At 36.3% G+C, this 62,672-nt stretch overlaps 4 protein-coding genes across 8 annotated transcripts in view; 3 read left to right on the forward strand and 1 right to left on the reverse strand.

Moving 5' to 3' along the window:
• The window catches only part of LOC110093857 (DNA replication licensing factor MCM3-like), a 16,068-nt gene extending 6,016 nt beyond the window's left edge, over positions 1 to 10,052 (forward strand). The window contains exons 5-16 of one of the 2 annotated variants that reach the window (XM_020818881.2): positions 1 to 76; positions 169 to 405; positions 655 to 809; positions 888 to 1,096; positions 1,245 to 1,407; positions 1,493 to 1,701; positions 2,132 to 2,191; positions 2,277 to 2,369; positions 2,546 to 2,706; positions 9,038 to 9,103; positions 9,180 to 9,321; positions 9,688 to 10,052. The exon at positions 1 to 76 is cut by the window's left edge and continues 163 nt beyond it. In XM_020818881.2, the coding sequence (XP_020674540.1) occupies positions 1 to 76; positions 169 to 405; positions 655 to 809; positions 888 to 1,096; positions 1,245 to 1,407; positions 1,493 to 1,701; positions 2,132 to 2,191; positions 2,277 to 2,369; positions 2,546 to 2,706; positions 9,038 to 9,103; positions 9,180 to 9,321; positions 9,688 to 9,744 (1,628 nt within the window). In that variant the 3' untranslated portion in view covers positions 9,745 to 10,052. The remainder of the gene's footprint in view (positions 77 to 168; positions 406 to 654; positions 810 to 887; positions 1,097 to 1,244; positions 1,408 to 1,492; positions 1,702 to 2,131; positions 2,192 to 2,276; positions 2,370 to 2,545; positions 2,707 to 9,037; positions 9,104 to 9,179; positions 9,322 to 9,687) is intronic. The other variant, XM_020818889.2, reaches the window with a different exon arrangement.
• An 11,968-nt stretch (positions 10,053 to 22,020) lies between these two features.
• Positions 22,021 to 28,694, forward strand: LOC110093838 (protein NSP-INTERACTING KINASE 1). Of its 3 annotated transcripts, none has more exons than XM_028696394.1 (11): positions 22,021 to 22,720; positions 22,809 to 22,941; positions 23,026 to 23,097; positions 23,188 to 23,331; positions 23,439 to 23,507; positions 23,600 to 23,659; positions 24,327 to 24,424; positions 25,742 to 25,891; positions 25,967 to 26,311; positions 26,814 to 27,193; positions 28,074 to 28,694. In XM_028696394.1, exons 1-11 carry the CDS (start codon positions 22,618 to 22,620, stop codon positions 28,392 to 28,394), a joined length of 1,875 nt encoding a protein of 624 aa, XP_028552227.1. In that variant the 5' UTR covers positions 22,021 to 22,617; the 3' UTR covers positions 28,395 to 28,694. The 3 variants fall into 3 exon arrangements, with proteins under 3 accessions (XP_028552227.1, XP_028552226.1, XP_020674515.1); XM_028696393.1 differs by having other exon boundaries at positions 22,024 to 22,720; positions 23,436 to 23,507; XM_020818856.2 differs by having other exon boundaries at positions 22,030 to 22,720; positions 23,436 to 23,507; positions 25,970 to 26,311.
• A 15,202-nt stretch (positions 28,695 to 43,896) lies between these two features.
• On the forward strand, positions 43,897 to 46,064 carry LOC110093870 (tetraspanin-8). The gene is made up of 2 exons (XM_020818899.2): positions 43,897 to 44,537; positions 45,746 to 46,064. The coding sequence occupies exons 1-2, from the start codon at positions 44,034 to 44,036 to the stop codon at positions 46,061 to 46,063; spliced, it is 822 nt and encodes a 273-aa protein (XP_020674558.1). The 5' UTR covers positions 43,897 to 44,033; the 3' UTR covers position 46,064.
• A 638-nt stretch (positions 46,065 to 46,702) lies between these two features.
• On the reverse strand, positions 46,703 to 60,746 carry LOC110093828 (potassium transporter 6-like). Of its 2 annotated transcripts, none has more exons than XM_020818843.2 (10): positions 60,481 to 60,746; positions 60,111 to 60,322; positions 59,502 to 60,027; positions 59,352 to 59,405; positions 58,351 to 58,611; positions 58,224 to 58,276; positions 57,899 to 58,022; positions 57,551 to 57,805; positions 47,913 to 48,319; positions 46,703 to 47,582 (listed from the first exon to the last, which is right to left on the reverse strand). In XM_020818843.2, the coding sequence occupies exons 2-10, from the start codon at positions 60,147 to 60,149 to the stop codon at positions 46,932 to 46,934; spliced, it is 2,370 nt and encodes a 789-aa protein (XP_020674502.1). In that variant the 5' UTR covers positions 60,150 to 60,322; positions 60,481 to 60,746; the 3' UTR covers positions 46,703 to 46,931. The 2 variants fall into 2 exon arrangements, with proteins under 2 accessions (XP_020674502.1, XP_020674493.1); XM_020818834.2 differs by having other exon boundaries at positions 60,462 to 60,746.
• Between the last annotated feature and the right edge of the window lie 1,926 nt (positions 60,747 to 62,672).

The raw sequence follows: 62,672 nt of genomic DNA on the forward strand, positions 1-62,672 counted from the left end.
GGGATCGTGTGTCAATTGTAGGGATATATAAAGCTCTTCCTGGAAAAAGTAAAGGCAGTTTAAATGGGGTGTTCAGGTCTATATTAACATAAGTGCTTCATTACTTCTATGCTCTATGCGAAATGTTTGTTTTATCACTTCGGAAGTAATCTTTCTTCTTATTTACAGGACCGTTCTCATAGCCAATAATGTTTCTCTTCTCAACAAGGAGGCAAATGCTCCAATATATTCACTGGAGGACCTAAAGCGAATGAAAGAAATAGCCAAGAGAAATGATACATTCGATCTATTGGGGAATTCAGTAGCGCCTTCAATATATGGTCATTTGTGGATCAAGAAAGCAGTTATATTACTGATGCTTGGAGGTGTGGAAAAAAATCTGAAAAATGGAACACATTTGAGAGGGTAAAATTTAGTGCATGCCTGATAATTTGGATTTATTATTCTGTGCGGAGTCCGGAGGGCGTCCGGAGACCAATAAAAATGTGCTACATCATCCCATTGCTCGGTACCCACGCTTAATACCCCTCGGTACCGCTGCGTACCTAGCGTTTAACCGGACGGGAGAATCGTCCGGTATCCGCACAGAATAATAGCTCGATAATTTGGGTATTATTGCCATACACTATAACTTGTCATTTTGGTATAATGCAGTGATATCAATATGATGATGGTTGGTGATCCTTCGGTTGCCAAATCTCAGCTTTTAAGAGCAGTCATGAACATTGCCCCATTGGCTATTTCGACTACTGGTCGGGGTTCCTCTGGTGTTGGCTTGACTGCTGCTGTTACTTCTGACCAGGAAACTGGTATCCAGCTGATTACTTGCATAATGGTGGTTGCTTTCCTTGCTCTGTGATAAATTCTTACTAGTTTAATATGGCCAGGGGAGAAAAGGCTTGAAGCTGGCGCCATGGTTCTTGCTGATCGAGGTGTTGTTTGTATTGATGAGTTTGATAAAATGAATGATCAAGATCGTGTTTCTATCCATGAAGTTATGGAACAACAAACAGTAACAATCGCCAAAGCAGGAATTCATGCATCATTAAATGCTAGGTGCAGTGTGATAGCTGCTGCAAATCCGATATATGGAACTGTAAGTCTTTGCAATAAGTCCCACTTCAGCATTGCTATAAAAACATCTTGTTCTTTATTGTAGTGCTCTCTCTTTGTTCAATCGAGCCAGGAGTGTAGTATTAAGATTTCATCATATGTTATGCCAAATTTTTGTGAACCAATAACAGTATGATCGATCGTTAACACCAACGAAGAATATTGGACTTCCAGACTCATTGCTTTCTCGTTTTGACCTGCTTTTTATCGTCCTCGATCAAATGGACCCTGAAATTGATCGTCAAATCGCAGAACATGTCTCTCACATGCATAGATATTGCACAGATGATGGAGGTGAAGTTTTTATTCAGCGTAGCTTGGCTGTCTGACCTGCGTTCCTGCCGTTTGGTACAACCTACTTAAAGTTTAATTTATGCAGGAATTGGAGCCTTTGAAAAAGGTGCTCGATACACTGAAGAAGATGATGGTGATGTCAATGCGCCCATTTTTGTAAAGTATGATCGTGTACTTCATGGCCATGAAAAGAAGAGGGGTAAAAGGCAGAAGAATGAGAGACTCACTATTAAGTTCTTAAAGAAGTATGTTCACTATGCTAAAAATAGGATTCAGCCCAAGCTCACAGATGAGGTAAGCATAAACACTGAAACTTTATATGCAACAGTGATGACTGCCTTGCAAGAAAAGAACCATTCTGTTGCTAGTCAAAAGTGCGTAGGAGTACCATTCACGGACAATCCATCAAATTGCTTCATTGAATGCCGTTGTTATTTTAATTTGAATGTCTTTAGTGCTTTTTGTTCTGCGGCACAGACGTCTCTTATTATGAACTATTCATTTTGCTTCAAATTTCTATGTTATATCTCTCGAAGCATAAAACAAATATCAAAACAACTATAAAGCTCTGCTATCACTTGGACTGACAAACAAGTACAGTTATAAACATCGATGGTTGTCTAGCTGCTATTTGTTTTAGAAACGTGTTAGTTAAAAAATGTAGTAATTTTGGATACAACATGCAAGTTTCTCTGTCTTTTTAATCTTTGTTGATAATGCTCAGGCAGCTGATCATATTGCAACTCTATACGCAGAACTTAGGGATGCTAGTGCAAGTGCAAAGGTTCGTTTTACCAGATGCGTTTTATTAACAGTTAACCGGTCTTCAGATTTTTTTAAAATTTTCTTTTTTATGTTTTTTATTTTAGTCTGGAGGAGGTACACTTCCAATCACAGCAAGAACTTTAGAGACTATCATACGTCTCTCTACCGCTCATGCCAAATTAAAGTTAAGGAATGAGGTAACTTTCCCAAGAAGTGTAACTGTTTTTTCTATTATTAAACATATGCAAAATGCTTGACAAAAGTTCACAAGAGAAGTGAAAAACCAGAGAAACTGCTTAAGCCTCCATGCTTATTGATTATTGAATCCCAATAGTAACAATGATATTGCTTTAAATTCATTATTTTACTCTAGGTTTTGAAGGGAGACGTAGAAGCTGCTCTTATGGTTTTAAACTTTGCTATATATCATAAGGAGTTAACTGACATGGAAGAGCGTGAACAAAGGGAAAGAGAGATGGAGATGAAGCAGAAGGCTGATCATGATCCTGGCCATGATGCTGATATGGATGGAAGGTGTTTATGCTTCTTTTGCACTTTGCACGTACAAATTCATGCTTTCAATTGTTCTATGGAACCATGCTAATGATTATAATCCTTCTGAGAGTTCAACATTATTAAATTTTTATTTTTCTTAATGTAAGTAGAATTGTTGTGTTTTCCTTTGCCATCTCTTAGAATAATGAAAGATGAACGGGCTTTGTTGTACATCCCTACAGTTCTTTTCAATGAAAGATGCTTCATTAGTTTTAATTCTAACACAATGGTTGTTTTTTTGTCTTGAGTAATTTTCTCTTATAACTTATAGTTGGTGCAGCCGCAAAAATATTTAGTTTATTTGAATTTCCCGGTTCATATCATTTTAGATGGAAAGCTGCTGAAGCTCTTGCTTTGCATGATTTTTTATAATTTTAGTTGACAACAACAACAACATCAAGCCTTTATCCCACTACGTGGGGTCGGCTACATGAATCTTTTTTCTTCATTGTGTCATGTTAAGAGTTAAATTCTCATTTAGATCCAATAAAGAAAGGTCATTTCTAATATTTTTTAACCGAGTCTTTTTAGGTCTACCTCTTCCTTTCTTAACATAGGCCAAATCTAATACATCTACTCTCCTAACTGGATCATTGGAAGACCTTTTTTTATGTGATCAAATCATCTAAGGCGACTCTCTCTAATCTTATCTGCCAGTAGAGCTACTCCAACTTTTTCATGAATATACTCATTTCATATCATATCTCTAAGAGCAAAGCCACTCATCCAACTGAGCATCCTCTTCTCTGCAACTCCTAACTTAGTATTATGCTTCTCTTTTAATGGCCAACATTCTGCGTCATAAAGCATTGCAGGTCTAACCACCATTTTATAAAGTTTCCCCTTATGTTTGAGTGGTATTTTTCTATCACATAACAAGCTCGATGCATTCCTCCACTTCAGCGATCCAACTTGAATTCTACTAATAATATCCCCATCTATTTCACCATCACTCTGAACAACAGACCTAAGATATCTAAAATGTGTACTCTTATTAATGACTTGATCGCACAAAGTCACAAATCTCTCACTAGATCTGTTACTACTAAAATTACACTCCATGTATTCGGTTTTAGATCTATTCAAACGAAAACCTTTAGACTCTAAGGTTCACCTCCATAATTGGAGTTTACCTTCAAATCCCTCTTTAGTCTTATCAACAAGAAGAATATCATCAGCAAAAAAATTTACATTAGGGAACATCCTCTTGCAATCTCTAGTAAGAACATCCATGACTAAATAAAAAATATACGGGCTTAAGGATTGTTGCGTCCAGAAATATCCGCGGCGTTAGAGAAATATATAGTTTAACATTTAGCGTTGTGCGAAAATCCAACACACAAGCAGATAAGAGAGAGGGTGTAACGTTCATAAGAGGCACCAGAGTTTTTACGTGGAAACCCTTGAAAAGAGGGAAAAACCACGGGGCTTGCCCAATTTGAATGAATCAACTAGTATTTGCGTTCGATTACAAATGAGGCCCTTCCTTGGGAGAAGGCCTTGGCTTGATGTCACAAATGTATGTCATAAAGAATGCATTACATGTTGGGAGTTACAATAATCAACATAGACATGTTTATTTGGTTGTAATGGTCATAGTCGGCATGAGACAGGGGTCCAAAACACTGTAGTTGGCAAGAGACAGGAGTCAAAAAGATCGTTGTCTGGTGATGGATGTGACGCCCCAGGCATCCATAGTGAAAGGATTCGTCTGACATTCTGATCGAACTCCATTCCAGTTGCCTTGCTCGGACCTGAAATTTTAAACCACATATAATGAGCTTACAAAGCCCAGCAGGTCACCTAATACCTATAACTGAAATCAAAGCACGGCGATGCTATCAATATGCATGTCAATCTATCAATCTGAATCAGTCAATGGTCAATGAGTCTATGCAGTACGAAAATTCAATAGTCAATAAAGCCAGTCAATGCAGCAGCAAGCGAATCGATAAATCAACTCAATAAATCCATGTCAATCTCAAAGAAATCCGTACGCAATAGGAAATCAATCAATCCGTCAAATCAATCGCTATCAAATCAAATCAATGCGGTCTAATCAATACTATTTATTCAATGAAATCAAACGAGGAAAGCAGTACGATAAATCTCAATTTAGTCTAACAATGAATCCATGCAGCAGTCAATACGGTGCAGAAACAGTAACAACAGTGAATCTCAAGATCAATAAATCCATAGGCAGTAGTAACAATAAATCTATAAGCAGAAATCAATGAATCTATAGGCAACAGTGTCAATAATTCTATACTATTCATGTCCATGCTATCAATACAATATATATATCCATCCATTTCTATATCAATGCTCAATGTCGATGCACAGCAATCAATCAGTGAAATCAATGAAATCGTACGATCTAGTAAATCCAATCAAAGTCGATAAAGCAGGAATCTATAAAACAATGAATCCATAAATCAATACAGTAAACATGCAATTCAATACTATATACTGGACAAGTACAATCAACTGGCTATGTTGCTGTTGTAGAATCCATATTGCTGTTGTAGATATCCATACATTGGTTCTATCAATAAGAGTCGTCACTCTTTTCGCCCGTCGGCATTTTTATAAACTCCTTATGACTCCCAATCGTTATATCAATGATCAATGGTTTAAAGGAAAGCCCGTCGGCCCACCATCCTGTACAGGTCAATATCAATCTCCAACCAATGTTCAACCAGGTTATACGTGTGTTCCAGTATCAATAATCAATCAATAATCAGTTTAATAATCAATATTAAAGCAATCTATAGCAATTATATCAATAATCATAAGCATATCAATCTAATCTATCAATTTCGGGAAAATCAGAAATCGTACGAAAATCGGGCAGAGTAACGACAGTCGGTCAAATTTACACAAAAATCCTGCAAAAAGGCACAAGTTCCAAATTCTTCCAAATTACAGTAGAACATTCACGACATCAATATAAGACTATTATTCTATAGAATCCAAATCAAATCACGTCCTGATATTTTTCTATTCAATTAAAATTGCGTAGAATCAATTCCGACCGGTAAAATATTCGTAGAAAATAGTCAAATCGTGTACAATAGTCATATCTATAACATACTAAAAGTTGTGCGGTGAAAGATGTGTCAAATCCAAATCACGTCGAAAAATCGATTACGAAAACACAAAACAATTCATAACTCGGTCAAAATACAAAATCTTCGAAAACAGAAATAGGGTTCGGAGTCCTTACAGCGAGACAAACAAATCTTCTAACAGCGTCGTCGGACGAAAAGCGCTCCGTGGCCTCCAAAACCAAGCTTCCTTCTTCTCTTCCTTCTCTTTCTCTCTCTTGCCTTCTCCTCTCTCTCCAAAATGAATCCAAAATATCTCAAATCCGATATTTATTAACACTGATCGTCCTGGACGATCCAAATTTCGTCCTGGTACGATGGGTTATCTGGACAAATTTCGTACAGACGAAATCCAAATTCGTCCCGGGCGACTAGCTCTCTGGACATATTTCGTACAGACGGATCGTCCCGACTGCTCCAGGTTCGTACAGACGAAAATAGCAGATTTCTTCACAAATTTCTTCAGTTCGTCCAGTACTAAAGTCAGATCGTACGGGACTAACAGCACAAAAAAAATCAGCTTTTTTTTTTTTAAGGATTTTACAATGGAGGTCGAAAGGACCATAGTTGCAAGAGACAGGGGGTCCGAAAGATCATAATAGAAGGGCAATACTCCGGGAGAACTCTGAGAGTCAAGTGGTGGCCCGATAGAAGTCCGGGCGTCAGGTGGTGGCCTGGTGGAGCTCAGGGCCTCAAGTGGTGGTCCGTTAGAAGTCCGGGTGTTAGGTGGTGGCCTGGTGGAGCACAGAGCCTCAAGTGGTGGTTCGGCAGAAGTCCAGGCCTCAAGTGGTGGTCCGGTGGTGGTGAGAGCCTCAAGTGGTGGTCCGGTCGAGCAACGACGTCAGACGGTGGTCCGACGGAAGTTCTGGCCTCAGGTGGTGGTCCGACAGAAGTCCGGGCTTCAGGTGGTGGTTCGACAGAAGTTCGGGCCTTAGATGGTGGCATGATGGAGCACAGGGCCTGAAGCGGTGATCTGGCGTGAGACCGGGCCTCAAGTGGTGGTCTGGTGGAGGTGAGGGCCTTAGGTGGTGGTCCAGCAAAAGTCCGGGTCTCAAGTGGTGGTCCAGTGGAGGTGAGAGCCTTAAGTGGTGGTCCAGTGGAGCAACGAAGTCAGGCGGTGGTCAGGTGGAAGTTCGGGCCTTAGGTGATGGTCCAGCAGAAGTTTGGGCCTCAGGAGGTGGCTTGGTGGAGCACAAGGCCTCAAGCAGTGATCGGGTGGAAGGCCGGGCCTCAAGTGGTGGTCCGGTGGAGGTGAGGGCCTCAAGCGGTGGTCCGACGAAGGAGATACGTGGTGGTCCGACAGAAGTCCGGGTCTTAGGTGGTGGTTCGGCGGAGCAACGACGTCAGGTGGTCTGGCGGAGGAGAGGGCCTCAAGTGGTGGTCCGTCGGAGGAGAGGGCCTCAAGTGGTGGTCCGGTGGAGGTGACAACCTCAAGTGGTGGTCCGGCGGAGGAGAGGGCCTCAAGTTGTGATCTGACAGAACTCCGGCGGTGGTCGAGGAGGAGCGAGGAGGCAAGAGCGATCTCTGATCTCTCTCTTGCTCTCTTGCTTGGAGGTCTCCTTTCAAGAGAAATGAGGGGTCTATTTATAGATTTCTGGAGTGGCATAGCCCGTAAATAGGTGAGAGATTTCTGGAGGTCTCCTATTTTCCGTAAATGGGGAGTGGTTGGATGGACGGCTAATGTTGAATCCCTTGATCATGGACCGTTTGATGGACATTTGAATGTCTTAAAGATGTTGGAATTCAATGGTCTTGGGATCGTTGGATTCGTCTCGTCGAGTCGCTCGATTCGACTATAAGCACGTTATGTTTGGAAACCGTTTGGTAATTCAAATTGTGGTTCGAACCTTCCAACAACGCTTCTAACCCTTGATTTGGACCCATTTGGGCTCGGATTGGGTTGGATTTGGTGTCGTCGGGTTCATATTCTCGAGATGCTCAGTTCGACTGTAAGTTTGTTGAAATCAGAGTTCGAATGGTTCCAATTTTAATTTTGGAAGTTTTCAACTTGATTTTGCCTTGAGATTCATGCCCGATCCAGATAATTTTATGATGATATATCAAGGATGATCCTTGATGTAATCCAACTAAAATAGGAAAATAATTTGTCAAACCACATTGTGTTTGAACACCTGTAACAACTCCAACATACATATCCCTAATGACTTGAGTATAAGCATTATTAACCTTTTTTTTTAGAACTCTTCATAGCACTTATCTTGGAACTTTATCACATGCTTAGTTTAAATCAATAAATATCATATGTATATCTCCATCAAACCTCTCAATAAATGTATGTCTTCCATAGTAGATCTACCCGACATGAATCTAAATTGATTTTGAGAAACATTAGAATCAGTTCGTAACCTATGCTCCATAACTCTCTCCCAAAGTTTTAAAGTATGTCACATCAACTTAATTACTCTATAATTCACACAATCTTGTGCATCACCTTTATTCTTAAAAATAGGAATCAACACACTCATTCTCCACACATCAGACATCTTTTTAGTCTTCAAAATAATATTAAAAAGTTTAGTAAGTTAATTTTTTTTCATCACCTAAGCATTTGCAAACCTCTACTGGAATATCATCAGGTCCAATTGTTTTCCCACACATCATTTTCATTAAAACCTCTTTAGTTTCAGTTTTAGTAATACGCCGATAAAAATAAAAATCTCTATTTTCATTTAGAATGTTAATGTCATTAAAGTCAATCGTATTTTTACAATCTTCATTGAAAAGCTTAGCAAAATATCTCATTCATCTTAAAAAAAAGTACTTTTTGATCCTCATCCTTAATGGACCTCACTTAAACTAAACCATTACTACTCTATCTCTTTGTTTGACTATCTTATACTTATATCTTTAGCTATCTTTAATATCTAATTTATTATATAAATCATTAAAAGTAGTTGACAAGCCTAACAAATTTTGCTATCGTGCAAACAAGAGAAACCCACCTGTAGTTCTTAGTTTTCTTCTTATCCTTGTTCTTGTACGAAAATGTAATTGAAACTTCCATTTATTCTACACTGTTTCCAATTATAACTTGAGCTTCATGAAAATCATTACTAATCTTAAATACTTTTTTGCTGTTGCTGCTCATTACATTGTGTACATTTTTCTTCCTATTTTTTATGAAGAGCCAATATTAGAAGTAAATACTTAGCTTTTACTGTTTCTTGTTCATCTGGATTCAGCAGAACAGATGCCATGGAAGTAGATGAAGTCCCTGAAGTAGAAACAGATGAAATTTCTCCAGAAAGGTTCCAACTTAGCTAGAAATTAATACACCTTTTCTGCAATATCTTATTTCCATCTCTCACCATCCTTATACTACAGGATCGAGGCATTTGAAACCATTTTGGGGCAACATGTGCTTGCTAATCACCTCGATCAAATCTCTATATCAGAAGTTGAACGCTTAGTTAATCGTGAAGCACCTGCGCCCTACACTAGGCGGCAAGTTGAATCTATCTTGGAGGTTAGTATATAACCTTTGCTTTCTATAAATGAATACTGCATCCTTTTTTGAGGTCCTTTTGCTTGGCTTAGGCTTTGTTTGTGACGGCTTTCTTACTGCTTCTTAAATCAGTTTTTTAGTATAAAAGTTTTAATTTTTAAACTAAAAAACTATTTTAAGAAACAATAAAAAAACCGTCTCAAATGAAGCCTTAGATATTATAATAATGCAGCTTGTATTCTGAATTCCTGACTTGCTAGAAACTTTGCCAGTTTTGAAAAAAAAATAAAAAAAATTATATATTGAATATACAACATCATAATTTCAATTATTTTTAGCTTTATTTGCTCTTGAGCACAACAAATTTTCTATCTCCCTTCAATGCAGAGAATGCAAGATGCCAACAGAATAATGATAAGAGATGGAATTTTGAGAATTATTTAAGTCGGCTCTGAAATGTTGTAGAAACTACAAGGTAACATGCAGCAGATGATTTCAGCATTTTTCCTATTTGTTGCAGTCAAGAACCGTCAGATACCCATATGAAGCTTGAAGTTTGGTTATTGTGTGAGCTCTGTTATATATACGAGCATGCCGTTAACCTCATGCAGAGTAGTCCGTTAAAAACAGTTTGAAATCATTGAATGTTTGAAGAAGTTATGATGAAATTAAGAAAATTTCTTTTCTAAGGATGAGTTGCACCATTAATGTACACTCGACATCACTGTTCTTCTATTTGATTGTTCAAGCGAAGTTCTACTTCTAAGTAGGTTGTATATATATATTTTAAGTAGGTTGTATATCTCATTTAACACTTAGGTTTTGTTTGGGACGGTTGTCTTCCTGCTTTTTAAAATTATTTTTAGTAAAAAATTTAAATTTTGTACTAAAAAATTGCTTTAAGAAGTAAGAAGAAAGCAGTCTCCCAAAGACTTCGTTTGGGATAGTTTTCTTATTACTTTTTAAAGTAGTTTTTTAGTACAAAAATTTTTAGTTTAAAAATTTAATTTTTTTTTGTATTAATAAGTTTAAGAAGCAATTTAGCACTTATTTTTATGTGATGGTTACTTCTTAGAAGAGAGCTGAAATCTATTCTAAAAGTTGAGCTAAACTCATAACTGCCTTTTACAATTAACTAATGGATAAAGAATACCATCTTCTAGCATCCAGTTTAGGCTTCGTTTGGGACGACTTTCTTACTGCTTTTAAAAGCAGTTTTTTAGTATAAATTTTTAAATTTTTTACTAAAAAGTTGTTTTAAGTAGTAGTAAGAAAATTGTCCCAAACGGAGCCTTAGTGATCATTAAATTAGATGATCGGTTAATGCTTTGCTCAGGATATTTGAGAAGAGCCAACTTATCCATAGTGATTAGGTTCTTTGAAGTTATCTAATGAAGCTCTTGAACTTTGGTAGATTAGTACCACAAGATTAGCTCAAGATGAAGAAATCATACTTTTAGGATTAAATCAACCACCCTTTTTATTGAATTAAACTCATTCTTCTCATATAGAAAAAGTTGTAACTGTGTTTTGTTCCCATGAAAAATCTCAAAATTTACATGCTAATGGCATAATTAACTTTCGATCATAGTTATTTTGAAAATCAATTCGAACTGTTGAATCGGTTTTGGTTTCTTAAAATTGGTTTGTTCAATTGGTATCTTATTTATATAATTAAATAAATAAACCTAATAAATTTAGTATAAAATATTATATTTAACACATTAATTTAAATTTAATATATTTAATTTTAAAATTAGTATTAAATTTTTATAATAATACATTTTTTTGCAAATTAATTATTTTCTTATGGCTCTACCACCTCATGCCATTTCTTTATTCAATCTCCTACACCAATATACTGCGACAATACATCGGCAATCGCCATCGCCCGAAATCCCGTCTTTCATGCGCGGACGAAACATATCGAGATAGACTATCAGTTTATTCGTCAGCACCTCAAGAACGGAGCGATTTCCATCACTCATATCTCATCCGACGCACAGATAGCTGACATTTTAACAAAATCCTTTTCTATCGCTCGTTTTCAAAATCTTCGTCACAAATTAACCATTCGTTCACCGAATGGTTAATTTGAGGGAGGCTGTAAACGACCGTTATATTTATCTGCATTGTATTTACACACCGTGCCATTAAGCTCTTTTATATATACTCCTCTGTACTCTGTTTTTGCATATTATTGGAATAATATACATTTCTTTCTTCTTGTTTACCGTCTTTACTGTTTCCCTGCCTTTCTCTGTCTACTTTCTATCAATATGAAGCTGTCCTAAATTAAGTCATAGGCTTCGTTTGGGACGACTTTATTACTATTTCTTAAAGCAATTTTTTAGTACAAAAATAATAAATTTAGCTATAATAAAACCGTCTTTATCTTTAAAGTACCGTTTTTTCTCTATTTTCAAAAGAATTTTATGCTCAAAACAGTAAGAAAGTGACCTAAACGAAGCATTCTCATATGCAAGGCAAAATGGAGCTTCCCAACTAGTTTCTTTTCTGAATTTGCTTGTGATGAATCATCCAATATATACTTTCCAAAGTTTAACCCGGAAAACAAAAACAAAAAAAAACAAAAAACCGAAGTAGAAACGCAGCAGCAGTAATCCATTCCAACAGTAAGAAGATCAATTGCCTTCTTCCCGCATTGTCTGCAAAATTTGTTGTCTTTTTCCAATGGCTGACACGCCTTGCATGAGAACAAATTGTAGCCTGGAAGTGCTTAATAAGCCGACAAAGGAGCATTTAGAGCAAGATGTGGTGGAGAAGCTGATAGTAGAATATGAACAGGTTCTGCATGAATGGCGAGGGAGGTGAACCTCCTCACCACATAAATAGGTGAAATTATTACATGCGGTTATCAGGCGCCGTCTGAAGATTAATCAGGACTCGTCACATCACCATTTTGCTGTGTACCGCTATGTTTCAGATCAGGTGGGGCATCCTGATTTTTCTCCGGATAGTTCAGTGACCGCACGTAATAATTTCTCGACATAGTGGATGGGCATTGCTTTCAACCATTTGATTTATAGGAGGGCAGAGCCCATACACTATGAATTACATATTTTTTCATGGGAATATAGTAATTATTTATTAAATTGCACTTTACATTAATTATTCCTTTTTCAGCAATTTTATTTTATTTTTAAATTAAATACATAATGGAAGTCCTTTGCATTCAGTTTATTTTTATATTATTTCAGTAAAGTTGATGCTGTCTTTAGAAATTATATTTTTATTGAAATTGGCTAAAAGATTTGGTGGGAAGAATATCTTTGTCAGTGGGAATTTGCATTAAGCAATCGTTTGCTTTCACTAACATCATATCAAAGCTTTTCATTTGTTGGGTTCTAAAGCATTTAGCAATTGTAATTTTACTTGGAATAAATCCTAACCTACTGATCAGTGGTTAAGAAATAAAAGAAAATTTAATTAAATATTGCAAAGAAAGAAAATTCATATGAACTATGCTTAACATGGAACTCTGTTAATTAAGAACAATAAATTGTTTCCATTTGATGTAAACGTTGTGCACATTATGTGATTACAAATAGAGTTGTCGATAAAATCTATAAGTGTTAGGTAATCTACGGGGGCCTTAATTTGACTGTTCTTATGAGAGGTAACTCCCCTTTCGGTGTCTCGATGAACGAGTTCTCGGTGAACCTTGGGCGAGTTCTCGTTAAGGGTTCACAAGACGTACATGAATCCACCTGCTATGACCCGCCGACTATCCATTGAGCACTTGAAATGATATATGTGAGTATACAACAAAGCTTCTATAATTATAAAGAATTGAAATAAAAAAATATTATATTATATATAATTAGGTAGAATTTTCATGAAATTTAAGCAGACAAGAGCCACTTTAATATTGTGAATATTAAGTGTAAATTTTTTGCATAAACTACCTACATGAACTCTTTTTCATCTCAATGTAAAGTATTTTACTCACAAGAAAAACAAAAAAAAATTGTATGAATATATATCCTAATACAAACATATTAAGATAAGAAAATATTTATAATAAGATAACACCAATAAAAGATTTAAGTTTTTTGTAATTCATATCATATTTTCTTATTTTGAGCATCTATAATTCTATCTTGATATATTTTATAATATATTGTTCATGATATAAATTTTTTATTCACTTTAAACTATGTATGTAGATAGAAAATAATACTTATTGGGTGTGAGGAGCTTCACTTTTCCATCACTATAATATCCATTAAAAGGTCCCCCACCACCACAAATGGTTTTCAGCTGAAATTCATATCATGCTCATTATTCATCTCTTCATCCCATAATATAAGGTAAATTTATTATTATAGAGCATAAATAAAAAGTCATTAAAATTAGGCTTAATGATTAATTAATTGTCTAATTCATATTCAAGCTAAAGTTTAAACTTTAGGAGAGATGGTTAATCATTTTGTAAGGCTAAACTTATAGTCTCAAGTGTTTCTCATATTTTTCAATACTATGAAGTATCGTGCACCAAGTGCCGACTTAGGCTTCTTTTGGGACGGCTTCCTTACTGCTTCTTAAAGCAGTTTTCTAGTACAAAAATTTTAGGTTACATTTGGGGCGGCTTTCTTACTGCTTCTTAAAGCGGCTTTCTAGTACAAAAAAATTAATTTTGTACTGGAGAGCCGTTTTAAAAAGCTGGAAGAAAGCCGTCCAAAACAAAGTCTTAATTTTTTGTACTAAAAAGCTGCTTTAAGAAGCAATTAGAAAGCCATCTCAAAAGAAACCTTAGTTATGTGAATGCACTAAAGACCATAAGAGGTAAAAAATGTGTAGATAACTTAATCATAATCGGTTATAAGACCGCTAATTTGTTAGAGAACATGAACAAATATAACAAATTTATAATCAACTGAGAAGTTTAAGTCTAAATGATGAAGGCCAATTATTGTTTTTGAATAAAATATTTTTCGGTTATTCAATATAAGGTTATATATGTAAAACCTCAGATGTATTAACATATATTTTTGCCTATAAATCTATTTATAATTCTCAATTAAAAAAAAAAAAAAAAACAACTCAATGATAAGTTTGAAAATTTGTTAAAAGTACTTTTTTTTTTATTTCCAAATTTTTTTAAAGATCTCTAAGTACCATTATTTGAGGTGGAGTTGCCCATAAGCTTTGAGGTGGTCCTTATTATTTGAAGTCTTATTCCTTGCCAAGTAAAGCTACTTTAGTCAGCAAAGGAGTTCATTTGTGAGGAGAGAAGAGACTTATATGCCTTGCTTGACTCACATCCACTACCAAAGTGTCAAGAGCATCATTATATCCTACTCATATAGCAATATTTAGGGGCCATTTTTAATTCCTATCTTTTGGACTTTGCTTGACTGAAGAATGTGGTTATGATTGGACCCAAAACATTGATCTTCTAAAGCAAAAGGAGCACTTAAATGAGTAGGGGTGTTAAAATGGGTTGATGAGTTGGGTCCGATTCGAAATTGATTAGACCCGAACCCGATCAATTGATCCCAAGCCATTTAATAAATGAGTCAAAAAATTAAATTTAAACCTGACCCGGTAGTGACCCGATAATCCATTTTAGTTTTATTAGCTTATTAATAATAGATTTTTATGTTAACTGATTACAAATAAGAAGATTATGCTAAAAAATAAAAGAATTTAAGAAAAATATTAAATGGGCCTTTTTTGGATTAAAAGTGGGTTGGCGGGTTGGCAGGAATTCGATCAGTTTGATAAATGGTTTGGAATGCACAATTTGAACTCAACACACTTATTAAACGGGTCAAGTAGAACTCGATGGAGTTGTCAAATCATTTATTGACAGCCCTACAAATGAGAGATTTATATAGGATGTATTTGGTTTGGAGGAATTAAATGCAATGAAAATATTGTTTATGTAAGCACTGCTTTGTTTTGTTGTGGCTCAAGAAATTAGAATACATTAATCTTTTTTGCTATACTTTTCTATTTAAACTCATAAAGATTGAAGAAAATTTAAAACATGATTGTGTTCATATTTCATTTTATTGGTTATTCCTTCTAAGATAATAAATATTTTTGATAGACTTAGGACTTAAATTCAATTTGAACGAATAGATTGAAGAGGTGGCTATCAAGTTAAGAAATCGATGCAGATTGCTTATAGATGGTATGAGAATGAAATAGAGATTAGACTAGATAAACAAATCTTCCTCTTCACAAAAGTTTTGATGGCTATTCTTTTATTCCTTGTTATTTGATAGGGGTGTCAATTATTGACCCGACCCGACAACCCGACCCGGAAAATCCGGGTTAGGGTCGACTCGTTTAAGAAACAGGTCGGGTTCGAGTTTCAATTTTCGACCCGTTTAAAAAATGGGTAGGGTCCGGGTCAACCCGATAACCCAAAATTGACACGTTTAAGACTCGGATGCGATTAGATCTGACCCGAGGTCAGCATTAATTTTTCCCGCGCGTGGGATCAGGGGAAATGAGGGATTGGTCAAATTGGACGTCGGTCATGTCATGTGGAACGTGGGTCCTATCCCATAGTGGGATTGAATGTCGCCGGTTTGCTCCCAGGTCCTCCGCGAGTCCGCGGTCGCTCCTAGCCATCGAGACGTCAAGTCGCCTGCAGGCCCTGCACCGCCGGTCAGATCCTTCGTCGGTCAAAGGTCACTCGGTCCGCTCCTACACGCTGGCCCGCTCTTCCGCGAGTCCCTACGCTGCGCGACTCAACATGTGAAATCGCGGATGGGAAATCCAGAACAGATCTATTCGGGTTAGCTGGTCGGCTCGGGTCAAACCGGTAACCCGTGCGGGTCGTGTCCGGGTTGTATGTCCTGACTCGTCTAGCTATACAGGTCGGGTTCAGGTCAACCCGTTACGCGCAGGTCATCTCAGGTTGAACCCGAATCCGACCCGTTGACTCAAACTGACACCCCTATTATTTGACACAGAACAACCCCTCTTTGGGCACTATTAAAAAATTAGACATAAGGTTAAACTTGTTACTAGCGGTTTGAAAATCGCTACTAATTTTATAGCTTGTAATAATTTTTACCGTAATTATATTACATTAAGCATAAACGTTGCCTGAAAGAACAATTTTAATCATTGCATGCATAATTTGTTGTAATTATTTGTAGATGTTAAAATTAATACTAATGGCAACAGTTTTTGCTACTATTAATTTATAAAATCGACATTTTGCCCATAATCTCACTCATTGGTTGCCATCTCTGCCATCCATTTGACCATCATCGACGATACTCTTCTTTATATTTGTTTTATTTCCATGATGTTTCATAGTATAAACTTAGCTTATGATTATATTATAAAGTTTTGTATTTAGTTATTTGCTGCATTTGGTTAATTAATTACTTTGTAGCTCATTCTTCGTGTTATATAACATAAGCATTAGGCGATAGATGTTCGACTTACTTGATCAATGATGCTGCATTGAGAATCAAATATAGAAGCCCTATTTGCGTGTAATATTTATATTTCCCTTAATAAATTTTAAATCAAAGATTATTGATGATGGAGCACTTTTACGATGCATCGGTTTATTTTTGTTCGACTAGTGATCAAATATTTTTGTTCAAAAAAAATATTATTGATATCCTGTCAAAAATTGTCTTGATCGGACGTAAATCTCATTGCACGTTTGAATTAAAAACTTTTAAAATTAAATTTAGGATCATACGAACTTTGATTTTATTAAACTTATAGCCAACTGAATATCTCGATGAGACAAACCCAACTACATCAACATTGATCTAATCCGAACCTAAATAGGCCAAAATCAAGAGCCTGAAGCATATTTGAAAGCTTTTAGACAGTAATTGGAGAACCAAATGATATTCAATTTTTAAAAGCTTATAATCGAATTGAGCTGCTAGCGTAGACGAATCTATGAATCTAAAATCTCTTGATTCTAATATCATTTATGCACTTAAATGCTAAATAAACAATATATAATCGAGGGAATCAATATGTATCATCTGATAGAATGTTTCAAATTTGCTTCATATTTTCTCTATATTTACGAGATATGTTGCTCCAAAAATCTATAAATAAGCCCACACTCCCTACATGAAGATAGACTGTGCTAAATATTGAAGAGAGCTCTAAAGATTGAAGAATTTCGGATCTCCACTCGAGCACCATTGCCATCAACCTCTCTCTGCTCATCCGCAACTGCAAGACCTCTGCCCTACCACCGAATGCAACAATTATATTTCATTATTTCTATAGTTAATGTTTATCAAAATATTTATATTTTAAAAAAAATTAAATGCTTTAAATTTTAAAAAAATGATAAAAATAAAATGCTAAAATCTAAAAAAAATGAAAACCATCAGAACTAAAGCAGAAATAGAAGGCTCGTTTAAAAGGCTTTGTATGAACAATTCCATGGGCCGGTAGTGGAACTTATTATTTACATGCAGAATTTAATTACTTGAATAATATATTATCCAATTAGATTAATAGTCTTTGTCCAATATGCGCTTCAGTCTCCTCTCCACTAGATTGCTTTCCGTGCTGGTGGGGTCAGTAGCACGTGAAAAAAATCAAAATTTTTTTTTTTATAAATTATCTGTAAGCTGATTTTTAACCCTTTCTTCCCCATCTCTCTCTCTAGAATGAATTTTAACAAACAAAATTAATAGAAATATATTTAAAAAATCATTTTGGATATAAATAATTATCATATTGTATTCACACTGTTTATTGAAGTCAGTACTCTTCAGAATTGATTTGAATTTGATTCAAATTTTGATTCAACTAAGGCTGATTGAGTGAGGGAGAGAAGGCTTATGTTAGTAATGCTACTATTTTATCAAACTTTGTTTTATAATAATCTTTATAAAAAATCATGCAAATATTCACAATATTAATTAGAGGTGTCAATATTTAACATGACCTAAAAATTCGACTTTGACCCGATCTAAAAATTTCATGTTAGAATCAACTTTTGTGAAACGAGTCGGGTTCGTGTTTAATAAATCGATCTGTTTCAAAAATCAGGTCCAGTTCGGATTGACCGAAAACCCAAAAATGCTTATGCATGCATTTGCTGTTGCTGCCGCTGCTGTTGTCGTGTGTGATGTGTCTGCATATGCTGTGACTATTGCATGTTGCCGCGCCGCTGCTAGTGTTGCTAAGCTGCTGTAGCTGCTGTTGCCGTTATCGTGTCCGTGGGTCGGGTCGGGTCAACCCCATAACCCACACGAGTCAGGTCCGAGTTGAAATATTTGACCAATTTACAATAACATATCAGTTTTAGATTGGATCTACTAATTTTGGATTAGATCCGAATTTCACAACCCTAAAAAAATTATAAATTTAGAAAATTTTTTATTGAAATGAAAGATATGGTGGGAGAATCAATAAAGCAAGGAAAAGACAAGTACTGAAAAAGCCATGCATATGTAGATATAAAACGCAGTGTGCTGTTATTATAGATGTTCCTTAAGCACAGAATATGACTTAGACAAAAAAAAGCAGGGAACATGGAGAAAAAGCAAAGGCAGGCAGAGCCACCAACACACTTCTCGAGGCATAACGCTCACTTAAGCAGCTTAGAATAATTGGGATTTGCTATCTTAATGATTCTCCAAACCCGAAAGAATAGTTTCCCTCTCTTCTTTCTCTCTCTTTCCTAAGCCATCTAATGCTTTATCTTGCACGCTTGTTTCTTTTCAAGAAAAAAAAAAAGCTAACATGCATTTTGTTTGGCTTCCCTTGAGAAACGTTCTGTTCGCTTATGAATTGCATGCTAAGCTTATGTAATTTAGGCTTAGTTTGGGACAATTTTTTTACTGCTTTTAAAAATAATTAAAACTAATTTTAAAAACAGTAAAAAAATTGTCCCAAATGAAATCTTAAAGTGTAATAACAAATACTATAATACAACATATTGTATTTTACTAATTCTATAAACATATTACATGAGAGAATTGTTCCAATCTGAATCAAATAGAATGTAATATTTAAATTATGGAAATTAAGTTTAGAATAATCTGAACACGGACTTTCAAATTTATAGTAGAATTGATTGTCTTGATGAGACAAACTTATATATCAACGCTACAAATGATTCGATTGGATTATAAATGAGCTCAAATCAAACACTTAATTTATATTTAGAAAATTTTGAGCATAAATTGATAGACATATTGAGTTCCAATTAAAGCATGATTATAATCAAACCATGCAACCCAATTATATGAATCTCAACCCAATTATATGAATCTAATAAGCCTAACACCACTTGGTCTGACATTGTTAAGACATGCAAAATGTTTGATAAACGGTCTAAGATTAAGGAGATCAATATTAATTGCATGGTGGAGTGCTTTGGATTATAGCAAAATTTATCAAAATGTTTATAAAAGAACTTATAAATAGAGCTCATTTTTCTACAAAGGGGAGAAGTTCAAGAGCTAAGAGAATTAGCTAGCGAGTTCTCTTACATTTTTCCGCTATCACTGTCGATAATCACCACCAGCAATCACACAACTATCTTCAAACTCCTATCAAGATTTAACCTCATTATTTGCATCCTGAAATATTCATAGCGGTAGAGAAATATATGGTTTAACGTCTTAGCATTGTACGAAGATTCAACACGCATACAGATAAAAAGAGAGGGTGTAACGTTCATAAGAGACACTAGAGTTTTTACGTGGAAACTACTGAAAATGGGGAAAAATTACGGGGCTTGGCCCAATTTGAATGAATCCATTATTATTTGCAGTCGATTACAATTGAGGTCCTTCCTTAGGGGGAAGGCCTTAGGCTGATGTAGCAAATGTACATCATATAGAGTGCATTACACAGTGGACATTGGAAGGACAAACATTTAATTTGTTTGTTTGGTCGGCAGGACCATAGTTGGCGGGTGAGGAAGGTCGGAAGGACCGTAGTCGGCGAGCGATGGAGGTCGAAAGGACCGTAGTCGGTGGGCGACGGAGGTCGGAAGGACCGTGATTGGCGGACGACGGTGGTCAGAAAGACTGTTGTCTAACGATGGATGTTAGAAGGGCAGTAGTCAGCGAGCGACGAAGGTAAGAAGGATCGTAGTCGACGAGTGATGGAGGCTGGAAAGACCATTGTCTGACAACGAAGGTTGAGGGGCTATACTTGGTAGCCCGGTGGAGGACCAACAAAGGTTGGTCATTAGAGGAGGCCCAACGACTGTCGTCGGTCGAGTGGAAAGTTGGTGTCGGTCGACGGTCTGGCGAAAGATCGAACGACGGTAGGGTGGAATCACAACGTAGGTTGATGACCGAGTGGTTGTCAAGCGACGGAGGTTCGTCTTTTTGATATGTTAGTTGATTATAAGTTTGTTAACATTGGAATTCAGATGGTCCCGAATTTAATTTTGATAGTTTCCAACTTAAATATGTTTCGAGATGCGTGCTCGATCAAAACAATTTTTGGCATAACACTATTGTTGCATTTTTACTGTCAATTTATGAACACGATTTTTTCACTGGCTGATTTTTATACATTAAATTTTTTTCTCTTACAACTTTTTATAGGCGTGTTGAAATTTTGATAATAGTTAATATATTATACATCAACTCTATCGTTACAATTTTTTTATCAGGTAACAAAATTATAATCTATTATTTTAAATAATTCATTACCTAAAATTAGTAATATTGAGTGAACATATTTTGGGTCTGTTAAAAAAAAAAAATATTTTGGATATGTTTGGGATGATTGAAGCTGTTTTAAATGCTATTGATTGTAATATTATTGTGAGAAAAATAACATTATTGAATAATATTAAAAAAATAATTTTTAACAAAAAAATATATTGAAAATAGCAAGAAAACAGTAATAAATTAAATTTATGATTGTGGCATGAAAATTAATGCAGTAATAAAGGTGTTTTAAATAATGGAAATTTTGCTCATATAAAATTTTTATGTGAAGATTTTTTTTTTTTTTGAGATTTGTGTTTGATTGTCATTAGCCACTGTCATCATGGAATTATAAGTTTCACTCATTTCACTTCAAACTAAATAATTATATTTATTTTATATCTATCTAGATAATTTGAAATATTTTAAATATATTATATTCTTTGCATTTTTGCATATTATATTATATTTTATCTTGTATTTATTCAACAAATCAAATAATTCATTAAAATATATGATGAGTAATATGAATAAACTATAAAATGTTTATTTATTTATAAAAATTTTCTTATGTCTTAAGCTTGGAAAAATGTAGCTCTAAGTTGAATTAGATCAATATTAACTCAAAATGTGATTTAAATAATATTGAGTCTATTTCAACTTATTTTGAGCTAACTTAAAAAAAAGAGAGGATAAAAGCATTTTATTTCAAATCATTTAAAATTCTAATGATTACCCACTCTTGTTTAGTTTGATTGGTTGGCGGGTACGGTTGGAAACCTCTAGCACATGCTAGGTTCTCCTCGAGCGATAACATCTCTTAAGACTTAAGTAGAGTCCAATCAAATACGGACCAGAAGGTTTCTGAGGTGGATGCTTTTTCTAGTCAGTCTAAAATTTATCACGCTTACAAGAACTCTTTTAAGAATGACAGTAGGTAGATATCCAGTTAAAAAAAAATCTAATGATTATTAAAAAAATTTTAAATTTGAATATATTATCAGCCGTACCCTTATTTCATCATGTTCAAGTAGAATTCTTTGCCTCTTTCTTTAACTTTCTTAAGAGAAAATGCCTTTACTGCCAAAGCCCCAGGCTTTAAGATTTTTTTTAGTACTATTTTCAGTATTTTGATATTTCACATCAGTAAACATGTCATATATATATTCCTTTAATTGTATTCCATTAATAATAATAACCAAAGCAAATCCTTGAAGGCTTGAACCACCCCCACCAAAGAATTTTCTCACTGTTTTTATTGCAGCAGAGATTTTCCTTACTGTATAGGGACCTCAATGTTTGGGTTTTTTAATACCTATATTTTTCTTTCTCTGTCTCTATATCTCTCTTCCGTCTAAACTCAGGGTGGCAGGCACGAGAGTTTTCTACTTTCCTGTCACTCTTTTCTTCTTTTCATGCCAGCAGGGGGAGGCAGTGAGGACCCTCATAGCTTTGGCCATGGCTACTGACACATTAGAGTTTTGAAGAAGGCTGCATATTTACTTCCCACTACCTGCTAGAATCAAGGAGAGGAGAAAAAAAGAGAGGGGAAATACATGACTGCATTAGACCAGCCCTGCAGGCTGTGACAGTCAGTGGATTAAAGGAGAGTGATTTCTAATTTCTATTATATTGTTTCTTTGCTTTTGGAGGCTTTGCTTCAATGGGATCAAAGAAAACAAGCCTTGTTCTTCTCTTGGTTTTGCTCTGCTCCTGTGCTTCTTCTTCACTAGCCTTTCTATCCCCTAAGGGAGTAAACCCTGAAGGTTGGTTTTTGAGTCTTTGTATCTCCCCTCCTTGATGTTCTTATGTAGTTAATGAAATAGTTTTCATGGTTTGTGTGTTTTGGTGTAGTTCTTGCTTTGATGGATATTAAATCCGCTCTAAAGGATCCTCATGATGTGCTGGAGAACTGGGATCAGGACTCTGTTGATCCTTGCAGCTGGAACATGGTCACTTGTTCTCCAGAAAACTTAGTAATTGGCCTGTCAGTTCATCTAATCCTTCTCTACTTTCGCTTTTTGATGAATCTTTTATTTGATAGTTGCAAAATTTCTGAGCTTTGTTTTAGGGGAACTCCTAGTCAGAATTTATCCGGAACTCTCTCTCCAACAATTGGAAACTTGACTAATCTTCAAACTGTGTAAGTTAGTTGAATAATGTTGACAACCTTTTTATTATCAATGCTCTTTTTGCTTAACTTCCTTCATATTCTTGGTGATTTTTTTTCTAGGCTTCTGCAGAATAACAACATAACAGGGCCAATCCCACTTGAGATTGTAAAGCTATCAAAGCTTCAAACTCTTGATCTCTCCAATAATGACTTCACTGGTGAAATACCCAACTCCGTGGGTCAATTGAGAAACCTCCAATACTTGTAAGCCATTAGATTCTTTAAAATAATAATTACCTTTCTGTTGAACTTCTGTTTTTGGCTTGCTCTATATCTTATTCCTTTTGGTGGTGGTGCTGTTTAACAAGGAGGCTTAACAATAATAGCTTGTCTGGAGCATTTCCTCTCTCCCTGGCCAATATTACAGAGCTTGCTCTACTGTGAGTCTCGTGCCTTGTGTGATAAATGAACTGCTTTCCTGTAATGGAATTATAAAGCTGAAATAATGGGTCATGTACTTTTATTTTTGCAGGGACTTGTCCTACAATAATTTCAGTGGCCCAGTGCCGAAGTTTTCAGCTAGGACTTTCAAGTATGCCTTTTGAAGCCCCACATCTTGTTCTTTTTTGTTTTTACTCAATCTTAGTGTGTTTAACTTTAAATAGCTAGATAAAATTTGACAGTGCGATATTTAGTTGGCATGCTGGATAAGTTCATTCAGATTTTGTTTTAGCATGCTACATGAAATCTAAAGAAGAATTTTTCTTAGACTTCATTTGGGACGGCTTTCTTACTGCTTCATAAAGCAGTTTTTTAGTACAAAAATTAAATTAGGAACCAGTAATTTTTGTACTAGAAAGCTGCTTTAGGAAGCAATAAGAAAGCGGTCCCAAACGGAGCCTTAGTCTACATGATTGAAAATAAATACAAGTAAATCATTAGACATTCATAAGTATAAGCGTGATATAAAAATATGAAATGATGGAAGAGCAGGTTATCTCATGATTTCATGATCACTGGTAATAAAATTAGACTCATTTTTATACAAAAGTATTAGGATATCCTGTGAATTTTTTTTGTCTATTCAATTTGGCTAGCTAACATTCAATTGGCCCACTATATATTGTTCAATATTTTGATATAATATAAGAGATTCCAATTGTTTCTGTTGTTATTTACTGAGTGTTGTTTCTCTTGCTTGATCTGTAGTTATCTTTCTGAAGATGAAAAACTAAAATTACACCTCTTGGATCCTCTAGTATTGTAGGAAACCCTCTGGTTTGTGCAACTGGTTCAGAAAATGAATGCTATGGAACTGTGCTGATACCTATTTCCATCAACAGAAATAATTCACAGGGTAAGTAATCACTTTTATACTTGTTCCCTTGCATTTCCATTATATATCAAGCAATATTTTGTAAGGAATTATATGGTTTCTTAAAACTTATTGATCTTCTACTTCTTTCTGAAATTTTGGCTGCTGAACTTACTTGTTTTCTCGCTGAAGAAAACTCTACCTTTCAAAAACTTTCAATTGTATACTTTCCATGAATTTAGTTCTTACATACTGCTTAGTTGTTCCCTACTAGTTCTTACATACTGCTTAGTTGTTCCCTACCCCCAAGTCTTTGATCTAGTCACTTATCAATTTATTTTTACAACTACCAGTCTCTTTCATAGTCTAGCTTGACTATTCGTTTACACGCCATTCGATCAACAAATCAAATAAATGAATCGTAATTACATTCATATTGATTTACTTTTTTAACATTCATCCTTAAAATCCGTCTATAAGATTAAGATTTTGAGTTGAGAAACAATTGAATGATTGATGCATACAACAAGAACAACAACAACATCAAGCCTTTGTCCCACTACGTGTGGTCGACTACATGAATCCTTTTTCTTCATTGTGTCCTGTTAAAAGTCAAATTCTCATTTAAATCTAATAAAGAAAGATCATTTCTAATATATTTTAACCAAATCCTACCTCTACCTTCCTTAACATAAGAAATCGGAAGGCCTCCGTTTAATGTGACCAAACCATCTAAGGCGACTCTCTCTAATCTCATCTTTCACTGGATCTACTCCAACCTTTTCACGTATATGCTAATTTTGTATCCCATCTCTAAGGGTAAAGCCACTCATCCACCTAAGCATCCTCATATCTTCAACACTTAACTTAGTATTATGCTTCTCTTTTAATGACCAACATTCGGCACCATAAAGCATTGCAAGTCTCACCATCATCTTATAGAATTTTCCCTTAAGTTTGAGGGGGACTTTTCTATCGCACAACAAGCCAGATGCATTCCTCCACTTCAACCATCCAACTTGAATTTTATTGATAATATCCCTATCTATTTCACCATCACTATGAACAATAGATCCAAGATATCTAAATCGTGTACTTTTATTAATGACTTGATCGCCCAAAGTCACAATCCCCTCACTAGGTCTATTGCTACTAAAATTACCCTCAATATATTCGATTTTAGATCTACTCAAACGAAAACCTTTGGACTCTAAGGTTGACCTCCATAATTCAAGCTTACCTTACTCCCTCTTTTCTCTTATTAATGATTGATTCATATTATTGAAAAAAAAAACAAAATAAAATAAAAATCCTTAAAAACAGTCTTGAAGGCTGACATAAATTTTAATATTACTGAAGGAAATCCATGCCTAGACAGACCTAAGAGTCACAAGCTTGCTCTTGCATTGGGAACCAGCATTGGATGCCTTTTTTTACTTGTCTTCGGTTTTGGGATGTTCATTTGGTGGAGGCAGAGGCACCATCAGCAGATCTTTCTAGATGTCAATGGTCAGTAAAACTTGACAGATCTTTACACTCATAAAATCCTTTTCAAAAGAATACTAAAAATATTCTTTTAATCAACAGACCAACAAAATGATGAAGTTTGCCTCGGAAACCTGAAGAGATTTCAGTTCAGAGAGCTTCAGGTTGCAACCGATAACTTCAGCTGCAAGAACATATTGGGGAAAGGTGGCTTTGGGAATGTTTACAAAGGCCAGCTGCCTGATGGGTGCTTAGTCGCTGTTAAGAGGCTTAAGGATGGTAATGCTGCTGGAGGAGAGAAACAATTTCAGACTGAGGTTGAGATGATAAGCTTAGCAGTTCATCGAAATCTTCTCAGGCTCTATGGGTTTTGCATGACTGCTACTGAAAGGCTTCTAGTATATCCCTACATGGCAAATGGGAGTGTTGCATCCAGACTCAAAGGTAAAAAATGATGATTTTTTGGTATATGCTTTGATTGTTTATGAAATCAAGATCTTTAGGAGAAATTATTACGTGCGGAGTCTGGACGTAAAGTGTATATTATGTATATAAGTTTGTACACACTATATACAAGGACACGTGTCACGTTTTTATTGGAGTCAGGACGTATCCGGACTCCGCACGTAATAATTTCTCGATCTTTAGGGCTATCCAAATACAAATTTTTTTAAAGGGATAGAAATGTATCACATAATTCTTTCTATCTTGTCATGTCAGGAAATCATATCCCAAATTTGATTATGGTTAAGTTTTCTTAATACAATAAATCTCCAGACAACAGACGTGATATGTTGATACTACCTGAAGTAGATAAGTTACAAGTTCCTATTAATTCAAGGAATAAATAGCGATTATAGTAAAATAATTTTTCTTGTAGTAATGGTATTTCTCAACATCACAAACTTTTTACTAAGCTAAAAAATGATTCTTTTTTCCTTTGTAGCAAAACCAGCTGTGGATTGGAGCACTAGGAAGAGGATAGCGCTAGGAGCTGCTAGGGGACTGCTATACCTCCATGAGCAGTGTGATCCTAAGATAATTCACAGAGATGTGAAGGCTGCAAATATATTGCTTGATGACTACTGTGAGGCCATAGTTGGAGACTTTGGCTTAGCAAAGCTTCTTGATCATAGGGATTCTCATGTTACTACTGCCGTCAGAGGCACTGTTGGCCACATTGCTCCAGAATACCTTTCTACTGGTCAGTCTTCAGAAAAAACTGACGTCTTTGGATTTGGAATCCTGCTTCTTGAGTTGATAACTGGTCAGACGGCTCTTGAATTTGGCAAGTCTGCAAACCAGAAGGGAGCCATGCTTGACTGGGTAATGTGCAATACTTCATTTGAGTAGTTGCATGGTCAGGTTAAGCCTATGACACATTGATGCCCAAGTTCTTAGTAAGATTCACTTTGGAGCTGTTTGGTAGCACTTAATATTTGATTTAAGTAGAATTTCGTAAATCCGCTAAATCCGAATTTTGGAAATCCTGAGGGTCATAAATCCTGAAACTGTTTGATAATATTCATGATAAATTCTATTAAATCCAGTGTGATTGTTTGGCTATTGAGCAGATTTAAGTAGCTGACTCTTCCTCTAGAGTCAATAGATTTCGTAAATTCGGCAAAAAACAAAATTTCAGAAATAAAAATGTGGAATTTTCCGTCTACGTCGACTTTCATTTGCTGCGAGTTGTTGGTTTTGTATTTTATGCCGTTTGGCTAGATTTCAAATCTGGCCTAAATCCTGCTACCAAACATCCCCTTTGTGTTTGGCCTGTGTGAAATGATTTATTTTTCTTTTGCTGATTTGTGACTTGTAGACATTTGGTAATTACATTTTAGATTTCCTGTACTAGCACCAATATGTTAGCACTTGAAATCTAAAATGCAATAACAAATATAAGCATAAAAGAAAATAAATCTCACATAACAAGGTTAAGCTTATTGCTTAGTAGTTCTTATGCTGAGCCATTTTCCTTTATACTTGATTTTTTTTTTATGAATAATAATTTTGTTGTATCAAACTTTACTTTTGTTGGTTGTAGAATTTTGTTAAATACTTTGTTTCATGCTAGTTTCGTATGCTAACATAGAACCATGTTGACTCTATTATTTCTACAAGAAACATTTAGGGAAGTTGCATTTGCATGAATGGTTCCTTCCAATTATGATTTTGCTTAATTACTATATTCTCATCTTTCCAGGTGAAAAAGATCCATCAAGAGAAGAAGCTTGACTTGTTGGTTGATAAGGCTCTGAGGGGAAGCTATGATCGAATAGACCTGGAAGAGATGATCCAGGTGGCTCTACTCTGCACTCAATACCTTCCTAGCCACAGGCCAAAGATGTCAGAAGTCGTTCGAATGCTTGAAGGTGATGGACTTGCTGAGAGATGGGAGGCCTCTCAAAGGCTTGATCAGCCCAAGTTCAAGATGCCAGAGCTATCTTCCTCGGAACGGTACTCAGACCTCACTGATGATTCATCTTTGATAGTCCAAGCAATGGAGCTCTCTGGGCCAAGGTGATATCAACAAGTTTCTGCATGCAAAAGGTCATAACCATTACAATATCAGAATGTTTGTACAGTGTGTAAGGCAAGTGAGTTCTGAAGCGAGAGTAGATATTTAGGGCGTTTTTTTGTCATGTTGTCTTATTTAGGTTGTGGAGCTTGTTAATGGTTTGTGAATTATTTATAAGAAAAGCTATGTCATGAAATGTATTGTGTGCTTTGTGAAGCAAGGCTTCTTGGTTTAGTTTGATGTTCTTGTTAAATACTATGTTAAAATAGTAATCAAAATTTGAGCATAAATTAGAGCTTCATTTGAGACGGCTTTTTTATTGTTTCTTAAAGTAAATTTTTAGTATTAAAATTTAATTTTTATAATAAAACATTTTTTTAAGCAACAGTAAGAAAATTATCCCAAATGAAAGCCTAAATAAGGTGAAGAGAACAAATATAACATAGATCACATGATGGAATTTATTACATGGTCTTATAATATTATTAAATATCTTAATTTAATAAAATATCTCAACAAATATTTTGAAATCAACAAATAATGAATTTGATATTTTTACATTAATACAAGATCTTCAAAATATGTTTATAGCTCATACAAATAAGTTTGTCAAAATTTATATTTAAAAAAAGATTCAATCATTTTTTTTAATGAATTTTGGATTTACAACTTGAATAATTTCTTACTTGGATCGTACAGGAGTGAATCAGAGATGAGAGGTTGGGAGTCGAGTGGCTCATCCTATGTTCGCCACATAGACATGAGAGGGAGAGCGGCTCTAGTGCATGAGTTTCAACCTACGAAGTAGGGGTGTCAAAATTGGGTTACGGGTCGGGTTCGACAAGAACCCGACATGACCCGAAGATAAATGGGTTCACCCGAACCAAACCCGGTTATGGAAACGGGTCAATATTCGGGTCGGGTTCGGGTCAACCCGGAATGACCCGCTGACCCGAGACATTTGCATAAATAAAAATTTTAAACAGAAATTTCAAACCAGCAACCCAGAAAATTATAAACACAAATTTGCATAAATAAAAATTTTATTTAGGAATCAAAAGCAATTTGCTGATTATAATATACAAATTATACAAAATATTGGAATCCTCTATCTAACAAAAAAAATTAGTATTTGTTAAATTTCTTTAAAAAAAAAATACACATAACACATTGAGACTTTATAACGGCCAAATAAATGCCCAAGCCAACCATCCTACACTAAAAAGAAGTATGACTTCAATACTTAATGGGTTGAAGGCTTGTTACTCATAATCAGTAATAACTAATAACAGCCAAATAACTGCCAATTACAACCAAACCAGCAAATCACTTCAATGCTTAATGTGTTGTTGAACAACAACTCATCAAAATAACTAGAAGTATATGGGTGTCAACAAGAAGCAGTAACTGAACAGAAAAAATAGCAGTAACTTCAAAGAAATAACAGTAAAAACTGCACAGAAATAATAGCAGAAATTGCACAGAAATACCAGAACATAGAGCTCGACCTGGCTCGTTTGCATAGAAATAACAACAGAAACTGCACAGAAATACCAGAACATAGAGCTCGACATGGCTCGTTTGCACAGAAATAACAGCAGTAAGCGAACAGAAAAAAACAGCAGAAACTGAACAAGAATATGCCAGAGAAGGAGAAGAGAGAAAACCGTTGACAGATCGAGGAGATCTATAGAGAAGAAACGGAACTTCGGAAACCCTAGATGAAGCAGCAAAGGAGAGGAGAGCTGGATATTTACCACCGCATGAAATGTGAATGACGAATAGGATATGTAAAGGCGTAAACCCTAAATAATCCCGCTCTGCTGTTCCGCCGCATAAAATAGATGCGCGGGTCGAAACGGGCCTGTTAACGGGTTATCAGGTAAACCCGGACCCAACCCGAAACTTCATCCGGGTCACTTTTATGAACCCGAACCCGGCCCATTTTTCAAACGGGTCGTGTCCAACCCAAAAATTCTGGGTCGTGTTTTAGTCGGGTTTTCATGTCGTGTCAATTATTGACGGCCCTACGTCGACAGATCGAGGAGATCTGTAGAGAAGAAATGGTACTTTAGAAACCCTAGACAAAGCAGCGAAGGAGAGGAGAGCTGGATATTTACCACCGCGTGAAATGTGAATGACGAATCAGATCCGTAAAGGCGTAAACCCTAAGTAATCCCGCTCCGCTGGGTAAAATAGATGCGCGGGTCGAAACGGGTCGGTTACCCGACCCAAAACTTCATCCGGGTCACTTTTATGAACTCGAACCCGACCCATTTTTCAAACGGGTCATGTCCAACCTGAAAATTCTGGGTCGTGTTCGAGTCGGGTTTTTGTGTCATGTCAATTATTGACAGCCCTAGTACGAAGGAATCGAGAGGGAGGAATCTATATGAGAGTTCAAATGGATGGGAGTTAAATCCATACATAGGGTCCTGATTAGGTATTCAATCAAGTTTTGCGCAAGTGGGCTTGCCCACCCATGATTACTTTCGAGATGTAATACCCATTCATTCCCACCCACTTTTCATGCTTTTTGAACGCAGCCTTTCACAGACTGATGGCCTTGAGGCTTGTTTCCCTTTGCTCTGACTGCAAGCTTTCAAGCTGCATATTAGAATTTATCATGGTCACATCATGATTCAGTGTGCGCACTACGTAGTGAGGATTGCAGTAATGTACAACATATGATTTGCAATGTAAATCAGTTTATCCCTTGATATTAAGTACCCACACATATCCACCCATGAGGTTATAGGCGTATCCATACCCATTATGTATGGATGTGTACGTGGGTGAGTGTGGGTATGAGTATTTAATGCAGGGATCTGGTGAGAGCCAATTTGGTTGAGGTTCTTATTACTTTGAGAGGGAGTTATGTTCGGTTGGGATTGAACATGGTTAGTGGGGATGTGCCGGTTGATAGTTATCGGTCAACACCAATTTATGTCAAAGTCCTCACCATCGAGATGTAGTTATTGGATTTTCCATAATAATATTTAACTATCTTGATAAACATCATGTGCTTTTTGAGCTTAACCTATTAGCATATATAAGCAAGTTAATGAAATAGTTCCCCCATAGTATGTTCTGAATTTAAATTATGCAAATAGATTAATCTCTTTATAATTTTCAACATGCATTTATGTAAATTCAACCCCTTCGCTTCATGCTATCTATCGATTTGGTTGATGAATAGTTCAATATTGTAGAGGATGAAGATAAATTAGACTCCTGCTTTGGGTGTGAATATCAAGATGATGAGTATGGCTCAATGTTCAGTTTAGTTATTATTGACTAAGAAAGCCAAGCTGATAGCCTAGGCAACACCTTGTTCACCTTTTTTTTCTCCAAACTCTTGGTCAAAGGGTTGACCTGGTCAAATTGACCAGGTCAGACCCCAAGACCCCCTCTGAATCAATTCAGTGGGTCAAACTGAGTCTGTTGAGCCCAGACACATGACCTGGGTCAACCTGGTTGACTAGGTCAACTTGGGTTGACCCAAATTGACCTAAATCACTTTTATTTGATTTCAAACCCATTTAAACCCATTCTAGGCCCAAACCTTCATACATTGGACTTCTTTGAATAGGTTGACTAAGTCAACCCTTGACTTGGTCAACCCAAGTCTCTCTTTGGTCAAATCGACCCATTTAACTCAATTTAAACCCTTCTTAATGCATTGAATCCATTGCTATTGCTCCCTTGGTCCTAAGCCCTGACCAAATCAACCTAATTCCCTCCTAATTCACTCTTGATTGAATCCTAGCCATTAATCCAAGGGTTAGGGGTATAAATAAGGTGTTTAGGGTTTAATAAAGGGGCACTTCTTGCAATTACACTCTCCTGAGAGCCTCCTAGCCCGAGATTTCCCATTTGTGAGCTCTCCCCACCCCACTCCACATTTCCCAAGCCAAAAATGCCGCCCATACCCCGCCGACTGCAAGATTTCTAGCCAACCAAGACTTGAGATATTCCAAGGCAATTTCCCGACGATCCATAGCTTGTTTGATCGCAACTTCAACTAGAGATTTGTACGAGGACAATCTACAAGCTCAACCGTGTCAAGATCTCGAAGATCCAACGGTTAGATTTCCTTAAAACCCTTAACCTAGGTCACTACACTTAGGATTAAATAGCTTTCTGAAAAGCAGCTTTTAGGCCAAAAGAACACTTCCCCATTATTTCTGTTCACTCGTAGATCCTATGTTTAAAATTTTGTAAAAATCTATTGGGTAGATCGAGAGAACGAAGCATTTTTTGTTTCCAGTGTTTCAGATCGCATTGGTTTGAGCTATAGGAGATTCAGACCGTTGATCTTGCGATCAACGGTCAAGATTCAGCTTTTTCGCACGTTCGTCTGACCGCGGAAGCCTTCAGTTGAATCGAGATCCTATCAAACTCAATCTCAACTGTAAATCCAATACTGCGCGAGATCGAACGGTGGATACCCTATGCTGACTCGTTTAAGTAAAAATGAGAAGGGCCCAGCGTCCTTCCAATCATGAGGTGATGATTGCGCCGCTACGCAATCATCGCCAATGATTGGCCCGCCGCCGCACGTTTTGAAGAGGCCAATCCAGCCTTGCCACGTGTCTGCCCGAGTCATTTTTCCTTTTCTTCTGTTAAAATAATTATATTAATTATTTAAATTCACGCACTTTAACACTTACTTTAACTTAGCTTAATAATTATTTTCAAATGGTAATTATTTTAAATTATTTTAAAATTACTTTTAATTACCCTTAAACTTTAAAAATTCATAATTATTTCACTTTAAATCAGATTTTTCAGAATTATACCTCTAAAATTTTAAAATATTATGCACTTTTATTTAAAAATATTTTCATATTTGAAAATTTATTATTCTGACTTGTTTTCTGTATTATTTATTTACTTTTATTATTTAGCTATTATTTAAATTAAATAATACGTTAAATATTTTGAAATTACAAAATTATTTTGAAATCTTTTTGAAGCCTTGCTCAGGTGGTTAGTGGGTCTCCCACCCATTTATGTATTCATTTAAATTGAATTATATTTGATTACATTATTTTCTAAAATCTATATATTTATTGGTATTTTAAATTATTTTAAAATTACATATATTATTAAATCCATTAATTTTGGCGATCTTCTTGTGAAATTTTAAACATTGATTCTACTTATGAGCATCATTCATGAGGAGAGATTAGTGGAAGATTGGGCTCCAATTATTCACTAATTACATTGATAAGTGTGCTTAATTTCTTATTTTTGTCATCTCTTGCTTGTGTAGAATGTACGAGCACTTAGCTTAGGCCCTCCTAGATCATAGGATTGATGTGTTTACTATTTTTATGCATTTCCTTACAGGTTATCCAAGGGTTAGAAAATTTGATTTAAAACCTGTTTAACGTAGTGACACCCTAAGGATAATAATTAAGGACACGTAAAGCAAACTTAAAAAAATTCTAGGAGCTAGGCTAAATCTTTGATCGATATAAAACTTTAAACAATTAAACTTAATGAAATCATAAATCTCTCAGAATTTTTTAGGAATTTTTAGGAGCCTTTAGATACCTTAATTAACAATTCTTAATTTAACCCATTAATTAGGCCCCATTAGCTTCAGAAAATTCTAATAAATTCATTTTAACTCAAAAAATTTCTCATAATACCTCAAATTGTTCAGATTTAAATCTTTAACCTTAGATAATTAGGTCCCTTTAATTAGACATTAATTTGAGCATAAATTTAATTTTAGTTAAATTATCTTTTTGCTCTTGTTAGATAATTAAAAATTATTCAAAATTTCAAACTTTCCCCAAACACTTGGGAACACCTTCTTAGGTCATTTATGAACTTTGGGGGTGATTCCAATCAATTTGGAGCTGATTTGAATCAAAATTATAAAATCACCCATAATTAAGCAATTTCGATAATTCTTTTAATTGCACAAAACTTCTAAAATTTATAACTTTGTCTAGAAAACTCTAAATCCAAAAAAATCAAAGCCTAGCTACTTATTGTAAGCCCTAATATTTAACTAAAATGCTAGAACCCCTAAACCTAGCCTATTTCCTATAGTGACATTTTGGACACCTTAGCCTAGCATAAATGAGGATCCTATGACTTTTCAAAATTGGCTAATGCAATTTGAACTTCAAAGATCGTTACCCTAACAATTAAAATTGATCAAAAAACTAAATTAACTAAAATGGAGTCAATTTCATTTATACTTGAACTTTAATCAAAGTTTGTTTTTTGACCTTCAACAAATTTAAACTCTAGAAAATTTGAACTATTTACCCGACATATGACCTATTCAAAGCCACAGAAGTGTGTTATGCATATATAGGTTTACTAGGGAACCACTTCTAGCTCTAGGGCTAGGGACAGTATTTACTTTTTCTGCTTTTTATAATGTGATTGTGTGTGACACGCTTGTTGATTGACTTATTTTGCTTTACAATGTTATTGTTGTTGTGATGTTTATTTTATTATCATACTTTCTCTCTGTGATATAACTTGTGTGATAGATTGCCCATGGGCTAAGATCATTTTTATACTAATTTAATCTTTTGCAAGTGGCTACGCTCATACAGCGCTAATAGAGGGGGGCCATTATCATTAAGCTTTAAAACTGATATTGTTTTCTTCAGGTGCTTCAGAAATTGCTAAAGCCCCCTCCCTAAATTAAAAGAGCGTGGTCAAGTTTATTTATTTATTTGTATATATATAAACTGCTTGTGACATGACATATAAATTGATTAAGATTTTTCTTAGGATAATCATATAGGAATCCGGGTCTAGATTTTCTATTTTTAAATGTAATGTAATTTGTTGTTATCGAGTTGTGAAAGTCTTCAAAAATTCAGCATTTCAAACACTAGGTACCTAAAGAGAATAAGAATGCCCCATCTCAGGAAATTTCTTAATCATTTGGATACCCTTCTAGAGGATGAACCATGCACAGCTCGAAGGAGACGATCTAAAGGGAGATGATCTGGAGAAGGGCGATCCATTTGAAGACGGAGGCTTGAAGATGAAATGCTCGACTTTTAAGAATTGCGTCATTCTTTAGGATGTGCATCATTCATTAGGATTAGAATCTAGGTTATTATCGGTGGTGCTTGACCACCACTACTTTTATGTAGATCATGAGTTGTACTTATACGTTACTTGCCGTAGACTTTACTTTATTGTATTTTTCTGGATTTATATTGATGTGTTTATTTTCTGTGCATAATAGAAATTGCTTTTTTTTTTTAGATTTCTTTCTTGCATATGTGTGACATGATTTCGTTAAGCTCTCTAAGGACAATTTTTTTTATACTTGTAACAAAATTTTAAAATTTTAAGAATTAAATAATATAGAAATATAATGGGCTACGAAACTATCGGAGTCGTCCGGGGTTGCATGCATATCAATGCATTATTCTCTCTCATTCTAATAAGACACCTCCCCGCCTGCGGGTAGAATTCAGATAATCTAGCCTATGAGGATGAAGTGTTGGACATGGGGAGGCACAGTCTTTTCTAAAAAAATTATTTTCTATAAGCATATATTTTTTTAAAATCTGAAGCATATCTGATTTAACCTTTTCAACTAGCATGTGTTGCATTAGAAACTTATTAAATTAAAATTTTAATTGTATTAGCTCTAGGAACATTCACCCTACATAAGTCCAAGGCCAATTAGGAAACTCTTTAAATGTCAGCCCTACTTCCAAAACACTCAAACTACCTACTCATCTTTCATAAAGACTGGACCACATGGATTTGAAGCACTTAGGTGGTTAGCTGGCATCCCATTTTAGGCAGGGTATAAGTCCAGGTACATTAGTTAGGACATGGGTGTTAATGTTGGGTAAACACTAAGCCCACCTTAGATCTAGGATTCAAGGCTGCTACATTCGAGTCTCGTAGTATGACTAAATGATGGATAAGTTCATTCTCTTTGGGAGCTATAAATCCTGTCTATCCGCATCATGTGGATGATGTCACTTCCATAATTTCTCTCTGGATGCTTTGAGTGATTGATTTTTTTATCCACTTTCTCAATGCCTTAATTTCTCCGGATGTCTGAAATGAACCATGCATGTTGACTAAGCCACTTGGACCATTTCTTTTAATTTGAGTAAGATTTTCTAGTCTCCCTTTTGTGTGCCAATCCATCTTTCAGGGAAGAATAATATCAGATCCTTAATCGAGAGTTTTCTAGGGCCTTAGGCTCGAGATATAATTAACCACAGGGGCTTGCGCCAGTTGGAAACAATACTCCACAATCAAATAAACCACACTCGAGCTGATGTATAGAGTGGAGAAAATCCATTGTTATGATTAGGCTGTATATATTACTACCCATCAAGGTGTGCTGGCAAGAGCCGCTATCCTCAATGGTTAATCGTATGTACAATTTAATATGCCCTTCCATTGGCCTGTTTGTGAGGAGCACGGAGGCCTGCGATCATCTCTATCCCTTGGGATGGTGCGATCGTATACCCCTATGCACTCGGTAGCTGCAGCGGTGTCTTTTCAGAGGTCCACACACCTATACAGGACAAATTTAATTATTTAATGCCTATATGCATTTTTTGTGTCTATGCTTTATACTTGGTATGATTGGGGTGAGTCATTTGCTTGACCATGCTACTAAACAAGTCGACAATGCAATCGGCTATAACTCGGATCTTCACTATCCTTTTTGCTAATTGACTAATTTGGAATTTACTAGGCTTAACAATCTACTTCAAAAGATGACAATGCTTCAAATTATAACTTTAAAAGAATGGATTATGATAATTTCAGCTAGGTGTACCCAAAAAAGTGTAGAGTGCCTAGAGGTGATGACTAAGGCTAGATTTAATTTCTCAATAGAAGAGTACCTTTGATTGATGACTAATGCTTAATCATTTAAAAATGGATTTAATGGGATATGCTAAGTACTTAGTGAGTGATTGTACCAGATTACTTATAAATTCCCTTCAATCACTCACTATATACTTAACTATCCATGTTCAAACTTGGATAGGTCTAAATGTTCTATTATAGTGATATAATATAGCCTTCTTGAATGCTCTTAATGAATGATCATTAGGTAATTGAATGTCTAAATATTAAGGTCATGATTTGACCTAAATACTTAGAGATTTGATATATCTAATCCTCTTAGATTTAGGACACCATGATTGCTATGGTATGTTTATATTCATGTATATGCAAGGGTTAGAAACATTGATTGCAAATCATACAACAATAGTAACAACTAAGGAAAATAATTAAGGTGTGTCTTAGCTAACTTTGACAAATCTAGGATTCATCACATACATCCATTTTAGTAACATTACAACCTATGATTTAATCCCCCTTGATTCGACATTAATTTACTACAAAATAACGATCAGTTTAATTAACCCTTCTTTAAGGGTTAAATTTCAATAATTTCTAATAAATCAAATAAAATTCATAAAAATATCAAATCAACTTAAGTAAGCTCTAATCAACATATACACTCACTGAAAATTAAAATGCTAATTCAATTTCAAAAAAATTAATTAATATTTTAATTAACTTAATTAAATATTAATAAAGTATTAATTTGATAATTTGATTATTTAAAATTTATTTTAATCAATTAATTTTGATAATTAATTTGGAATAAATGAACTTAGGCCTTTATGCTTAATTTCATTTGCAGGACATTTTAACATTTGATTTCAAGGCCTTTAATACACTTTAAATAACCCAAAAACCTCCATGTGTTGTGCATGACTCCTTTTGAGAAGGTATTAACATATTGGATTGGGGGATATTTAAAATTTAATAATATATGACCTATAAACTATGCTTGCTTCCATTCGGAGGGCATGTGTATTTAATTTACAAGATCTCTTCTCTATCTCTAATAAATATTCAAAGGCTCTCATATAGTCATCTTTCATGCATAGATGATGGGTGTTTCATTTGAAAATCTTAGGATTTATAAATTAATAACCCTTGTATTTTGGAATTATTAATGTATAAATTCTTTATAATTAAATAAACAACATCAACATTTAAAACTCAAATAATAAAATACAAATACTTATCATTAGAATTTCAATTAAACTTCCTTTTGACCTTTAATAAATAAACATTAAAAATACATCCAATCTAAATATTAAATCCCTATAAGACATATCAAAGCCATACAACCTCCCTCACACACTTAGATGGTTTGCTAGGACAACCAACTTTAGTCTAGGTTAAGCCGGTGGATTGGTTTGGTTAGATTGAGGGTACATTTGCCTAGAGGGTATCTATATATGTTTCCTTACTTTTTGTAAATCTGAATGTCATATTTATTTTCTATCGATGCACCAGAAAACGGAGTGAATGCATTCATGGTCATGCAATTTACTTTCATTTATTTTTCTTTATATATAACTTCTCACATTGCACCATTATATATGCATTTTTATACTTATGCTCCTACAAAGTAGAATATTCCTAGTTGATAATGTACATGAAAAGCAATGATGTAAATATAAATAATTTAGATTCTTGTATAGTTAGATTAAGTTGTAAAGTGTCCAAATTTCTAAAAGATTGAATATGATTGTTTATATATATAGATTCCAAAAGAAAATGATTCTTCTTCATTTGAAGATCATTATCTTTTGAAATATTATAGAAGATCCAGCATTCAGAAGTTTGAAGACCAAAAATAAAAATTAACATTCAAGTCTATATTATGGTAGGCTTAGAAACTCAAGTTAGTTGTTTGTGGAGTCTGACCACCATTTCTTTTCTATATATTTTGGGTTGTATCTTATGAATTTATAAATCAATAAAATAAGTTATTTTATAAATTATTGTTCATGAATCATTTGCATCATATGAGCTTGTTGTATATAATTTGATTTAAATTTTATAAATAACAACTAATTGATTCTTAAGATAGAGCTTACCAAATCCTGTATACATATGATGATTGATTGTGCTTAGGACTGTCAGCTAGCAACTCATTCTAAGCAAGTGTAAGTTTAGATTGTATATACCTCTCTCCCTGGACATCTTTCTCTAATATAGTTTATAAATTTAATTCCAGAATTTATAATCTGAAGCCTGTGCATCAAAATAAAAAATAACTCAATCATTTCGTCGAATCTAAATAAATTTTAAAAAACTTTTGTTTTCACTTTAATCGAGAGTATTATCCTAGGAGATATAATTAACTACAACGTCTTGCCCCTGTAGGGAGTCTAAAATCCATAATAAGATAAACCCTACTTTAGTTCTTTTCTAAGATAGAGTAATAATTCGAGGACGCGGATTTTGCCTTTTAAATATATATAATTTAATTTCATAATCAAAAGCTAAGCCGGATATTCTACTTAATTACCTTTAAATTGAATTGAATATTTCTTAAGTATTTGATTATTAAAATAAAATTTTTAGTTTATTTTTCGAATTGGGATGACAGATGAAAATTCTTTTCACCCTTTAGGCGAATTGCATATTCTGCTTGATTATGAAAATAAATGATAGTTTTTTTTTTAATCTATAATAGAACAGTAATCTATCATTTGAGGTGGTATAATGTTAATTTTTACATATTTGAATAAAAGAAACTAATTGATACATTTAATAGAGAAACTACTCGTCTTACTTGCAGACGAGGAACTTTTATTTTATCCGGTGAACGTACGCTCCTCTACGTTCGGTTGTAGGCAAAAAAAGCGCAATACCGAGTACCGAGTACCGAGTTGTACTGAGTTTTTTGATGTATTGCACTGTTTTGGTCTAAAACCGAACGTAGAGGAGCATACGTCTGGATGTAATAAAAGTTCGCAGACGAGTAGGGGATTCGGTGTAGGGTGGATTGCGGCTCATCTGCGATCAAGTAGCTCGGGGTCAATGGGTGAGGAAGAACAGAGGAATCAACTAGAGGTGTTCGAACAAGCTTGGTGGGATTGCAGATGATCGGTCGATTGGAGTGGGTAATAGGGTCGGCCAGGTGTGAAGATCGGAAGTTTGGCGGAGCTCGGGAGGTTTGTTTGGAGGATTGAGTTGCGGTTTGAGAAGGAACGGAGGAGGGGATTTTCGAACAGAAAGGTTCGTCTTTGGGGATTTCATGCGTGAGGAAAAACATCCAGCGAGTCGTCGTTCTCGTTTTATCAACGCGAGCAGAGGCAGACAGAGGAGATTTGTAGCGAGATATGAGAGGGTATTAAGCAGAGAGATGGGACAGTTCGTCGCTGATTGTCGAATGTGCAGGTAAGTTAGGATATGATTTACAATAATAATAATAGGATATAATATTTTAAAATTTATATAATAATATAATTGATACGTCATCACAAATTTATCTTGATTGGGCACGAATCTCGAGGCAAAAAGCTAGTTGGAAACTTCAAAGATTAAATCCGGAAGCACCTGAACTCCGATTTTAGCAAGCTTACAATCAAACTGAGCGTCTCGGAAATACGAACCCAACGACACCAAATTCGACCCGATCCGAGCCCAAATGGGTCCGAATCAATGACCCGAAGCGCTGTTGGAAGGTTCAAACCAAAATTTGAGTTACCAAACGGTCTCTGATTTTAACGAGCTTATACTCGAATCGAGCGGCTCGACGAGACGAATCCAACGAGCCCAAGATCACCGAATTCCAACCTCATTAAGGCCTCCAAATGTCCAACGAACGGTGCATGATCGAAGGGTTCAATATCGACCGTTCATTCAAACCACTCCCAATTCGCTCCTGATCTCACACCTATTTACAAGCCATGCCACTCCAGAAAAACTATAAAAAGAGCCCTCATTCTTCACAAGAGGGGCTGAAGGGAAGAGAGAGAAGAAGAAGAGAAGAAGAGGAGAAAGGGGAAAAGGAGAATCCTCTCCTCCTCGACCACCGCAGTAGTTCATCCTGCCACCCGAACACGTCGGGATTCTGCGTGATATTTGGGAGAACGCAGGAATTCTGCCCAACTTCCACGTGATGCTAAAATTCTTCCCAATTTTCAATAGAGTTCCCTCCTGACGCCGAAACTCTGCCCAAGTGAAGCCGGAGTTCTCCTCTGCCACCAACAGACGCCGAACTTCTACCCGACGTCAGACCTTCACTCTTCGCCAAATTTCTACCCGATGCTGGAATTCTACCGGTTATCGGACTTCGCTGGACGTCTATGCAAAGATGGATTTCTTTTCTTTGTTGGACTTCCACCTGACGTCGTCCTTCTGATCTTCGTCGTCAGACAACAGTTCTTCCGACCTCTGTCGCCAGCCGAATACAGTCCTCCTTAGTTACGTCGCCCGCCGACTACAGTCTTTTAGACATCCGTCACCCGTCGACTACGGTCCTCCTGACTTATGTCGCCCGCCGACTACAGTCTTTCCGACCTCTGTTGCCCGCCGACTACGGTCCTCCTGACTTACGTCGCCCGCCGACTACAGTCCTTCCGACCTCCGTTGCTAATCGACTATGGTCCTCCTGACATACATCGCCCACCGACTATAACTCTTCCGACTTCAGTCGCCCTCCGACTACGGTCCTTCCGACCAAACGAACATGTCAACAATGACTCTTTGTATTAACATTATGTAATGCACTCCATAAGATGTATATCAAGCTAAGACCTTCCACCAAGGAAGGACCTCATTTGTAATCAACTACAATACTAGTGGATTCATTCAAACTGGACTAGGCCCCGTGGTTTTTTCCCCTTTTTAGGGGTTTTCCACGTAAAAATCTTGGTGTCTCATAAATGTTAGACCCTCTCTCTTTATCTAATTGCGTGCCAGATTTTCGTACAATGCTAAGACGTTAAATCTTATATTTCTCTACTGCCGCGAATACTCCTGAACGCAACAATAATTATATTTAATACCTTATTATTATTATAGAATTAATTTAAATTGATATAAGTTGATCATTACACTTCCTCTTTCATCGCCGATTTTCCCGTGCAAATTTTATTGAGCAAAATTACATTTGATTTTAGGTGACTTAGATGTTGTGAACACAATGATGAAGTCCGTTTTGCGGTCTATGTCACTTAAGTAGCGCCACTCATCATTTTTGAGTTTTAGTCATTGATTTTGACCTTTGAACCTCTATTTGTTCATCGTTGTACGCTTCGAAGCGCCCTTGGTGGGGTTTGACTTGCTCAGTTAGGTCGTAAGGTCAAGGGGCAGTGCCCCTGGAACAAATTTTGGTTGTAATGATATTTTTGAATTTTCTTTACTATTTCTTTTTGTATTTGATTTATCGTTTCCTAACAATAACATCTCTACACAATGTGTTTAACTATGTTGAGCAATTGTCTAAATACCATAGTATTTTAAAACTTTTAGAGGGACAATTGCCTGAAAATCTTTATAATAAAGATTAAAAAATATATGAATGAGAATAAATTACATAAGTAATCATATAATAATTTTTTTTTTAAATTTTTTCAGGGGACAATTATCCCTCATGGCCTTAATATGGATCCGCCCATGCTTCTAATCCATATAGGAGGATTTTAGAAGCAACTTAGCTATTATTGCTCTGATCCACCCGTTTGATAACGGTTTTTGCGACAGCCACAAACTGCGGTACCCTCACAGCCAACTCTTGTTCTATTAACGCAGCAGCCCCAACAAACGGCCAAACCGTCCACCGCGTTTCCTCTGTTTTCACAATATCAAATGGACCTAGCCAATCGTTTTAATATCCAGATTGCCACTATGATAAAGCTACCCATTTTTAATGGAAAATAGTATAATTTAAGTATTTGTATGAAAGTAACTAATATAAAACATATTAGAATATTTCTTTAACATAATAAATATGTTCGATATAAATTATAAACTAATTTAAAAAAAATAATCTCTTATGTTGTTTATATATATTTTAAAAAAACTTATAATTGATTCCATATTTTTTATTTAAAAAATTACATTTAATTTTTCTTAGTGAAATTATGACATTTTAAAAATAAATTAAAAAATCATTAGCCTAAATACACATCCCTAAATCATAATTGAGCATACTTTCCTGGGGAAAAAAATAGGTGGGGGTATTATTATTTAAATTTCATTAAAATAATTTTTAAAAACTTTAATTTATTTTAAGAAAAATAAATATATTATTAATCAATTAAATTTATATCACATAAATTTAAAAATAAATCTAACAGTTAACATAAATCATCATAACTTAAATTTTTTTAAGATGTCATCTCAAAAATTTTGAACTAACAAAATTTCGATAAAGAAATTATATCAGAATATTTTGATTTAAATTATCATCTAATAAGTCTTAAAATTATGATAATATAAATTATATATACATAATATTAATTTAAAAATAATTTATGATATAATTTTTTATAAATTCATTTATTTCTTAATTAACATGAGATTTCTTTGTAGCCCTGCTTTTAACTTAATGGCATTATTGTAGTTCTGAAGCAAAATGAGTCTATTTAAAACACCGGAAATCCACAGCTTAAATAAGGTGATCCCATTTTACATCATATATTAAGAAAATATTAGCGCCTTCTTCTGTTCGTTGGCTTTCTCTGATCTACAGAGAGGCGCTGAGGCGCAGAGATTTGAAGAAAGGCAATCCTGAACTTAGATTTTGTCGCAGCATCGAAGCTCTTCTCATCACATTGTAGCATCGAAGCCAAGATGTTTCATATCAGCAACAGCGTCATAGGTTTCCTCAACGTTCTCACCCTCCTCATATCCTTCCCCATCATCGGCACCGGCCTCTGGCTTCGCGCACACGCCGCCTCCGTGTGCGAAAAGTTCCTCCTATGGCCGATTATAATCATCGGCCTCTTCTTGATGGTGGTGGCTTTGCTCGGGCTCTTCGGATCTTGCTGCAATGTGTCGTGTTTTCTGTGGATTTATCTCTCTGTTATGTTTCTGATGATTGTCGGGCTCTTTTGTTTCACGATATTCGCCATTGTTGTTACCAATAAAGGGATCGGTGAGGCGGTCTCGGGGAAAGGATATAAGGAGTATAAGCTTGCGGATTATACAATTTGGTTGCAGAACAGGGTTGGGGATTTCCAAACTTGGGGGCGGATTAAGAGCTGTTTGGTTGATGCTGGGGTTTGTGGAGAAGTTCAGCTCTTGGTTTTTCAGCAGTCCGATGATTTCTATATGCAAGGCATATCTTCCATACAGGTATTATATTCTATATATTGTCAACGGAATTTGAAAATTGATGCTAGATTTTTATGCTAAGAAGAAAATTTCTTAAGCTCTCAAAATTCTAAATCTAATATTTATGAGCAATTTTGTTAAGGGTGTTTTTAAAATTTTAATTTTTTTCTATGAAGAGAGATTATATTATAGAAATTAGAGTTATATCTGTTATTGAAAATACAAATAAGATGAGATGTTTTAACCAAACAAACAATAAAGGAATTTATTGAAAATACAAATAAGATGAGATGTTTTAACCAAACAAACAATAAAGGAATTTGGAAGAAGAAACTAAGAATTAACCAAAAAACTAACTAAACAATATCCTTTCCCAGGTATTAAAACATCCTAGCCAGGTAGGAGATCCTTCTTATACACTTTCTTCTTGTGGATTATCCACTCAATTTGTGTCTTCTATGATTTTTGTTAATAACCATGCTTCCAATTTGAACATTCACATGGCTGACTAAACCTAGCTTTTATTAATTCATTTTTTCACTCTTTCAATAAAAAAATAACGGCGGCCTTCCGATGATGGGTTAGAAGAGTAAATGTATTAAATTTGACTTATGTTAAGAAAGATAGAGGTAGACCTGAAAAGATTTAGTTAGAAACTATTATAAATCACATTTTTTATTAGATTTAAATGAAAATTTGACTCATAATATGACATAATTGAAAAAAGGATTCATGTGCCTATGAAAGACCTTAATTTTTTTTAAAAGAATTTTTTTAATCTAGAGTATCTATGAGATGGGTGACCTACCGAAAAGTTACACCAACAGAACAAAATCGTGAGGCTTTTAAGCCAAAGCAGACAATATCTCGATAGTTAAGAGTTTGAGTTGTTACATAACTGACTTCATATAGTTGGATAAAGGCTTGTTATTGTTGTTGTTGTAATAAAAAAACATTAACTTATTCAAGTATCCCATCTAAATATTGATTTCTTCAAAACCTCAACTAAAGCAGATTTTACCGAGCTAACAAGCAAAAATTATAATGCATAAATAACAAATTGTTTTCTTTCAATAGCCATATTCTTGCTTTGTCTTGAAGTAAATGGAATGAAGTTTGATCCAAATTACTGTCTGCAAATTCTTATATTTACCTCTAAACTGTCCTAGTTAATCATTTTTAATTCCATTCTATCCATTACTAATTCAAACAAATCAACCTAATTCCAGTCAGGTTGCTGTAAGCCACCTTCCGATTGTCGGTACAAACAAGTGAATGCCACATACTGGACAGTCTCAAAATCAGATAATCCTAATTCAAATGATATTGATTGTAAGACATGGAGCAATGAGCAGAATCGCTTGTGCTTTGACTGCAACTCATGCAAAGCTGGAGTACTTGCGAATATAAAAATGCAATGGAGGAAACTTGCAATTTTCAATGTTGGCCTCCTTGTGTTTCTCATTGTCATTTATTCAATTGGCTGCTGTGCCTTTAGGAATAGTTGTAAAGATAACCAATATTTACGTTACAGAGGTTATAATTAAATTTTTTTGGATTAGTGGGATCATATTGATGAGTATATGTGAGAAGGTGAAAACAAGTAGTGTTTGATTTCATATGTTGTGCTATTGCTACTTTGAAAATTTCTGTCTATTGTAACAATATTTTTCTAACTTTTCTTGACTTGTTGTTTTTTATTGATTTTGTGATTTTATGCCTTATAAGATTGCTATTGTTGGAATTATACAAATTTCTATTTAATCTGTCAAATTTTTTTGTTGTAAAGTATGTCTAAAGACAATCCAAAAGGATTGAACATGCGCCCGATTTAATTCAATCCAATGATTTGAGAAAAATAATTTTTTTTATTAAAATATGCTTAAAATATCACATTTAAATGAGATATATGATAAAATTAGATAATTGTAATTTAGGCTTAGTTTGGGACGGCTTCCTTACTGCTGCTTCTTAAAGCAATTTTTAGCACAAAAATTAAAGTTTTAATAATAAAAAGCTGTTTTAAGAATCATAAGAAAGCTGTCTCAAACGAAGTCTTAGGCTTTGTTTAAAACAACTTACTTATTACTTTCAAAATCAAAATTTTGATGCAAATATTTCTTAAATTTGAAAATTTTGTATTAAAAATTACTTTAGAAAGTAATAAGAAGGCTATCCCAAACGAATCCCCAACCATATAAAAACTTTGAACATGATACTATCCATTACATACACAAGTGAAATATAGAGGCTTAAAACATTGAAATCTTCCTTCCCATGCACATCAAAAACAACCTTTTTTCCAACAATTTCTAGACCACAAAGCAAAAATTAATACTATCCACATCATACACAAGTGAAAAAAAAGAAGAAAAAAACCCTTTTTAAAGATATTTGATAGATATACCTGAGAGATCATACAAGATAGACCATTCCAACCTCAAGGTTTGTAGCGTGTGGTACACTCATAGCATAAGAAGGCCCTCGAGAATTCCTTCTTAGAAAATCATATAAAGCAATAGCCAACTTCTTCACAAAGCTTGAGCCACTTTTTGCCCTCATATATGAGTTCCCTGTGATGAAAGCCACACCAGCCTCCCTTGCCTCCATCAAATCTCGCAGCTCCTCCCTCACTGTGGAGTCCATCTTTGGGCTCTTAGGCAAGACAAAACTTACCTTCTTCTTCACCACTATAACCGGCGACTGAATTTCTTGTGGTTTAGAAGGACCAGGCAGGTCACCAGACTCCATATAAGCTCCATTTTCCTCCACCTTCTCGTGAAGATAGATTCCGGTATTTACCATTGTCACCTTCTCATTCTCCTTGGCAGACTCGTCTGAAGGCCTGTTGGGTTCAGCAGAACCATTTGACTGGATGAAGGCTGCAATGCTGCACACAAGGTCCTGCTCAAATTCAATATCATCTTTTGGTATGTCATGATATCCATACCGGACAACACAACGGTAGATCCGATACTCCCTCGGGCCAATTCGTCCGACCAGAAACCGCTCTTGTGGACGAACATGAGGAACTGGCACCGACTTGATGCAAAGGAACACAAGGACCTGGTGCATATATCATAACATTCATAGGAAAACATAAACATCTTAATATTGTTATTATTACTATCCATGTAAAGCTATTTGATGTGGAAATCGCTAGTTTGTGCTGCTTGACATTTGTTTTTGCTAAATTAAACTGGTGAAGTGTGGTATTTTCTCAGATGGTGAAATAGTTATACAAGCCAAACCATTGCAGATCAGCAGAAGGGATAGAAAATGAAATTATAATCTGATTTCTACAGTTGATAGAGATGTAAAATTTAGGTACTCTCCATCTAAATCTGATTATTACTCTAAAAAATAAGAAAGACAACAAAAAATTTTAAAAGATACCTGGTGGAATGCAGGGAGGTTCGTAACAAAGTGGGAGAAGATGGCTGGGATGCCAGAAACAAGCTCAGAATGTATAAGTCCAATGCCACGAACACGAACAATTCCGAGGCTTGGGCCAAGGCTTAGGAGCCAATTGATCGAAACCTTGTTCTGTAAATCAAATTCGTATTTCTCAAGAGTGCCATAATGCCACACGTACATAATGATCATGAAGATAAAGGAGAAGACAATGGGAACCCAAGCTCCCTCCCGAAACTTGATGAGGGCGGAAGTGAAATAAAGAGCCTCAATTGCGCCAAAGAAGACGAAGAAGCATATGGCAATGAAGATGCCACGACACCAGCAAAGAATGATTACAAGAGACATCAGGCAGGTGGTGACCAGCATCACAGTTATGATTGCCAGTCCTGTTGTATAAAAATTAGAGTTAAGCTCCAAAAACAAATGCTACAGAGGAATAAAAAAATGAGCATATATATAACTGGAAAGAGTGTTGGCTTGAAAAAAACTATAGACGTTGTGATCCATTTCATTAGCTTGAGCATGGGGTCACGCTTGAAAAAAATTAAGAAAAAAGTTATTTTAATGTCAAATGATGTGAAAATCTACTTCAATATGTCCAGTACATTAGTAAAAAATATAATTATTAGTAATATACATGAATGAAATAAAATGTTATAGATTGGTGATAGGAATCAGATTTTTCTTGACGAGTGTTACCCATATAATTTGGCATGCAGAATGAATCATAGTTCTGTTTTTAATATAAATATAAGATATTGCCACACTGATATTTACAGATGACCAATTACCCACAAGGATATATAATATCAATTCCTATCATATATTGAACCAACATAATTGAATGCCTCAACATTCGATTGCTCCATTTTATTGTATAGCTATCCTTCATCCACAAAATTTTGCGATGTATTTAAGGTTTTGAAGAACTTCCTTCAAATGTTTCTTTTTTCATGTTTTGCATGTGTTGATTTCTGCTCTAATGATATGTCTAGAAGACTAGAATGGTGTCTATGAGATAGAACAACTTTCCACACAATCATTGATAATGAGAGACATCATAAAGCATTTTGGTGCTGCTGTTTGTGTGAGCTTTAGATCAACATTGTAATCCAAGTGGCGGATGGGAGGCTCTACTAAGATGGGTAGGATAGTAAGATTATGTTTAATGGTGTTTAAATTTGAGTAGAATTAGGGTTGAGAAGGAGTTAGTAGTCGGCCAACCCAATTCTAACAAGAAGCTAGGATCTAGAGCCCTAGGTTCTAACCCTTATAACTTCCTCTTCAGAATTCAAAATGACATGATTAAAAATCAAATTGAAGGTTAAGAAGTAAAATTATGATATGGAGAATTTGATGATTTTTGGTTAATATTTAATAATTTTCTCTAAATTTTTTTCCTAGACAGGTATGAGAGTGTGGACTCCGAAAATTCGGCCCCGGTCTCCCCCGTTGTTTTCGAGGGAGTTTTAACGGATTAAGTTCCGGGGTAAATTTTGGGAAGATAGATTAGGATTGTAGATAAGACACTACCTAGAGATTTCGCCCTCATTTTGTATGACTTTATGATCCGAGTTCTGGTTTCCTATAGGCGCAAGACCCTATAGTTAATTACCCCTCCCAATAACGAGAGAGAACTTTCGATTAAAGCTAGTCGTCAATCAGATACGTAGTATATGGCATATAGTAGCACATGGGCTTAGGTATTTGGAAATGTGATATTTAAAATTGGGAATTTCACCAACTTGCAGTTAAAGCGGATGGTGGGGGAATGAATGATGGACCCGATCAAGATCCCATGGTTCCGTCGTCCCAGGTCATCGTGATCCCTGATCTACTTAGTCAGAAGAGGTAGTCGACCCAACCTGACACAAGGATTCTTGTCGGCAACCATGGGTTGAGGCGTCCAAGGGTACCTTGTAGACCTGGGGTGGACGTTTGTTTAAGGGGACAAATTTGAATCCACTTTAACTAAAAGAGGACTTTGTGCCATATCGATTACATCTTATTGATTCATATCTCAAGGATTTGATATCACTAAGGACTGTATTGACTCTGGCTATAACCGTAATTTAGTAGTGTCATTTGGCGGTAAAACCACTCAATTCAGAGGGCCCCAGGTCATAACCGTTTATCATGCGGTGCCATTTGGCGGCAAAACCGCCGGTCAGAGGACACGTCCAAGTCCTTAATAGTAGGAGATTATTTGAAAATGAATCTTAATGATATTTTCGACCAGGCATTAGCTTTACGTGAGCTAATTTAAATTTCAATTTGTCCACCCGAAAAAATGTTGCAGAGGGTGGATGGATTTTGTTTTAAGTGTTTTATAATTGGATTTCAGTTTTAAATATCTTTAGATTTTTGGGATTTTTAGGCATTTGGGTGGCACTTTAAATATTTGTAATTGACCCTTCCGGTGGAGATGTACGTTCAACACGACCATCATCGGTGTGTTTGGGGGTCATGTCCATTTGTGTATTGAACCTTATTGACTATGTCGAGCTGTTGACAGAAGATCGAGTTTCGTAGGCTTTATGCCTTTGTTGATGAATTTCTTTTGTCATCGACTTTGAAGGCCTTATATGAACGTATAAAATAGATATTCCGGTTGACACCCTGACAATATATTTGTTTGATAGTTTGAGCGGTCTTGACTCTTATTTATCCACGTAAAAGGATTGGGTTCAAACAACGTTCATTTATTGATCCGCACAGCATCCATAGACGTCACGTGTATATCCAAAATACGCTTGTCGGGGCCCATGCGAGTTTGTAATTACACAAACTTTTTTGTGTACCTATGTACATACATATTACAGTATATGTGTAGGGGGCATTTTTTGATATTTGATGGATCTTCTTTGGCGACCCATAGGAGTTTACATCTGTTGTATTTCTGCCTATACTTGCAGCAGCTTGCATGCATTTGCCTTTGTTATGATTCTTTAGCACTTTGCTCATGGGTGACATTTAGCATTTATAACGGGTTTCCTTCAGCGGCTCGTGGGAGCTTATATTTACTGTAGTCCTGCAACACATCTACCCTCATCGCTTTCAAGTAGGTTAACATGTTTACTTGAGGACAAAATTTGATTGTTGGATGAGTTGCACTCGTTACTATTGCATATGTGATAAATCACATACCATTGCTTGTAAATATTTCTGCTTTATTCTATGAGCAAGTGATTGTATGCTAGAAGAGTCTTTTATCATTGAATGTAGGTAATATGTGTCACTTGCTGTGGACCAGTGTTATTTGCAAATCGATATCACAAGGAGATTGATGTATTTGTTGCATGTTGTCCTCCTCTACTTGTAATGGACTAACATATATGCTGCCTATTAAATGGTGGTTGGTCGTGGGGGTGTTGTAACATCCACAACCTACTACTGATTAACACTTGCAAGTATGTCGTTATAACAAATCTTCCATTATTGTTAATGGGTATTTGCATTCGTTACTGTTGCAGTGCTTCTATCTGCTTGTGCTTTGATGTTGACCATAAAATATTGTTATATTCATCACGAATCTTCTAATATATGTTAACTTGCAAGTTGCTATATTCATTGCATGCTGGCTTCATATTTGTAGGAAACCGCCGCATACATCTGCAAGCCAATTGACACTGATTGAAAGGATATCGTAGTATTCACTACACGTTGCATGGTATGTATTTGTAAGAGAAATGTAGTTTTCACTGGTTAATTAATCACTGCCATTTGAAGGGACATTATAGTATCCGTTGCATATTTCTCATAGTCACTACAAACCTTTTTTCTACTTATAGGCTAGATGTTGCATGCATGGAAGATCTCATGCGATGAATCATAGGAACTCATATGCAGTATTGATGTATCATATTGAACTTATAGGTGGCATGTCACTCATGGATAGTTCATTGGGTGCAAAGATCCTCTATTGCTTGATGTATTTGCTTGCAAGGTTGATACAAGGTAGATCGCTATCACTTGTGTATGATTTGCAATAGTTGTTGGGGTGTTCTGGTATATTTATTTGCAATCCGTTCACTTTTCACCTTTGATTATTGTCGATCGTTGTAAGCAAGTCATGTTGTCCATCGGAAGCATCATATAGGGTGGAGAGATACTTCGTTGTGAATGGGCTGACGGAGAAGAAGAGACTCACTGCAGCGGCTTTATGCTTGGAGGGGAAGGCCTTATCTTGGTATACGTGGAGAGACATGAGAGATCGAATCCGATTGTGGAGGGAGTTCAAAGATAGTTCATTAAAATATTCCAAACTAGTCAGGAAAGAGATTTCTACAAGCAGTTCTTTGCTCTAGTTTAGGAAGGAACATTGATGAATTATCGGGAGAGGTTTGAGTACCTTTCTAGTCGATAGGGGAGGCTATTTGAGATAAGGGTGTCAAAAAATAACACAACACGAAAATCCAACTCGAACCCAACCCATATTTTTCGAGTTAGGGTCAATTAGTTTTAAGAACATGTCGGATTTGGGTCTCAATTTTCAAACCATTTTGAAATCGGGGTTAGGATCGGGTCAACCTGGAAACCCAATTTGAACTGGTTTTGACCCTCTATGTGCCCATCTCATGCACGCACCACGTGCCCAGCTCGTGCCTGAACGACCGTAGTGCTTCCCACGGCTCGCATGTCTTGGCTGGCCTGTCCGTTGCCTGTAGGCCCCGTAGTTTAAAGGCTCAGCCCTTGCCTTGCACTTCTCACCTCGCTCCCGTGTTGTACGCGACACATTCGTAGCTTGGCCCAGCTGGCTGCACCCTCATTGAGCACGACGCTCTAGCAAACCAGGCTTATCCAGGTCACTGTTGCAAGGATTTTTCGTTGTAGGTACTTACAGTCTGTGATGAGGAGGAGACTTTAGAGGAGGAGCATTTTCACCTAGATGTGGCGAAAGTCTCCTTAAATTCAGTGGTGGGGTAAGGTTTACCTCAAATCACATAATGAAGGTAAAGGGCAGATAGGAGGAGAATCAATGGTAGTTCTGGTGGACAATGGCGTGACCTACAACTTCATCTCCAACCAGGTGGTGGACCGATTGGGGCTGTTATTTGACACAGGCTGTTTCGAGGTGACGATGGGAACATGGAAGATGGAGAAGAGTAGAGGCATTTGCCTAGGATCGATGGTAACATTGCAGGAGATCTAGGTGAAGGAGGATTTTCTTCCCTTGGAGTTAGGGAGCACATATGTAATTTTGGGTATGCAGTCGTTGTAGATATGAAGGGAAACCAATATGGACTAAAAAGAATTAACTATGGAATTCATGATGGGAGGGAGGAATTTGAGGATCATAGGGGGATCCTAGTATGTCCAAAACTAGCATTTCTTTTAAGATCATGGTGAGGGCAATCCAGGGAGTAGTGATGGGATTCTTGGTGGAGCTCCAGAGTCTCGAGGGAGGGTGAAGCATGGAGAGAGAGGGGGAAGTTTTAGAGATAGTCTAGCCATTCCTGCAATAATTCAATGAGGTGTTCTCATGGTTTAAAATTGCGCAATATGAGGCTCGCGTTGAGGCCCGCCTATGCGCAATTCCAGTAAAAAACGCCTCGATGCTTACGCCTTGAGTTCTTTTTATGAGGCTTGCACCTCAACTTGGTTGAGGCCCGCCTTGAAGCCCGCCTCGCCTCACTGGCATGAGGCTTACGCCTCACGCTATATATATTAAAACTTACATAAATCTTGAAGTAAATGTCCGACATTGGACTCCATAGAAGAGGAGGAAGGGGAGAGAGCAATTCACCATAATAATGATTCAAATGAAGAACCCCTTAGTGATTACAGTGCTGATGACTTATGAGTTCTTATGTGATATGTCATTGCTATTTATTTTTGGAAATTTGAATTATATGTTAATGAAAAAAATAATGGGATTTGGGAAAGATAGAATTCTGAGTTGAACTATATTTCATGTTGTCTTATTATTGAGATATTTTGATTTCACTTCATATCTTATGTTTTTTTATATTTTATATTATTCATTTATTTGTATATAAAAAAATTATCATTTTATGTTTACGCAATCTTTTGAATTTGAGGCTTACGCCTCAAAACGCCTTGAGGCTTACGCCTCGCCTCACGAATGAAAAACGCCTCAATACCCGAAAACGCAATTTTAAACATTGGGTGTTCTAGCTACCTCAGGGCCTACCTCCCCTAAGGGAGCATGAATGTGCCATCATCTTGAAGGAGGGGTATCCCCTATCAGTGTTCAACCCTACAGATACCCACATGTTCAAAATAATGAAATTGATAAACTAATCGAGATGTTGGAGGCCCAGGTCATTCATTCCAGTGTTAGTCCATTCTCTAGTCCCGTGTTGTTGGTGAAGAAGGACGGTAGCTAGAGATTTTGTGTAAATTATTGGGTTCTTAATAAGGAAACAATGTTGGATAAGTTTCCTATACCATCCATTGATGAGTTGCTAGATGAGTTATACAGGACAGTGATATTCTCCAAGATTGATCTGAAAGCAGGATATCATCAGATCAGAACACGGTCAGTTGATATTCACAAGACTACTTACAAGACTCATGAGGCCAATACGAGTTTTTAGTGATAACTTTTAAGCTTACCAAAGCCCCTGCTACCTTTCAGTCATTTAGGAACAAGGTATTTTATCCCTGCCTTAACAAGTTTGTATTGATTTTCTTCGATGATATTTTGGTGTATAGTCGATCAAAGGCAGAGCATGTGGAGGACTTGAGGGTCGTGTTAGTAACATTGAAGGAGCATAAGGTGTATGCCAATTTGAAGTAGTGTTTTTTTGCATAACATATGGTGAAGTATTTGGGACATGGTGTCCAAATTAGGAGTAGCTGCAGATCTTTCCAGGATAGAGGCTATGTTAGAGTGGCCCTTACCAAAAACTTTGAAAGAGTTGGGAGGATTCTTGGGACTCATAGGGTACTACATGAAGTTTGTGAGGGGATATAGCTCTATAGCATGGCCATTAACAGAGCAATTGTAGAAGGATTATTTCAAATGAGGGGAGGCAGCCACCTAAGCATTTAAATAGCTGAGAAAGGCCATGACGAGTGTCCCTGTGTTAGCAATACCAAAATTTAGCCAGCCATTTGTAGTAGAGACTGATGCCTCAGGCTATGAGTTGGGAGCAGCTCTCATGCAAAGTCAGATGCCCATAACTTATTTCAGCCAGGTGTTGACCGCTAGGGCGAGATTGAAATCAGTGTATGAAAGGGAGCTGATAGCGATAGTGTTGGCAATATAGAAGTGGTGACCTTACCTGGGGACGAAACTTCATAGTCAGAACGGGCCAAAGGAGTTTGAAGTGCAATTTGAGATAGGGGGCATGGTTTATCTAAAGATCTAACTATACAGACAAAACTTAGGCTTGACGAAGAAATGAGAAGCTTTCCCTTTGCTACTTTGAGCCCTATGAGGTAGTGGAGCGCATTGGCGCTGTGGCATATCGCCTACGGTCTCCATCGACCTCAGCCATGCATCCTGTATTTCATGTATCATAACTGAGACAAGCCATTGAAATCACACACTCTCGCCCGTACTATAAGCCACATTGTCAGAGGATATGGAGGTGCTATTGGAATTGCTGGAGGTGAAAGGAGTGCACCAAGGAGATAAGGAGATCAGGGAAGTGTTGATCATGTGGAAGGATTCACTAGAATAAGAGGTGACATGGAAGCCCTACAATACCATCCATAAGTAGTTTTCCTCATGACAATGTGCCTTTTAGGAGGGGGGAATTGATGTAGCAGTTGGCAACACAGCTGCAAAGGTGGGCAGCAACCTAGGCGCCCAGGTAGGGCCCATGACCTCCTTTATCACATATAGGAGAAGAGTCTTTGGGAGGAACTTTTTGGGAAAGATGCAAGAGGCATTTATTAGAGGATTTTGGACTGTTTAAGTGGGGGGGGATTGTGGGAGGTTAGGGTTTATGTTTGGAATTTTATTTGCTGCAGCAATTTTTTGTGAGAGTTTTTGGGTTCCTAGTGGCAGTTAGGAATTATGCGAGAAATGATTCACCTCTCGAACAATGAATCAACTTGTATCTTGTCTTTCTTTGCTTAGAGATGAGTAATTACATCCTCTTGGTACCATTTTTGGATCTATTTGGAGTAAGTGTGCTATTTTTTATATTGTCATCAAATCATATCACTTTGCTAGAGACTAAGAGTAGGCTCCATCTGCAATAAGGATTAATTATACTGAAGAAAAGAGAATTATTGACAATTACCTGTTATATGAGAGAAAGTACCATAGTCTAATATCCAATTCATACCAGATAAACTAATAATAGCAAAACCAAAGGATACAATTTTATAGGAGAGAGATTAGTATACATAAGAGTACCGAATAAGGCAATCATACCCCTCTTGTGAAAGAATAACACATATAAAAGAGGTTTTAGGAGTAGAGAATCAGAAATAGTAACTAAATATCTAATGCAGAGCTATGAAATGGTAGTAAAATTTGGTCCAACGGCAATAAGAAGGATGGGTATTTCGACCATAATGAGAATGGAGAAAATAATTTTCCTCCGCATTCATGCCCACAATAATGTCCTATACCTAGAATAGACTGTTCAAAGATTAGGGGGAGGGACTTAAAAGTTCAAGGATCAGGATAACACATGAAAGAGAAATGATAGATGGTAGAATTTTCCATCAACCATGGTTGTACTTGTTAGAGTGAATGGCGAAGTCCAAAGAGAAATTTGACAAGAAAAGGCTCCTTATTTATTTTGTAATGCAATTAGCTAATTAGTGAAGAATTGATATTAAAAAAGTGAATCACACTTACACTATAGAATATTATATTATCTTTTCTTCGGAGATCATTTGGTTGTAAAGAAAAGAGATGCAGACTTGGAGATGTTGCTTTTTTGAAAGTATGTTGAACAAAGCAATCCCACATATCCTTAGTTGCTACTTGTCATTTATCATATAGGTAAGAACAACATAATCAAAGACTTGAGATCAAGAGAATTTTCTAGTGTCATTGTGAATCAAAGAAGCATTTAGATGAATAAGTTTGTTGAAGGATCCAACTAAAATTTACAAATCCCTGACCATAGTGAGAGGGTGGTGGGTAAGTACAACAGAAAGTGAATCAAGGCCAAAGGTTGCGGGCAGAGCAAAGGATGTACGATGAAGGCGGCGTTGCAGGGTGGGAATAGTAGGGCAACAGTTTATGGGAGTTGGTCGTGAGTAATACGGGAGTTGGCAGTGAGTAAGGAGAGGTGGCTAGCTAGGGTTGCAGGGTGAGTGGTATGTCATGACTGTGAGTGTGGAGAGTAGGTTTTGGGTGGATATCAGGCTATGAGAGATGGTTGTGGGAGAGAAATAAGAGGCATTCAGGTTGTAGAAAGGAGGGACAAAAGAGAGCATCAAACTTATTGTTGATATCTTATCAAAGTTGAAATTTTTGTAGGACTTTATATCATAAATTTGTCACTATAATAGGAATAGGAAAGCACATAAGAAGAAGAAAAAAAAAAAAATAGAATTATACCCCGAATTGATATCACCTAATATAATTATTGAAGGTTCAACATTACAACTTAAGAACCGAAGTGGAAGATAATCATGTAGAAGAATCTGAATATGATAATTTACTGCTTATAGCTTCATACCTGAGGCATTTCCTAAATGTTTTGTATCTCTGAAACCAATAGTGACGGCCAAACACAACAACATTAAGATCCAGTTGATATCTGGAATGTATATTTGGCCACGAATGTTAGAGGATGTGTGCACTATCTTCACTTTTGGGAAACATCCCAAAGCCGAACATTGCTTGATGATCGAAAATGTAGCAGTAATAACAGCTTGGCTTCCTACCACAGCTGCAAGTATAGCTATAGCCAGCACAGGCCACCTCAATTTCTCTAACAAAAAAAAAAAAATGTCATTGTATAAGCTTCATGCTAACAACATAAGAGTTCTAGGAATCAAAATAATAACACAATGAGTATGCCTACCAGGGACCGACACATAAAATCCAATTCGATAATCACTTTCAAGAATATGGTGCTGTGAGAGATAAGCAGCTTGGCCCATATATGCCAGGATCAGTGCTGGATACACCACAGATGTAAAAGCAATCTGCTTGAAGTAACAACATATTTGGGATGAATAAAGAGAGACCTATTTCCAACACTATAATTTGTAGTTTTAGCAGAAATTTAATTTAGTTAGCAATCATGAAATTCTTTCCTCACTAGTCTATATTTAAGATAAGATAATAAATATTTAGCTAATCATAGAATATAGAACACCATCTACATTACGACATCGTTTTCTCACCTTTATAGATAACTGAGAGAAATGCCCCAAATCTGCAAACATTGCCTCAGAGCCTACATAATATAAAAATTAATTTGAGCTCCTTAAAATATGGAAAAAAAAAAAAACTTTATTTCACTCAACAAACCTATGATGCATAAAAGAATTCCTCCTAAGGACATCCATCCTTGTCTTTGTGTCTTCTTCAAGAACTTGTACATGTAGTAGGGAGATAGTGCATGATATACATGTGGATTCCAATAGAAAATGTTATAGATGCCAATCATGCTGATACACAAGAGCCATGTTATAACAATTGGCGCAAACAAAAATCCTACTCGGTGAGTGCCGTAATGTTGCACCGCAAACAAACAGATCAATATAAGACATGCAATAGGAACTTCGAGATCTGCAAATCAGAGATAATTGACATCATTAGACATAATCAAGAGCATCTTAAAGTTTACATAAACATTAAATTTACATATTTATCATTTTAACTTGAGACAAGTAGTTGCTCTATCATAGGCGAAAATGGATTAGGTGTGTTGCGGCTGATGAAAGGAAGATAAATTCTGTACTGATATGTTTTTGACTAGAAGAATGATGGTAGATGTTGTTGGAAGGAATGCGACACTAAGGTGAAATAGGCTCTTTGGGAAGTAGTTTTATAAGTAAAACAAGTTAAATACCAGTATACCACATTCAATAGTTTTACTGAGATTAAAAAATTTAGACCTGTTTCCACATGAAGCCATACACTAACAATTAGCCAAGGTCAGCATTGCAAGAACGAAAATGAAGCGAGGTTCAGTAGATGACAAATAATCATAAATGTCAAGGGGTGAGAGATCCAAATATAACAACAAAAGAATCCAAAAGTAACAGAAATCAAACCTAAATTTAGTAATTGATAGCTTGAATTACTGATTAACTAAAAAATCAATAGGCCACTTTACAGAAGTTAAACTACAGGCCAGCATGCCAAATTCCCCCACCGGAAGTTTCAGATCAAGAATCCATAAGCCAAGAAGAAATCCAACAAAATTGGAAACTTCTGAGCCATAAAATTACGAAATCAGAAATCTGTAGCTTTTTTTTTTTTTCACATATGAGATGATTTCTCTACTGAAACCAGAAATTTCATACATTTGTGATGCTCCTTGGACATTGAAAGCTCCAGCCCTGAGACGGCTGAGAAAACTGTCAAACACAAGCCGCCAAAAGCAAGATTAATAGACTCAACAAAGAAAGTCATATTTCCACCAAAAAGAAGAAAAGGAAAGTAATTGAATCTACCGGAAAGTGAAGGAGTGAGCACGCCATCACCAATAACCATGCAAGTCCCAATCAGCGCCAGAACCAACAGCAGCTGCCTCAGCACCCGATGTTTCTCCATCAACATCTTCAACCTCGCCGCTGCCGTGAACCGACCGCCGACGCCGGCTTCTCCAGAACGGGAGCAATGGTCATGGCATATTCCATCAGTCTTTTTATAAGCGGAGAGCTCCTCGTCAGCGATTTGCCCATTCGGTAGTAAACCAACCCGAGCATGGCGGCAGAGAAGAGAGTAGAGAGCAAAAGTTCCGCCCTCACCATTGTCGTCTGCTCGGAGGACTATGAAGACGTATTTAAGTAGAGGAACGAGGGTAAGCGTCCAGAACACAAAGGAGAGAACTCCAAAGATCTCCTCATTTGTCTCCGAGTGCTCGATATCTTCCGCGAATGCGCTCTTATAGACATAAAGCGGCGAGATACTTAGGTCACCGTAGACTACGCCAAGACTCTGGTACGCAAGCGTGAGCACCGTCCTCCATGACTCCTTCTGCAAATCAAATCTCTACAATTCCCTATCCCAGAACCCAAAAAAAAAAAAAAAATGCTAACAAAGTAGAAAACCCAACTCACCTTGATGGAATTCCCATAGGTTCCTTCATCGAGATCCATGAATAGTTAATTAAACTTCCAAGTAAACCATGTTCTTTTTCATTCGATTCACAACTGAATGCTAGACGAAATGGAAATGCAAATTGAAAACGAAATAGGTTTCTTCGAAGCAGAGGCGATGCGAGTGGGAGTCGTAGATAAGTGTTAAAGAGGATGCATTGAACAATACAATACTGCGGGGAAGAACAATTAAGATCGGTGAGCGACAAAAGAAACCATCTTTATACTCTAGCACTCACCAGTATCAATATCTCGTCAATAAACAAAACTACAAAATTGTACTGGAAGAAAAAAAAAAAGTTAAAACTTTACAGGTACTCATTTCCATTACAGTGAGGAGAAGGAAGAAACAGTTTCACTGTTGCTGGGAAGTTCTGCAAACAGACAACAGACACGAAAGCAAGAACGGACGAGAGATAAGAACAAGGAGAGTGGGGTTAGAGGTTGTTGAGGTGGCTGGGAATCGTGGAAGCCAGTGGGTTGGGAAAGTGGGAGAAAAAGGAATGGGAGAAAGAGTGGATTTTGCGATGGATCGATAACTGTATATTTATAAATGGAGAGAGGTTGATCTGCTTATAATCTCCTTCACCGCACCGAAGAGTCAAGTAGATCGACGGCTTATCCGAGTAAAGACCTAATGGAGTCTCTTGCGCAAGTCAAATGGATTTGAGTCAAGTCAAATTCAATCAAAATGTCTCATTATAGGCAAATCATTATGTCCGGTCACTCAATAAAAATTTGTCACGTGGACTTCGCTTTGACTGTGCGCTTTGACTGTGCTTTAGGTGAGCTTTAGATGCGCTTCGACTACGCTTTTGACGCGCTTGACTTTAAATTCCGCGGACACGTGTACATTCCACGTGACAATTTTTTAGTGGATGTCCGGACCTCGAAATAGATCTGGTGACCATACCTAATAATTTGCCCTCATTTATGAGGCCAATTTCCTTTCTAAGCGTGAAACTTTATTGCTATTTTAGTTGGTTATGGATGCTACCAAATCATTTATGAGAGATCTACGGTCAAAAGAATTTGAAAAAGTTTGTCTTTTTTTCTCTTTCTTAGTGCACATATTAAAGATCATTTTGTGGAGTATAAGATGGTAACATAGTATTTTTCCTCATTTATTCCAATACTACATAGTGTATTTAAGTTTTTGATCTGAGGCTGAAAAGGATTGATAATAAATTTTTTTGGAAGGATAATTTCATATATATATATATATTTAGCATTTGCAAAGCAATTTATGATATTTCCTAACACAATATAAAGCATATGTAAAAACTCTTAGGTAGGTTGGGGGCACCACTTCCTTTGCTTGCATGTTCGAGCACAATTTGTGAACCAAATGACATCATCAAAATGGATAAGTTGGTCTCAAATTTGAAAAAAAGAAATATTAATCTTGCTAGTTCTTCACCAAGTTCACTTTCCCATATTTCATAAGGACACGATGATATATGAACAACACTTATATGAACTCACTAAGTTAGCAAATTGCAAACAAATTGATGTAGGAACATCTTAGCTTTTATTGTGCTTAGGGACTAGTTTACCTTCCTTACTCTAGATAGTTCTATTTTCCTCTTTAAATAGTTGGCCAATGTAAGGTTTTGAGCTCATTGAATGATATAATATACTCTTTGAAGCTTTTGAAGCTTTCTTCTTCTTCCTCCCTGGATTGGGAAACCGAAATCCTTCTTGCAGGTCGAGTCTTCCGACGATCCACTACATTAGTTGGTATCAGAGCCTGGAGCTTGTGAAGATCGATGGACTGCGGAAGAAGGTCGGCTGTCGACGACGATCGAAGCCGCATAATAAGATTGGCAGTCGACGACGATCGACTCCAAGGAAGGTGGGCTGTCGACGATGCTCAAAGCCGGATCGCATTCTATCAAGCTCAATCGAAGGAATCGCTCGATCGGGTAGACAGAAACCTTGATCGGATTAGAGAAAACCTTCGAGCAATAAGGAAGATGAGAATGTCGTCGGCAACCATACCGAGGTATTCTTCTTCTTCGCTCTCCTCATCCGCTCCTCGCAAACGCCATCAGTCCCATTCTCCCACCGTTGTTGACGACTACCCTCCGCTCGAGCTTCCGCTCAGATGGCGCGATCCTCCTCCCCTTCAATACCAGATCCGTGTTCCCGAACCTCCATCTTCTTCTATTACCACCACTGCCGATGATTCAAACCACCGCTCATATTGCGACCCGAGAGCCTGCACTCGTCTCAGCTCACCCGAACATCCCGCCCCCGCTTCCTCCTCTCGAGTGTATGTCGACCTCGAATCGATTCTACTCCCGCGGGTATCACCTGAGCCCATCAGCCCGCTTCCATTGAATCGACCTCCTCCACCTCCGCAGATGACCGCACTTAAATCCAGCCGGGACATTCCAACACGACCCCCACCTTACGTTTCCAACCCGCAAACACAGAGCTCCCGATCAGATTCGCCCGCGAACACAAAGCTCCCGATCTGTTCGCCTGCGACCACAGAGATCCCAACTAGGCTGCGAGGGC

This window comes from Dendrobium catenatum, unplaced genomic scaffold (assembly GCF_001605985.2).
Source record: "Dendrobium catenatum unplaced genomic scaffold, ASM160598v2 fragScaff_scaffold_742, whole genome shotgun sequence".
Taxonomy (NCBI): Eukaryota; Viridiplantae; Streptophyta; class Magnoliopsida; order Asparagales; family Orchidaceae; genus Dendrobium; species Dendrobium catenatum.

Coding starts and splice junctions, on each gene's coding strand:
- LOC110093838 (XM_028696393.1), top strand. CDS start 22,618: ATGGGATCAAAGAAAACAAGCCTTGTTCTTCTCTTGGTTTTGCTCTGC. Junction 23,660..24,326: donor TTTTCAGCTAGGACTTTCAA/GTATGCCTTTTG, acceptor TGGATCCTCTAG/TATTGTAGGAAACCCTCTGG. Junction 25,892..25,966: donor GATCTTTCTAGATGTCAATG/GTCAGTAAAACT, acceptor TCTTTTAATCAA/CAGACCAACAAAATGATGAA.
- LOC110093870 (XM_020818899.2), top strand. CDS start 44,034: ATGTTTCATATCAGCAACAGCGTCATAGGTTTCCTCAACGTTCTCACC. Junction 44,538..45,745: donor AAGGCATATCTTCCATACAG/GTATTATATTCT, acceptor ACCTAATTCCAG/TCAGGTTGCTGTAAGCCACC.
- LOC110093828 (XM_020818843.2), bottom strand. CDS start 60,149: ATGGATCTCGATGAAGGAACCTATGGGAATTCCATCAAG. Junction 58,277..58,350: donor AATTCTTTTATGCATCATAG/GTTTGTTGAGTG, acceptor TATATTATGTAG/GCTCTGAGGCAATGTTTGCA. Junction 47,583..47,912: donor ACCTCCCTGCATTCCACCAG/GTATCTTTTAAA, acceptor TATATGCACCAG/GTCCTTGTGTTCCTTTGCAT.